Source organism: Aegilops tauschii, chromosome 6, assembly GCF_002575655.3.
Source record: "Aegilops tauschii subsp. strangulata cultivar AL8/78 chromosome 6, Aet v6.0, whole genome shotgun sequence".
Lineage (NCBI taxonomy): Eukaryota > Viridiplantae > Streptophyta > Magnoliopsida > Poales > Poaceae > Aegilops > Aegilops tauschii.
The window spans coordinates 466,344,222-466,416,310 of record NC_053040.3 but is presented as its reverse complement, the minus strand read 5'-3'; the positions used below and the strand labels follow the sequence as shown (position 1 = coordinate 466,416,310).

At 47.9% G+C, this 72,089-nt stretch overlaps 1 protein-coding gene across 1 annotated transcript in view; it reads right to left on the bottom strand.

Moving 5' to 3' along the window:
• Positions 1-1,576, bottom strand: part of LOC141025434 (agamous-like MADS-box protein AGL80) — a 2,462-nt gene extending 886 nt beyond the window's left edge. Inside the window, exon 1 of the mRNA XM_073500712.1 lies at positions 1,469-1,576. Coding sequence (XP_073356813.1) covers positions 1,469-1,576 — 108 coding nt within the window. The remainder of the gene's footprint in view (positions 1-1,468) is intronic.
• Positions 1,577-72,089: the final 70,513 nt, after the last annotated feature.

The following is a 72,089-nucleotide window of genomic DNA, read 5'->3' as shown; positions in this document are numbered from 1 at the left end:
TCAAGTAGAGCCGGCTGATCCGGCAAGCTATTATCAGGTGCATGGGTACTGGTTGGGTTGAGTCTGTGGCGGTTGAGGAGGCTGCCGAACATGACCGTGCAAGTAGCCAGTGCTAGTTAGTTGCATATGAGTTTGTTAGCCGCATGCAGTCTGCGGTTGAGGCCGTGAGGGCTGTAGAAAAGATGTAGCGTTTATGGTGCCAAGGAGAGTGCTTCGTTGCAAAGCCCTTTGTGCTCTTCCTTGGCTGTGTGTGTAGAGTTTCACCATGTGTGTGTGTGTTCTTATGTGAGAGAAACCAACAGATAGAGAGAGAGAGAGAGGAGCTGAGCGAGGCAGCTCGAGGAAGAAGAAGAGCGGCGCTGCGAGAGGCGACGCCAACAATTGGTGTTCAGAGCCATGTCGATCCGAGGCGGTGGTGGCATGACGGACTCCATGTGAGGTGGAGAACGGCGGCGCGGCGGACTCCATGCGAGATGGAGGCCGGCGGCACCAGGAGGAGGCTTGTGGCGACGCGAGGCCGCTGGTGGCTTTGACGGTGCGAGGCGTGATGAGGAGAAGAGGGTGTGGTGATCGATGCCTCGAAGGTGTCGTCCACATCAAGAGATGGTCGTTGCATGCGGCACGAGGTCGTGGTACTTGGCGCCGCGACGGCGTCGTCCACGGCATGAACGCGTGGTGATTGGCGTTGCGAGGGCGTCATCCATGACGAGATGGTCTATGGAAATTGGCGCCGTGACGCCGTCGACAACGTCAAGTGGCTGCGGCGCTGCGATGGCGTCGGCAAGTGGTTGCAGGTGATCCGCCTCGGAGATTGGGGAATCAACATCAAGGGGGAAAATGTTAGTTTTAATCTTGATGCATGTATCTGCATATTTAGTTTGCTTTCGTCATGCATATAGGGTAGGTTAGAGAGTAGCTAGTCCAGTGAAGCTTCATCGCAGACGCGCGAAGAAGATGAGATGTCTGGCTGCCGTGAGACGCGGCGAGCACGACAGGATGTCGATGTTGCTGTGCGAGACAGCAACGCCGTGAGATGTGGCACGACGCGATGGTGGCTGGAGCGTGATGGGCTGCAAGATCAAGTTGAGCCGGCTGATCCGGCAAGCTGTTATCAGGTGCATGGGTACTGGTTGGGTTGAGTCCGTGGCGGTTGAGGAGGCTGCCGAACATGGCCGTGCAAGTAGCCAGAGCTAGTTAGTTGCATATGAGTTTGTTAGCCGCATGCAGTCTGCGGTTGAGGCCGTGAGGGCTGTAGAAAAGATGTAGTGTTTATGGTGCCAAGGAGAGTGCTTCGTTGCAAAGCCCTTTGTGCTCTTCCTTGGCTGTGTGTGTAGAGTTTCACCATGTGTGTGTGTGTTCTTATGTGAGAGAAACCAACACAGAGAGAGAGAGAGAGAGAGACAGAGAGAGAGAGGAGCTGAGCGAGGCAGCTCAAGAGCGGCGCTGCAAGAGGCGGCACCAACAACATGGTGGCCAGCTCGGTCGCCTTTTTCATCAGGCTCCCGAGACGCTTCCTGAACCTAGCGCGGGTGGGGTCGTTGGCGATGTACTTGAGGGTCACCTTCTTGCGAGCCATTGCCGGCAAAGGGATAAAACTAGCCAAGGTAAGGAAAGTTGCTGGTTTAGGCAGGGAGGAGGGGAAGATTTATAGTGGAGAGATCGCCACGGAATTAATTTCATGATATGGCAACAGATTGGGAGAATATTGCATTGAACATCTACCCTCCAGTATACCTTTAGGCTGAAGTAGGCCCGTGCGACTTTTCCCCTACTAAAGTAGACCGCGGTAACTTATGGACTACCGCTAAGTTGAATTCGGATGGGCTCGATGGAGAGCAGTCAAGGAAGGAGGATATGAACCCAGTACCCATCACATGGTAGGAGGTTCACATGTAGAAAAACTAGTGCAATGGCCAACACCTTTTTACTGGTCTCCCTCGCCTCTCAAAATATGTGATCTACTTTTGCTTTTGTAAATTTTGCCATGCAGTGAGGTCATTCAGAAGTCTGGGGAAGGTGTGGAAGCGTGACTATCATCATCTTTACTATGAGACTCTGAGAGCGATGGGAGCATCTTCCCCATCGTGGAGTGCCTGGCCGCCTAGGAGGCTGATGACTCAACCCCAATCTCAGTACGAATGAGTTATTTCTCAAATTCCATGGTTGTTAGCCTGTGAGACAACCTGATATGGTCCTCCTTTACACCAAGAAAGGGCGATAACCAAGTGTTGGGTTTATACTTGGAATGGTACTCAGCTCATCACCATGCTAGAGTTCCCCATCCCCATGTCTGCTACCCATGGTTGGTTGAGGTTGGCCATTAACAAGCACTTCACAACGCACGCGCGTGCGCGCACCTCTGACTATTTCGTGTCCTCTAAATTCGGGGCTGCCAGATTTGTGTTTAGCATTGCGATATGTAATTTTGATATGATGACAGATTGAAAGAATATTTCATTAGATTTTCTGCCTTAATTGTGCCCGTACGTATATTTGGCACACATTTAGAACTTCCTTTTATAACTTTGTATATTTGGTGTCCATTAAATATTTGAAATTTACGTGCGCAGATAGTTCGCCCCTTATATTTGGGAGCGCAAAAAATCGTATACACACGAACAGTTTCCAACGGACTCGTCATTAATAAATATGCATAGCTTACACGCCAAAATGGTGACCCTCACTCATTATTTTCATCCCATCTCACAACCCAGACCAGTACCGAGCTCCCGGCTCAATGCAACTACATACCGCGTACAAAAATTATAAAACTTCTCTTTGCTCCCCCAGTATGATGCCCTCAAGGCCTCTTGTACTTTTGGATACCACAATCGGAGCTCTCCTATACCCCATTGTACTTGAGCCATCACAACCTCTCCCCTACCAGAGCCCCTCTCCCCATATCCGAGAAAGTGAACCTAGGTCTCGGATCGACACTGTTGGATGTCACATACCACTCAAGCATGTGGCCTCCACTAGTCGTGAGATCGGTGGTTGTATAGCTTGATGTGATGCGTAGTGGTAGTGTCTCAGGTGCCCAGTGACTTGCGGTGGGAGCACTTGCACCAATGTGCAGGTTTTCTGAGTCGTGCTGCAATGACGTTTAGAGGAACCTACCGATGTCAAGATCCCAAGGATGTGCGTCCAAGCAATCGATTTTTCCCTGTGTGGCCTCCCACTAATAGACCTGCCTCCTGCAACCTTCCCAAACTAGATTCCCATGCCTTGATGGTGGCAGCAAAGCGATCAACAACATCGAGCAGTTATGAGAGCGATGTGGCATAGAGCTCCACCTGTCGGACAACATCAGATCACTGAACGAGAAAAGTTACGACTATTGTCGGTGTACAAAAGTAGGGGCCTTCTCTACCCCTTGTGCGTGGGCAGTCGTAGCCATACCTGCGGCCACGCTTGGCGGGGCAGAGGAAGCAAGATGCAAGACTACCAGAGCAGCGCTGAAACAAGAGGCGCAAAGAGTGAAGAGGCAAGGTGGGTTTCCCCCGGCAAGAGCCTTGCCGGGGTCGACCTATGCTGCCCCGGCAAGAGCCTTGCCGGGGCAACTTACCCAACACCAGCAAGGCCACCACCCTTGAGCCTGAGAGTTTCAACACCATCGACAACATTGGAACCAAGGCTCGGGAGGCGCCTGCATGGTGGCATGCAGATCTTTGTGAAGACTGAAGGCCTGCAAGACTAGATGAAGAACCAAGAGACGAAGGCCCCCGGCAAGACCCTTGCCGGGGACGCCCACACGACCACGGCAAGACTCTTGTCGGGTCCCTGGCAAGACCCTTGCCGGGGACATCTGCGGGGCCACCGCCAGGGCCGCACTCACCAAAGCTTCGCTGCCCCGTGGCCGTCCCAACGCAGCAGCCAGCCTGCCAACTAGGCACGCACCTACGTGGCAGCATGCAGCTTCTAGGCCAACCAAGCAAACACCTGCATGGTGGCATGCAGATCTTCGTGAAGACCCTGCCACCGCACTAGCGCAGCAGCCAGCCAGCGTGGTGCTGCATGCCTCGTCAGCTCGGACGCGCGTTGAAGCGAGGCGAGGCGGCGACAAACGAGACGAGCTTCCTTGCCGTCCCCGATAAAGCAAGAGGACACGTCAGCAGCACATTAAATGCGTTTTTGGCCCACGATGTCAGAGATAGACTTGTATATTGTACATACTTTCCACCTCCAGTGTGCCACTGTGGCGACCCCTTTGACTATAAAAGGAGGCCCAAGGCATACTGAGAAAGGATTCGGACTTTTTGGGCTAGGCATGCACCGCACCTAATTCAAGATCTCCACAACACCAAATATACGCCAAAGCTGGACTAGGGTATTACGCATCACTTGCAGCCCGAACCTGGATAAAATTCCACCGCGTTGATCTTCTAAACCCGCTCTTCTTATAGCCTCGCGCCCCGACAACTGTAGTAGGGATTCCCGTGATCCCATATGTGTCATTTTTGAACCCCGACATCTTTGGCGCGCTAGGTAGGGGGCGCAAGGTATGAAAAATCCGATTTTGAAGCCAACTCACCAATTTCATCGTTGCCATGGCCCCCAAGAGGAAGGGGATCACAGCGATTGGGTCGTCCGGAGCCGGCTCGTCCGCACCAGCACGGGCGGGCGACGGGGTGGCCGCGGGTGGTGCCAGAGGCGCAGCCCGCGAGCACCCACGACACTCTGGCAATTGAAGCCAGGCAAGCGGCATCGTTCCGGCCCAAGACGATGAGCCACACGCCGCTGGGTCCAGGGACGGGGCTGTGCTGCCTACAGGCGGCGCGGCAACCTCTATGCCACCCCAGCCGGCGTCTGTGCCGCGGCCTTCCCAGGCCGCGCGCGATGAGCAACGCCGCGACGTCGGCGCCCCTGGGCGCCGCCGCGGGAAGAGCCCTTTGCGTCACTCCCAGGACGCATCGGGCCGGCATGCGCACCTGGATGCTGGCGAAAGCGGCGCCCGACCGCGAGACCGTGATAGAGATCCTTCTAACATAGTTAGAAGTCAAAGCGCATCATGGTCCACGCAACTCTCGCCGCCACCCACGCCGGCAGAAGCGTTGGCGCGCATGCAACTGCTCCTCGACTTTCCTCCCGCCGCGGAGAAGATCGACGAGTGGAGAACCACCATTCGGAGCCTCATGAGCTTTGCCAACAAGGATGAACCGCGGCCAGCGGGACCCTCGTACCGGCGCTCTGTAGAGCCGGCGCACGCCGATGGTGGGAGGACCGGAGGCGCTGCAACCACGGTGCACTCTCCTCCCCCATGCCAGCAACAGCAGCCGCCGACTCGTCGGGCCGACGCCTGTGACAACGTTTCCACAGCGTCGTCTGACCCATGAGCTCGCTGCGACCAACGTCAAGTTCTTCGGGAGCGAGCCTAGGAGGATGCTCGGACCACCATCGAGCGGCGCGGGGAAGCGCGCTATCAGTTAGATAGGCGTGCGGGGCCCGCCATGGACCACCCAGCACCGGGAGGTTCCGGCGACCTACCCTACGAGGTGGGTTGTCCGGCCTTTACCCGTGAGCTGCGGCAGTTCCAGTGGCCCTTCCACCGGACGTTCAAGCCTGATGTTGGGGAGAAGTACAATGGCAACAGTCACCGAGGAGTTCCTCAACATATACACTATCGCGATGCAAGCCGCCAGGGCTCGCGACGACAAGGTGCTTACCAATTACTTTCCGTTGGCACTTCAGCCGAACGTCATGTCATGGTTGATGCACCTGCCAGTGGACTCCATCTCTTCTTGGTCGGATCTGTGCCACAAGTTTGTTGGCGCCTTTACCAGAGGCCACCAAGCTCTTGGCCAGGCAAGTGATTTGCATGTCATCCCCTAGAAGTAAGGATGGCGAGAACCTGCGCAAGTACATCCAAAGGTTCAGCCGTGTGCAGTACAACATCCCAGATGTTCACCCTGCCGCCGTCATCAGTGTGTTTCATCAGAACGTGCGCAACCGCAAGATGCGTGAAGAGCTGGTGATGAACAAGGTCAAGGATGTAGCCGAGCTTTATGTTCTGGCTGACAGATGTGCTCGGGCTGACGAAGGAAGGAAGTACCCCGGCGAAGATGTCGGTGGGGAAACCGACTCCACAGACGAAGACGCCGCCGCCCCAGCAAAAAAGGGCCGACGCCACAACAGGAAGCGTAAGGGAAAGACCATGCTTGCCGTCGAGGGATCCGGCGACCCTGGCGCCGCCAAGGAGGCCAAGGCTGACGACCCCGGCAAGGAAGTTGCCGGGTGTGCCGCCTGCCGGGCCTTGGCAGCTGCCGACAAGCCATGGGGCTCTGATAAGCAGTATTGCAAGATCCACCGCACCAAGGGCCACGGTCTCTAGAACTAATGACAAGTTGAGCTGCTTGCCGAGAAGCAGAAAGCCCAATATGAGAGACGGGACAAGGAGAAGGGCCAGGATGGTGCTGAGGGGTCCGGCAAGAAGCGTGGCGGCCAAGGAGGCCTTCGCGGCAAGGATAATCAACAAGAGAGGCCCGCTCGCGGTTGTGACAAGAAGGAGGAAGATGATGATAATGGTGAGGACGACGAGTCCGGCGAGCACGAGTTCCAGAAAGCTATAAAGGCCATGTGCGTCGACGGTGGCACCTCGTTGCATACCTCTCACCGCCGGCTGAAGCAGTGGACGCGTGAGGTCACTGCGGCGGAGCCGTCGTTCGATGCCCAGAAGCCACTAAAGTGGTCCAGCACACCTATCATTTTTGACACCGAGGATCACCCTGATCGCACGACTACGGTCGGGTGTTTGCCGTTGTTGGTTTCACCAACAATACGAAACCTCAAGGTGACCAAAGTGCTAGTTGATGGTGGGGCCTGTCTGAATTTGATCTCGCCTGCTGTGATCGAGAGGCTGCAAATCCCTGATGGAGATCTCGTGGAGATGGTCATGTTTCAAGGAGTCAACCCGGTGAGGAGTCAGCCGAAAGGCAAAATCACGTTGCCAGTTACATTCGGGGGCGAACTGAACTACAGGACGGAGAAGATCGCTTTTGATGTCGCCAAGATCCCTCTGCCCTACAATGGGATCCTTGGCCGCCCAGCGCTGGCAAATTTTATGGCGGCGTCACATTAGGCCTACAACACGTTGAAGATGCCCGGGCAACTGAGCATCATCACCGTCCCCTCCGACAAGAAAGACGCACTCATCTGCGCCGACCAACTCTACCGGGAGGCAGTTGCAACAACTGCCGCCAAGGCACTTGCTCCTGCCGCTGTAGCCCCGGGAGGGAAGAAGGCCGGCAAGACCTCCCGCACCAACTCCAACAAGCATGCCTCTTCGGAGTGCAGCGCTCCCGTTGAGGACGTGCCAGAGAGCTCCACAGGCAAGAGCAAGAAATCCAAGGCAGCACTACCAGAGACCAAGAAGGTGGCCATCAGGGTGGACGGCATGGGCGGGGCTTTTACTATAAGCTCCACCCTTCGCAGCAAATAGGAAAGTGCTCTCGTCGCCCTCCTGTGGGCGAATGTCGACGTGTTTGCATGGCAAGCATCCGACATCCCCGGCATTCCCAGGAAGGTGATTGAGCACCATCTTGTTGTCTGCCCTCATGCGCGGCCCGTCAAGCAGAAGGTCAGGAAGCAAGCTTTGGAGCGGCAAGAGTTTATCGTCGAAGAGATCAGGAAGTTGGAGGCGGTAGGTTTGGTTAGAGGAGTGCTCCACCCCACGTGGTTGGCCAATCCGATGGTGGTGCGTAAGGCGAATGTGAAGTGGAGGCTGTTTATTGATTACACAGATATCAATAAGGGTTGTCCAAAGGATCCTTTCCCTTTGCCACGCATAGACCAGATTGTGGACTCCACTGCCGGGTGTGACCTGTTGTCGTTCCTCGACGCCTATTCAGGATACCATCAGATCTTCATGATGAAAGAAGACGATGAGAAGACCACGTTCATCACCCCATGTGGTATGTACTATTTTGTATGAATGCCTTTCGGGTTGAAGAGCGCCAATTCGTCATTTGCCCAAGCAGTCCAAATTCGTTTTGAGCCACAGCTGCATAGAAATATGGAAGCTTACATGGATGATATAGTAGTCAAAACCAAGGGAAAGGCCACGCTCGTGCAGGATCTAGAGGAAACGTTTGCAAACCTGCGCAAGATCAACCTTAAGCTCAACCCAGAGAAGTGCGTGTTCGGTGTCCCGTCCGGCAAACTTCTTGGTTCCTTGTGTCTCAGCGCGGTATCAAGGCAAATCCCGACAAGATCAAAGCAATTTAGCAGATTGGGGCACCGAGATGGGTCAAAGACGTCCGTAGGCTCGCCGGCTGCGTTGCTGCCCTAAGTAGGTTCATCTCCAAATCTGATGAGCGCGCCCTCCCCTTTTTCAAAGTTTTGAAAAAGGCAGGTCCAATAAAATGGACTCCGGAGGCAGAGGCTGCGCTGCAGGTGTCGGTGTACAAAAGAAGGGGGGCACCTTTGTACCCCTTTACCTGTGCACGGACAGTCGGAGCCGTGCCCACGGCTGCACCAAGCAGAACAGGGGAGGTGAACCGAGGTAAAACCGAAGCCTAAGACAGCCAAGGCAACGCCAAGGCTAAGGAAACAAAGAAGCAGAAGGACGAAGCAGGCTCCCCCGGCAAGACCCTTGCCGAGGCGGCTCGCCCACACTAGCGGAGTGAGCCACCCTCGAGCCCACGGGTTCCAACTCAACCAACCACGTTGAAACTAGGGCTCGGGAGGCACCTCCATGGTGGCATGCCGATCTTTGTCAAGACTAAGGAATATTCAAGATCAGATGAGGATTAAAAGACAACGGTTCCCGGCAAGATCCTTGCCGAGGAGAGCCACAAGACCTCCGGCAAGATCCTTGCCGAGGACGACAGCGCGCCACAGCAAGACCCTTGCCGGGCCACCCGGCAAGGCCCTCACCGAGGACGCCAGCAGGGCCACTGCCAGGACCGCACCGGCCAAGCTTCCACCGCCGTTCACATACAGCTGCCAGCCCAACCAGCTGGACTGGCACCTGCGTGGCAACATGCAGCTTCCAGGCCAGATTGGCAAGCGCCTGTGTGGCGGCATGCATATCTTCGTGAAGACCCTACCACCGCGCCACCTCAGCTGCCTGCCTACCTACATGGCGTCGCACGCATCGCTGGCCAGGGCGCATGTCGAAGCGAGGAGGAGCGGCGACGGACGGGACGGGCCTCGCTCCCGTCCCTGATAAAGCTAGGGGACACTTCAGCGGCGCATTAAATGCGTCTTGTCTTGTAATACGAGCGATAAGCTCGTAGCACTGTACACCTTTCCACCTCCTATGTGCCACTGTGGCAGTCCCTTTCAACTATAAAAGGAGGCCCATGGCGTACTGGAGGGGGATTCGGGTCCTTGGAACCACTCAGCCACCGTAGCTACTTCAAGGGCTCAAGAACACTCAATACATGCACCAAAGCAGGACTAGGGTTTTTCGCATCCTCACGGCCCGAACCTGGGTAGATGATCCTTGTGCTGATTACTAATCCTGCTCTTCCCGCAACCCTGCGCCCCGGCAACCGTAGTAGGGATTCTTGTGATCCCATAGGTGTCGTTCCACACCGACATCTTTGGCGCGCCAGGTAGGGGGCGCAATTGTGAGAATCTGGTCTAGTAGTTAGCCTAGCGGTTCTCCATCGCCACGGCTCCCAAGAAGAAGACGGCCAAAAGGACAGCGCTACCTGCAAGCGCGAAGGGCGCCAGAGCGGCGACAAGAAAGCTAAGTCATTCAGAGCCTTGAGTTATTTCCCTTTTATATAAGGTTATCGTCCTCGCAGATCCTGCCTATGTATGGAAAACCTGCACACAAAGGGGCCCTCCCGCGATTGGCAACACCCTTGTTCTGTTTCGAGTCTGCTCAACAGCTCAAGCGGCCGCGTCGAGAGTGGCGGGGTAGCCTTCCGCACTTCCCAACGCTCTCGATTCTGACTCGAGTCAAGCTCGACAGTTCGGGCGGCCGTGTTAAGGGCGGTAAGGTGGTTCCCCTGGCAGCAAGCACACCCGGCAGGTGAATGGGGATCCGTCCCCAAGATGCCGCCCTGGGTTTAAGCGCCAGCAGGCCTACCCAGTTACGTAGGGTGGACATACAAAGGAAAATCGAACAGGAAAATAACATGCATAATATCAAAGTACTGCAGAAGTTATATTACATCGCTTGTTGCCGCAGTTCTAACTAAAGATAAAAATCGTCTTGGTTGTGAACTTGGAGCAACGAAAAGAAACGGGGTGCCTAATCCCGGCGCTCGCCCTCCACCCTCAGAATTCCACCGACACCGCTGATGACGGGCTTGATGCGCTCCCTGAGCGGCGCGAGGTCAGTATCCTCCAGCTAGCTGTCCAGCGCGGCGTCGAAGTCGAGGTCGGGGCACTAGTACGCCACATTGGTGAGAACCTTGGTCATGGCGCCTTGGCAAAGCCTCCGGGCCTCGTCGGCCAGCGAGGCCGCCCGGTTGGCGTGAAGCCGCTCTAAAGTACCGACGACCTTCTCAAAGAACAGGGTCAGGCTGTAGTTGACGCTCACACTCCGCTCTGGGGCGTACCTCACGTTCGGCATCCCCATGGTGGCCAGCTGCGCAGTGGCCTGGTTGGCGACAGTGGCGAGGCGATCGAGCCAGCGGTTCTCGCCCTCCACGTGGTCCTTGAAGTTGAGGGCCTCGTTCTTCCGCAGCTGCTTCTCAGTCTCCAGGTTTTTGGTCAGGGTCCCTTCCCGGGCCCTGGCCTCCGACAGCATCTTCTCGAGACCCTCCAGCTTTAGCTTGAGGTCTTTGATGGATTTGTTGGCCTCGGAGAGCTCCCCGGGCCTGCTAACGGCCGCGCCCCGCGCCTCCGTCAAGGCGCTGTTGAGCGTGTCCTTCTCCTGGGACAGCTTCAGGGCCTGCTCCTTCAGCTTGTCCCGCTCCACCTCCAGCTCCTTCACCTTGCCGGCGTGAACCAGAGCCTGGGCATCGAGTGTCTTTTTGTGCCTCTGCTCCAGCTCTTGGGTCCGCTGCGCGGCAAGCTTCTCCACCTCCTTGTCCTTGGCGCGGAGTTTGGTGTCGAGGTCCGCCTCGCGCTTGGAGAGGTCCTCCTCCTGGGAGTTCAGCGCGGCCTGGTGCTGGGTCCGGGCGGCCTCGGCTGCCGCGGCCAAGCCCTCCGCCGTCTCCTGGGCCTTCTCGATGTCAGCCAGCTTCATGGTGAGCTCCACGTCGCGCTTGGCCAGCTCGCCTTGGGCGGCCTTCAGCTCCTCGTGAGCTTGGCAGAACCAGTCCTACGTCTCGGCGACGCGCTTCTGGAGGTCCGCCTCCGCTTTCTCCGCCACCGCCATCCTAGACTTAGCCTTGTCTAGGCGGGCGCGATGGAGCTCCTGTAGCTTCCGGAAGCTCGCGCCCATGGTGTGGAGGAGCCGCTCTTCCTGGGAGCCGTCGCCACCGGCGCTCGGCTCGTCAACGATCTCAAGCCCGGCGGCGGCGAGCACCTCGTCGTCAAACACCTCCCCCTCGACGGGAGCCCTAGTGCTCGACGCGCCTGGGAGGTGGACGAAGAGATCGTCGCTCACCTTCAGGTACCTGTCAGAGCCAGAGGCAGCGGAGGAGGAAGGCTGGTCATCGACCACCTCCTCCTCGGCAACGGCCTTGCCAGCCTCTCCGGCAGGCCCCTTGCCGGCCTCCCCGGCATGCCCTTTGGCGGCGTCCTCCGCGTCGGCCCTGGCGGCCTCCTTGGCGGCGATCTTCTCGGCCTCCGTCGCGGCGTCCTTGGCCACGTCCTCGATGACGGTGTCCAGGTCCTCCCGGTCCGCCGAGAGAGGATCTGGATATCAAGAAGAGGGTGGGGTAGGGCCAAGATCAAAGATTCAAAAAGAAGAGAAAAAGCAGGGACGAAAGGCCGGAGAGTTACCAGTGCCAGGCTGGGAAGCAGAAGTCCCCTCCCCGCCAACATCTGGCGCCGAGGCGAAGCCACCAGCGCCCAAGTTCTCCTCCTCCTCCTCCATGTGCGTGGGCTCGGTGCTTGGCGCCCTTGCCGGGGATGCCCCTCGGGGCGGTGTGGTTGATGGGGGCGGCGTGGTGGGAGTAGCCCTCTGCGGCTCCTCCCACTGCTGCTCTCCTCCTGCATACGCGACAAGGTCAGCGCCAAAGTATCATACCCCTGACACATGTGGACGAGGAGTGAGCGGTGAACTTACGCTGGGGGCTGTGCCGGGGGCTGCTGTCCGGGCTGCTCAACACCACCAGCGGCGCCCTTGAAGCACCAGCCGGGGGCTGGCCGCCCGCCGAGCCCTTGGCCCTCTTTACTCTTTGGGCCAGCATCTCCGCGTCCCTGCAAGGATGAAAATAAGTCAAGACATGCGGCACGGACTGAGGAAACAGAGATAGCGAAGAGGTGCAAGTTTTCTTACTCGACGTCCATCTCCTCCTCTATTGCCTTCCTTTTCCTCCTAGGGCTAAGGGACCCAAAATCAAAGGTGACCCCCGCGTCAACATCTGCCGGGGGAGGGGAAGGAGGTGGCGTCCGAACGCGCTTTGCCGAGGAAGAAGCGGATGCCTTCTCCTTCGTCGCCGCGGCCGTTACCCTTTTCTTCACCGCCGCAGCCCTCGTCAGGCGTGCGGACATCTCCTGGGCCTGCCGCAGCTGCATGGCCCTGCCAGGCCGGACCGGCTCACCGGAGGTGGCCCGCCGTAGGACCCGTCCTCTCCCATGGCCGGAGGATCGACAGCCATGACCTCCTCCTCCTCCTCGGCCTCTTCCTCCGACGACTCCGGCCGCGTCTTCGACAAGAGGAGCCCCGGTGCCGGCACTGCTGGCCTCCCAAGTGGCCTCCGCCCACCGGGCGAGCTCCTCCTCCTCCGCGGCCGCCGTGACCTTGTCCTCCACGCCACCAGCGCTGCCGGCCTCCTCGGCAAGCTGCACCTCCATCGCCCTGGCAGCAATGTAGTCCAGCTCGGCCTGGGTGGTGTCCTGGATGAGCCGCGGCTCGTCGGTGATGTACCCCTCGTGCAGGGTGTCTAAAAACTGCTGCACCTGGATGTCCTCCGGCTCAACCCAACTCGGGTCAGGGCCGTGCGTGTTGCAGTCCGGCATCATGGCGATGACGTTAGTTCGACGCGAGTTGTTGCTCAGCGGGACCACTCCCGCCGGCAACCTGAACAGGGGCCCCTTGACGACCTTGCCGGCCTTCGCGGCGGCCCTCGCGACCTTGCCGGTCCGCTCGACCTCGCCGTCGCGGCCCACGTCGACATGGAAAAGCCGCTAGCATAAATGGGCGTGCCCCATCACTGTAAAGTTGTGGTCGAGGCCGGGCCGAAGCCGCATGATGTCGGCGGCGTTCGTGAAGAGCCAGGCCGGCCTCCCCTTGTTGTGTAGCGGAGCGATCCGGCGGCGGATGAAGTCCGCCCCGATCATCTCAAGGGTGAGCCCGGCCTCGGTGAGCCGAAGGATCCCGGTGGTGGCGATCATGAGCTTCTCGTCATCGGCATCGACATCGCTCCAATCGCTTCTGCGGACGGGCGGGGCCCGGCGAACTTTGCAGAACGCCGGTGGGTCCTTCTCTTCGATTCAGCACCACCGGCCCCGCCATTCTTCCCACCTCTCCTTCATGGCGACATCCGGGTACGCTCCCTTGGACCTTGGGATCCAGGTGATGCAACCGGAAATGGCGCCTCCCGTTTGGATCCGAGGGAACAAGTAGTGGCGGAAGAGCGCCGTGTTGGGGTGCACCCCGGCGAAACCTTCGCAGAGGTGCGCGAAAAGGGCCATGCACGCCACGGCATTTGGGGTAAAATCCAAGAGGCGGAAGCCAAAGGTGTGCATGACGTCGCTGAAGAAATCAGAGAAGGGGGACAGAGCCCGCAAGATAAGTAGTCGACAAAGAAAGGGTACCGATTTGGAGCGGCCTCGGCGCAATTGGCGGGGATGACGCGCGTAGCTGGATGCCCCATCTTCTCTCCCCCGTCTTGACCCCCCACAAGGGTTTGAAGGCCTCCCGGAGCTCGAACACATCAACCGTCGAGGGGAAGTAGGCGGACTGCGTCCGCTGCACCGCCAGCGCATTCTCCGGCGGCTCCGTCGCTCCGGCATCCTTGGCCACTCCCTTGCCCTTGGTGGATTTGGGCGCCATGGCGGCTGGGGGAGGGGGCAAAATAGAGGACGGCGGGAACGCGACTGCGGCGAGCGAGAGCGAAGCTTAGGGAGGAAGGAGAAGGGGGTGGCAGCTCTGATATTGGAAGAAGGCGCAGAAGGGGTAAAGTGAGCAGAGCGCCCGCGGTTATTCCTTTTTATGGGGAAGGCACGGACCGCCTCCTTTCCCATTAACCATGATGTGATGCATGCGTGCGGGAACCGCCCCACGCATGCCGCCCATGTCACGCGCCACTCCCGCACGTCGCGTGTTCAACGCGGGTCATGGGGAAGCGCAACAGACGGAAAATTACCGCGGTAAAAACCGCCCCTCCTGCCTATGCATCGTTTTGGGCCTGGCCCAACAACGTGTCGCGCTTATGTGTGGCCCAGGCCCGGGGGCTCCTGTCGGTGTACAAAAGAAGGGGCGCACCTTTGTACCCCTTTACCTATGCACGGACAGTCGGAGCCGCGCCCACGGCCGCACCAAGCAGAACAGGGGATGTGAACCGAGGTAAAACCGAAGCCCAAGACAGCCAAGGCAACGCCAAGGCCAAGGACACAAAGAAGCAGAAGGACGAAGCAGGCACCCCCGGCAAGACCCTTGCCAGGGCAGCCTTAGCAGCCCCGACAAGACCCTTGCCAGGACGGCTCGCCCACACCAGCAGAGTGAGCCACCCTCGAGCCCATGGGTTCCAACTCAACCAACCACGTTGGAACAAGGGCTCGGGAGGCACCTCCATGGTGGCATGTAGATCTTTGTCAAGACCAAGGAATATTCATGATCAGATGAGGATTAAAAGACAATGGTTCTCGGCAAGATCCTTGCCTAGGAGAGCCACAAGACCTCCGGCAAGATCCTTGCCGGGGACGACAGCGCGCCACGGCGACGGACGGGACGGGCCTTGCTCCCCTCCCCGACGGACTGTACGCCTTTCCACCTACTATGTGCCACTGCGGCAGCCCCTTTCGACAATAAAAGGAGGCCCATGGCGTACTGGAGGGGGATTCGGCTCCTTGGAACCACTCAGCCACCGTAGCTAGTTCAAGGGCTCAAGAACACTCAATACATCCACCAAAGCAGGGCTAGGGTTTTACGCATCCTCGCGGCCCGAACCTGGGTAAACGATCCTTGTGCTGATTACTAATCCTGCTGTTCCCGCAACCCTGCGCCCCGGCAATCGTAGTAGTGATTCTTGTGATCCCATAGGTGTCGTTCCACACCGACAGCAGGATTTGAAGAAGTACCTCTCCTCCACGCCAATATTAGTCGCACCTAAACCACAAGAGCCGTTGCTGCTGTATCTAGCGGCGACGAATCAAGTGGCTAGTGTTGCGCTAGTGGCACAGAGGGAACTCGAGGAAGAAGCAGCAGTAGTAGCGGGGCCGTCGGATGATGGGCCAGAGCTCTTCCCAGCAGGGCCTGACGCCGGTGAGGCAGAGCTCCCGGCGAGGCCCGGTCCCAGCAAGACATAATCTGCGCAGATGGGCGAGGTTGGACAGAAGAAGAAGGTGGTGCAGCACCCGGATTATTTTGTTAGTTCCCTCTGGCAGGGGGCTAGATCAAGATATTCTGGCATGCAGAAGCTGCTTTTCGGCCTCCTCATGGCCTCGAGAAAGCTGCGCCACTATTTTCAAGCACACGAGATCACCGTCGTCACCCGCCTCCCTTTGCAACAGATCTTGCACAACCCAGATGCGACTGGGAGGATCGTGGAATGGGCACTGGAACTGTCGAGCTTTGGCCTAAAGTTTGAAAGTACTTCAACCATCAAGAGCCGAGCCTTGGCAGAGTTCATAGCAGAATGGACCTCAACGCCCGACGAGGAGATTCAAGAGACCACCCTTCCCGGCAAGGAGGCGAGCCGCGATTGGATCATGTACTTTGATGGAGCTTTCTCGCTACAAGGTGCTGGTGCCGGCGTGCTACTCGTCGTACCCACCGGAGAGCACCTCAAGTACATGGTCCAGATGCACTTCCCCCGGGAAAAATCAATTAACAACACAGCAGAGGACGAGGGATTGCTTGCCGGTCTCAGGATCGCAGCGGACCTCGGAATCAGCAAGCTCATCATCGGAGGTGATTCGCAGCTCGTTGTCAAGCAAGTTAATAAGGATTACCATAGCCCGTTGATGGAGGCCTACGTCGATTAAGTGAGGAAGCTGGAAGAACGTTTTGACGGGCTGCAGGCAGAGCATGTCCCCCGAGCGGAGAACAGTATTGCCGACGACCTGTCAAAACGCGCTGCCCTCAAGTTGCCTGTGGAACCAGGTACCTTTGTGCTTCAATTAACTCAGCCATCCGTTGAGCCGTTAGCAGGGAAAAACAAGCGAAGGAAGGAAGGCCCCGGCAAGTACTTCCCTGCCGAGCTCCCAGGAGCCGCCGGCAAGGATGTTGCTGGGTGCCCCCAGCTTGCCGAGGGGCAGCCACCTCTGGCAGGACCCCAAGCCCTAGCCATAGAGGCAGCTGCCCCCATGGCCGGGGATGAGCTTTTAGTCCTTGCCTCGAGCCCCAGGCTCCAGCATGGGCGCAGCACACCATCCGTTTTCTCCAAATAGGGGAACTCCCCAAGGAACAGGAAGAAGCAAAGAAAGTAGCCCGTCGGTCCAGCATGTACCAGTTTATGGACGATGTCCTAAACAGAAGGAGACCAAACAGCATAAAATTGAAGTGCATTCCTCGGGAGGACAGACTGGAGCTGTTGGCAGAGATACATGGAGGCATGTGTGGCTCCACATAGGGTTTAGAGCCCTTGCCAGCAAAGCATTCCGGCAAGGTTTCTTCTGGCCCACCGCTCTCCAAGATGCAACTGCACTAGTAACCAAGTGTGAAGCATGTCAGTTCCATTCGAAGAAGCTTCATCAACCAGCTCAAGCTCTTCCTGGCCATTTTCGGTCAGGGGGCTCAACATACTGGGCCCCTTTCCCCGTGCTGTCAGGGGCTTTGAGTACTTGTACGCCGCAATCGACAAGTTCACAAAGTGGCCGGAAGTGGAGCCGGTGAGAAAGGTGACAACACAATCAGCCGTCAAGTTATTCAAGGGGCTAGTCTGCCCTTTTTGTGTGCCGAACAGAGTCATCTCCGACAACGGCACGCAATTCCGCACCTTCATGCAGTATATCCAAGACATTGGCGGCAATGTTTGTTTTGCTTCTGTGGCCCATCCCAGAAGTAATGGCCAGGCGGAGAGGGCAAACAAAAAGGTGTTATGAGGCCTCAAGACCAGGACTTTTGACAGGCTCCACAAGTGCGGAAGGCGCTGGATTGATGAGCTACCAGCGGTTCTTTGGTTGATCAGGGGGACGCCAAATCGAGCCACTGGCCAGACGCCCTTTGCCCTGGTATACGGCGCAGAAGCAGTCCTCCCCACGGAACTCATATATGGTTCGCCTCGAGTGCTCTCTTATGATGAGCTTGAGTAAGAGCAGTTGCGCCAAGATTATGCGAAGCTCCATGAGGAAGATCGTCTTCGGGCTGCTGTGCGAGCTGCTTGTTACCAGCAAGCCTTGCGCCGCTACCATAGCTGCAAGATTCATGCCGAAGCCTTGAGGAAGGCGACCTTGTTCTTCGGCGAGTTCAATCCGCCAAGAATTCCAACAAGTTGACGCCAAAGTGGGAAGGCCCTTACCGGGTAATATGAGTCACCAGGCCTGGCTCTGTCCGCCTGGAGACCGAAGATGGAATTCTAGTGAGAAACTCCTGGAACATCGAACATCTTCGCAAGGTTTACCCATAAGGCGCGGTTGCCGGGCCTCCCGACAGACCACTTTTTGTACAAGCCTTGCTGGCAAGGCATGTAACCCTTTGTACAAAGCCAGGTGCAGACCTTGAGCAACAGATAAATAAATGAAGCGCTAGCGCCCTAGAATGTAGCATGCATGCTAGGTTGAGTCTCTCTCTATGTTAGGGTTGTAGTGCCTGGCGACAGCTAACCCCTAGCATAGAAGTCGAGTCATGTCTTTCTGTCTCTTCCAGTCTGTCCTTGGTTCGCAGGCTGCACAGGCATTTTTGCAGATCCGTTTGGAGGAAAGAAGGTGGGTCGACATCTTCGACCCTGGCAAGCCGAGGTTGCCGGGGGCTGCGAATTCAGATAAGTTTTATCTCCCCCGCTGTGCGTTTCCTTATGAAACTTGGACGTACTAAACTTCGTTCATTCCCGTACCGCCGTGCTCCCTCTTTCCTCTGCCCGAAATCTCTTTCAGGCCGGAAACGAGCGAGGGGCCTAATGCCGCTGTCTCGACCTCCGCCAAGGGCGCGAATGCGGTTGGGCTATAAAGCGGGAGGACGGCAAGGCTTGTTGCCGGGCAACGTTGTTTGCTTAAAAAAACAAGGACTCGCTCCTTGGTGTGGGCCTCACTCCGGCAGAAAAGAACCCGGCAAACCCCTTTTTCATTACGTTGATCAAACATGTACAATTCATATGGAACATAAACATGAGCAGGGGGTTACAAGGTCTAAATTCAACAAGTGCCCGCAGGCTTTAGATATAAAAAAAGGATAAGATGCCCGTAATCCCTTTCTTGTCCCTCTCCTCAGGAAGCGGATCAGGACAAACAGGAGGGCAAAAGGAGTGCCTAGGCGAGGTACGAGCAGCAGAAGACACCAAGAGAAGGCTGGTGATGACGGTGCCTGGGAAGAAGCTGAAAGATGAGGCAACAGGCGGGCAATACGCGACGAAGGTGTCGGTGCAATCGTACTCCCAGTTGACGGCCCGCCACCCACCTTCTTCGTCTTCTCCGGCCCTCCGGCGCCAGCCGCCAGAAGCAGCGGCCCCGAGAAGTTCAAGGAGCCGGCTCGAGGAGCCACCGCCAAGAACTGCCCCGCCCCCGGCAGATCATCCTGCCGTGAAAAAGGCCAGGTGCAGATGGTGTTGCTGCCGGTGTCGCCTAGGGATGGGGCGTCCGACGCCTAGTCCGACCCGTCCATGTCATGTTCCCCGCTGGTCCTCTCCCCGTCGCCGTTGCTCGAGGAGGAGCTGTCGTCGCCGGTCAAGCTCTCCGCGCAGCACCCTAGCCTGTATCCCGAACACCCGAAGACCTTGACGGAGAGCAGGTCGCTCTCCACTAACTTGAAGCAGAGAATGTGCACCTTGATCAAGCAGTGGGCACGTGCGGAGGTTTTCCAACCCCGACGAAGGAGCATCACATGAGGGACGGGGAAGCCTGTGTTCACCCACATGTTGCCGTTGCAACACCCTTTCATCTGGAGCCTCAACCTCGGTGGCTGGTCGATCTCCAGCACCCTCGCGAACGCCTCGGGAAGGCGAAGGCAGCTACGCGGCGGCTCGCACAGCTGCAAAATGAACTCCAGCGCCGTGTCCTCGACGTGGCCGCTCGATGAAGCAGGAGGAGACGGTGGCGGAGATGGTGACGGAGATGGCGATGACGCGGGTGTCCACCTTTCGCGCCCGCCTCGTCCTCGACCGCCTCTGCCTCGACCGCCTCCCCGATCGCGGCCCTTTCTGGCACCTCCACCTCGAGCATGGCCTTCGCCTTGGGCGGCTGGCTCTTCCTTGACCGTCGCGGCTCTCTGGCGGGAGGAGGACCTGGTCGCCTCCGCGGAAGAACGGCCACGGCCACGCCCTCTCGCCATGGCGGTGGATGGAGAATGGAGACGAAGGGGACACGCGAGGAGATGCCCCTCCTCGTCCTCCTGAGTCCCCTTTTTATAGCAGAGCGGGGAAGGCTAAAGACCGGCTCTACGCCTCTGAAGAGCCCGTTCAGGTACGGCTCATTAAGTTGGCAATGAGCAAGGTCATCGACTGCCCTCCCTGCCCAATCAAAGGCGCGTAAGTATCGTCCATCGCGCGCCTTCTCATATCCTGTGCGTCTGTCACCTACCCCACGCCGTGGATGCGGCGTACGTGGTGCAAGGAGCAGGTGTAGTGGGGAATGTGGAACGACGGTTCCAAGGCAAAGAGAGTAAATTAGCAGCGGCCCTGCAGTTTTCCCTCTTTTATAGGGACTCGCGAGCCGCCTCTTTACTATTTACCACGCGATGACGGGAGCATGCTGCAGTCATCCCACGCACGACCCCCACGTCACACCTTCAACGCGGGTCGTGGGGAAGCGCAACTGACGAGGGAGTTACTGCGGTAAAACTCTACCACGCATGCCCGCGCACCGTTCTGGGCCCTGATGACCCACAAGTATAGGCGATCTATCGTAGTCCTTTCGAAAGGTAAGAGTGTCGAACCCAACGAGGAGCCGAAGGAAATGACAAGCGGTTTTCAGTAAGGTATTCTCTGCAAGCACTGAAATTATCGGTAACAGATAGTTTTGTGATAAGGTAATTTGTAACGGGTAACAAGTAATAAAAGTAAATAAGGTGCATCAAGATGGCCCAATCCTTTTTGTAGCAAAGGACAAGCCTGGACAAACTCTTATATAAAGGAAGCGCTCCCGATGACACATGGGAATTATCGTCAAGCTAGTTTTCATCACGCTCATATGATTCACGTTCGTTACTTTGATAATTTGATATGTGGGTGGACCGGTGCTTGGGTACTGCCCTTCCTTGGACAAGCATCCCACTTATGATTAACCCTATTGCAAGCATCTGCAACTACAAAATAAGTATTAAGGTAAACCTAACCATAGGATGAAACATACGGATCCAAATCAGCCCCTTACGAAGCAACAGATAAACTAGGGTTTAAGCTTCTGTCACTCTAGGCCCAAACAATGGTGAAGTGTCATGTAGTCGATTTTCACATAACAACACTATAGGAGAGACAACATACATCTCATCAAAATATCGAATGAATACCAAATTCACATGACTACTCATAGCAAGACTTCTCCCATGTCCTCAGGAACAAACGTAACTACTCACAAATCAGATTCATGTTCATAATCAGAGGGGTATTAATATGCATAAAGGATCTGAACAGATGATCTTCCACCAAATAAACCAACTAGCATCAACTACAAGAAGTAATCAACACTACTAGCAACCCACAGGTACCAATATGAGGTTTTGGGACAAAGATTGGATACAAGAGATGAACTAGGGTTTGAGAGGAGATGGTGCTGGTGAAGATGTTGATGGAGATTGACCCCCTCCTGATGAGAGGATCGATGGTGATGATCTCCCCCTCCCGGAGGGATGTTTCCCCGTCAGAACAGCTCCGCCGGAGCCCTAGATTGGTTTCGCCAGGTTCCGCCTCGTGGCGTCGGTGCTTCGTCCCGAAAGCTTGCTTATTATTTTTCTTTGGACGAAAGACTTCATATAGCAGAAGATGGGCACTAGAGGCCTGCCAGGGGGGCCACGAGACAGGGGGCGCGCCCCCCACCCTCGTGGCCAGGGTGTGGGCCCCCTCTGGTTAATTCTTTCACCAGTATTTTTATATATTCCAAAACGTGCCTTCGTGAAGTTTCAGGACTTTTGGAGTTGTGCAGAATAGATCTCTAATATTTGCTCCATTTCCAGCCCAGAATTCCAGCTGCCGGCATTCTCCCTCTTCATGTAAACCTTGTAAAATAAGAGAGAATAGGCATAAGTATTGTGACATAATGTTTAATAATAGCCCATAATGTAATAAATATCGATATAAAAGCATGATGCAAAATGGACGTATCAACTCCCAAAGCTTAGACCTCGCTTGTCCTCAAGCGGAAGCCGATAACGAAAAATATGTGCACATGTTTAGAGATAGAGGTGTCGATAAAACAAATACGGACATGAGGGCATCATGATCATTCTCAGAATAGCAACATATATATATATATATATATATATATATATATATATATATATTGTCATATGGTTTCTTATGCTAAAGTAACAATCTATTCACAATGTCAAGTATGAATCAGAAACTTCATTGAAAACTAACAAACTATGATCTCGGTCATTGAAGCAATTGCAATTTAGCATAACATCGGAAATAGTCAATATAAGAGCTTTTCAGCAAGTCCACATACTCAACTATCATTTAGTCTTTCACAATTGCTAACACTCACGCAATACTTATGGGTATGGAGTTTTAATCGGACACAGAGAAAGATAGGGGCTTATAGAGTTGCCTCCCAACCTTTTACCTCAAGGGTAATGTCAACAGTAATAGTTCATGATAACTTACATCCAATTGGATATATATATATATATATATATATATATATATATATATATATATATATATATATATATATATATATATATCAGGATCTTTCCAAAACAATGTGCTTGCCAAAAGATAAAATGTAAAAATGAAAGGTGAAGATCACCATGACTATTGCATAACATATAAGACAAGAATAAAAGATAGGCCCTTTGCAGAGGGAAGCAGAGGTTGTCATGTGTTTTTGCGGTTGGATGCACAAAATCTTAATGCGCAAGAACGTCACTTTATATTGCCACTTGTGATATGGACCTTTATTATGTAGTCCGTCGCTTTTATTGCTTCCATATCACAAGATCGTATAAAGCTTATTTTCTCCACACTAATTAGTCATACATATTTAGAGATCAATTTTTATTGGATGCAACAATGACAACTTACTTGAAGGATCTTACTAAATCCATAGGTAGGTATGGTGGACACTCATGGAAAAACTGGGTTTAAGGATATTTGGAAGCACAAGTAGTATCTCTACTTGGTGCAAAGAATTGGCTAGCATGAGGGGGAAAGGCAACACTACTAGGAAAAGGGCTATAGATGGAATGGCCACTAATGGCGCACCAGACATGTGGTGCGCCATTGCTATATAGCAATGGTGCACCATGTGCTGGTGCGCCATTAGTGTGAAAGACACTAATGGCGCACCAGACAAACGGTGCGCCATTAGTAACAAATTTTTTTTTGCCAGACATACTAATGGCGCACCAGGACATGGTGCGCCATTACTAGTTGTAACTAGTAATGGCGCACCAGCAACATAGTGCGCCACTAAAATATTTTTTTTATTTTTTACTTTTTTGCAAAACTACTAATGGCGCACCGGGTGCAGTGCGCCATTACTAGTTTAAGCTAGTAATGGCGCACTGCTCCCCGTGCGCCATTAGTGTTTTTTTTGCAAAACTACTAATGGCGCACCACCAGCAGGTGCGCCATTAGTAACCAGGGTTACTAATGGCGCATTGTGTGGTGGTGCGCCATTAGTAACCTGGGACGAGCTTGATATTTTGGACAGCCACACCTACCCACTCACTTTCCCCACTTCATTCTCTCCTCCCTCCTCCAAGCTTGTCTCGGCTGCCTCCTCCTCCTCACCTCATTTGCACCATAAATTCATCCAAATTATGTGGTTAAAGCCCCTTTTTTTGATAGGTAAGTAAGGGGGAAGCTATCTTTATGTTGTTCTCCCTCCAACAACGTGCACATGCACTTTTTATGTCCTAGCTAGATCTATGTATGTTTGTGGTGTTGCATATGTTTGTGGTGTTGCATATATGTTTGTGTTTGCAGGTACCGGTATTTGAAATGCGATAGTTGCCAATATTTTGCCGGAATGTTGATTCATTTCCGTTTCGGCGAGAATTTTGGCACTATGCATTCTTTTTGGTCCTATTTTTAGGGAAAGTCATGCCAAATTTTTTCTTGGTTCTAAAATATCGTTTTGCTCTACCCCGCAGGTGACCATGGTCCGCACGATGACTGAAGGCATCGTGAATAGGTGTTTGAGCTCTGCGAAGGCCGAGATGCTTGAAAAGAACGAGACGGAGATAAGATGTCCGTGTCGAAGATGCAAGCTGAATAGCCTTATTGCGGACCCGGATTCCGGGCAGGTGCGGGACCAGCTGCTCTTGCGTGGTTTCATGGATGGCTATCGGTGGCAAGGTGATGAAGATGACTATGAAGTCGTCCATGGGGGTCGGGCAAGAAATGAGGATGGGTAGCAAGACAACCACCGCGGCTCGGGCGGGCGAGAAGACGAAGAATCTCCAGGACATGATCACGACGGTGATGCTGTACACAGTCATCATGTAGAAGATGCCAGACATGATGATGAGGAAGATGCGGGAGCAGACGAAGGGCATGATCATGAAGATGAAGATGCCGGCGGAGCAGACGACGATGGACCATCGATGGGCTGGGTGCAGGACCCTCATATTCAAGAGCTGCTTCTCAAGCAGACGGATAACGCAAGAGCTGCCGCCCGAGAGAAAGCCAAGCTGGATCAACTGGAGATAGACGCGGTTACTCCATTGTATGAAGGATGCAGGCCCGAGGATACCCGCCTGAAAGTAACGCTCATGGCTCTGGAGATGAAGGTAAAGCACAAAATGACCGACGCATGCTTCGACGAGAACATGTCATTCTGGCACGAACGTCTTCCCAAGGGGAACAAGTGCCCGACCAGTTTCGAGGAGGCGAAGAAAATCGTGTGTCCTCTGGATTTACCGCACGTGAAATACCATGTGTGCATGAACAATTGCATCATTTATCAGGACGAGCACACGGAGTCTACCATATGTCCGGTGTGCGGCGTCACTCGATACAAGAAGAGGAAGAAAGCTCCTCGAAAAGTGGTGTGGTACTTTCCGATCACTCCTCGTCTGCAGCGGTATTTCGCGGACCCTAAGGTAGCAAAGCTCCTGCGTTGGCACGCGGATAGGGAGGAGAAGAAGCGAGAAGATGATGCAAATGATCCGGAGATAAATAAAAAAGACAAGATGCTGAGTCACCCTAAGGATGGGAGCCAGTGGCAAGCGTTGAACGTCAAACACCCAGAATTTAACGATCCATGGAACATCGTGCTGGGCGCGAGCACCGATGGAGTCAATCCGTTTGGCAGCCAGAGAAGCACACATAGCACCTGGCCTGTGTTTGTGTGGATGTACAACCTTCCCCCCTGGTTGTGCATGAAGAGGAAGTACATTCACATGAGTATGCTAATTGAAGGGCCGAAACAACCAGGGAACGACATCAATCTGTATCTAGGGCTGCTGGAAGAGGAGCTAGACACGCTGTGGAAAATGCCAGCCAATACGTGGGACGCCGCAGAGAAAGAATATTTCCCTATGAGAGCCGCACTGCTCACGACGGTGCACGACTATCTTGGTTTCGGATATCTCACGGGGCAGGTGGTCCACGGATTTTCTGGATGTGTCAGGTGCATGGATGACACAATGTATCGCCAGCTAGATAGAGATCCAGGGTCTTCGAAAACCGTGTTCATGGGACATCGAAGGTGGCTTCGCGACGATGACCCGTGGAGGAAACGCAAGGATCTGTTCGATGGTGAAACCGAACCCCGAAGACGCCCGCGTATGAGGAGCGGCGAGGAAATAAACGAGTTGTTGAAAAATTGGAAAGATTGCCCACTGCCGGGAAAGAAGCAAAAGGCGCCAGAGCTGGGAAAGAAGCGAAAGGCGCCAGAGCCACTGCTGAAGGTATGGAAAACGAGGTCTGTTTTCTGGGACTTGCCGTACTGGAAGATCCACCGTGTGCCTCACAGCCTTGATTTCATGCATATCACGAAGAACGTGTGCGAGAGTCTGCTTGGTACCCTGCTCAACATGCCAGAGAGGACCAAAGATGGGCCGAAAGCAAGGGCAGACTTGAAATCAATGGGCATCAGGGAGGAGCTTCACGCTAATGATGATGATGATGATGAGGCGAAGCAGGACACGGAAAGTCGTCGCAAAGGCAAAAAGGCCAAGAAGACCGGAAATGACTTCCCTCCCGCGTGCTTCACTCTAAGTCAGGAGGAGATCGATCAGTTTCTCACCTGCCTCGTAGGAGTAAAACTTCCTTACGGTTACGCGGGGAAGATAAGCAGATACCTAGACTCAGTGAAGCAGAAGTTCAGCGGGATGAAGTCTCACGACTGTCACGTGCTGATGACGCAGATACTTCCAGTAGCAATCCATGGGATCATGGACGCGCACGTCCGTGAAACGCTATTTGGCCTATGCAACTTTTTCGACGTCATCTCTCGGAAGTCGGTTGGCGTGAGGCAACTCAGAAGGCTACAGGAAGAGATCATGGTGATACTATGCGAGCTTGAGATGTACTTCCCTCCCGCATTCTTCGACGTTATGGTGCATCTGCTGGTCCATATCGTGGAGGATATCATCCAACTCGGGCCGACGTTCCTGCACAGCATGATGCCGTTCGAAAGGATGAATGGTGTCATCAAAGGATACGTTCGCAACATGTCACGTCCAGAGGGAAGCATAGCCAGGGGCTTTCTCACCGAAGAGTGCATCTCCTACTGCACGAATTATCTAGGCATCGAGAACCCCGTTGGTCTGCCCGTCAACAGGCACCTCGGCAGGCTCGCTGGATGGGGTCACCGTGAGGGTCACCGCGAAATGCATGTCGACTTCGATGGTCGACTCGCCGACTTTGAAAGAGCAAACCTAGTCGCGCTACAACACATAGACGTGGTCGATCCTTGGGTGGTAGAGCACAAAACGTTTATTGAGAAGACGTACAATGACCGAGGCCAACAGAGGACAGACGGAGATATAATCAAAGAGCACAACTCATGTTTCACGCGTTGGTTCAAGCAGAAGCTTCTGTCGTACCCTTTACATGAGGATTCTTCCGCGGAAGAACAACTCATATTCGCCTTGTCATAGGGCGCCGAGCACAACCTGATGACGTATGAGGCGTACGATATCAACGGCTACACATTCTACACCGAGGACAAGGACATGAAGAGCGATGGTTATCAGAACTCCGGGGTAACGATGGAATCCTACACCGGTAACGACAAGGATAGATACTACGGAAGGATCGAGGAGATCTGGGAGCTGAGCTACGCTGGAGAGAAGGTCCCGATGTTCCGTGTCAGATGGGCCAAGAGCGTCATAAAAGAAGACCGGTATTTCACCACCATGGTTATACCCGAAGCCAAATCAGATGGGCCCCCTTGCTCCGCCCCCTCCGTCCGCCGCGCCTGCACGCCGTCCGCCGCTGTGCTCTTGCGCTGCCTCAACGCCGCCGCGCCGACCCCCGCGGGACTCCACCCCCGCCGCCCCCGCGCCCCCCGAACGGGATCGGCCGAGCGCGCGCCGCCCGCTCCTCTCCTCTCCTCCTCCCTCCGACGAGCGAGGGCCTCCTCCGGCCCCTGCAGCAGCCGGCGAGCGCGACCCCGACGCGCCCATCCCGCCTGCCCCTGCCGTCCTCCCCCACCGGCCCCTGCTCTCCTTCGACCGCGGCCCCGACCCCTCCGGCGACCAGGTACCTCTCCTCCTTCCTCTGTGCTACTGCTATGAACTAATGGAAGTGTCATGTGAACTCTAGAGCTCTGTCACCATCATTCAACACTCTGCTTGCTTGATGTAGTATTAGCCTAGAAAACAATTGTTGGTGTAGTATTAGCAAATCTGGGTCACTAGATCAAAAAAATAAACGGTCCAAAATAACTTGTTGTACTGTAAAAGGTCTCTTTTTTATGCCTAGAAAACAATTTTTCTTTCCTTTTCTTTTACAAGATGGAACATACTGCTAGGAGAATATATTTTACACTACTCTGTCATCATCACTGTTATAGGAAGTAACTCCAAATTTAGCAAAAAGTGTATATTGTTATTTTCTTGTCATATTCTTTAGTTTGTATGCAATTTTTTTAGCAAAATTACTGCCAACTTATACTCTAGTTATTTTCTTGTCATATTCTTTAGTTGTATTGGCAGGGGTCACCGAAATTATTATTTTTCTGTCTTAAAATTAATTTTCATTTATATTATATCCTATAACACTATCAAGTAGCTGAGCACTTAGATCTTCATCTCATATGTTGGAAAATGAACTAGACATTCACAGAGGCCAGTTGGTCTAGAATTATCAAAATTATGTCAGTTTTTAGATGCCAAAGGAAAATTCAGTTATGGCATCTAGAATTATGTCAGTTTTGTTTTGTAACTAGAAGACCAAAGCGTTAGGAATTCTGTCCAAACTGTAGTTTTCAGTATTCTGTCCAAACTGAAAACTGTTAAAAAGACCATGTGTTTTTTGGTCAAAATCTGCATGTAAAACTGAAACAATCAGTCATAAAGAATATCCTCAAGACCATGTGTTTCTTGGATTTCTGTAATGATGATGGAAGATTATAAAGCATTGTACTCCAGTGTGTATGAAGGATACAAAAAATTTAGCAACTTCTCTTATTTTATAAAGTTGTTCTTATATGGGTGAAACTTCACTTGTTTTTAGGCTAGTGCAGGGTGTTGCTTTATTGTGATGCCTCTGAATTACTTGGGACATGAGTATTTGGCCTGCCCATCATGTTTTGTCTCCGACCATTGTGTCGTGATGAATTTGCAGGTACCCCGAGAGGCCCTTGAGTTTGCTGGAATGTCGATTAACTTCCGTTCCGGCAAATTCGGGTACTCCATATGTCCTATTTTCAGCAAAGGTCATGCTGAAATTTTCCCTATGAGATTTAGCATGACTTTGCTAAAAATAGGACATATGGGGTACTTGCGACTAATGCATGGGCCGGGGTATCTTAGTACTTAGTTAAGTAGGATCGACTGCCCTGCCATTCTTGCTGCATTAAACCATAGGTGGCAATAGAGCCAAGTGATTACGCCCAACTTAGAATTCTCCTTAGCATCGATAAACCCTAGATGATAAACCCAACATAGGTGGCAATAGAGCCAAGTGATTAGTGCCAAGTGATTAGCCCCAACCTAGGGTGCCTCGGCATCGATAAACCCTAAATGATGAAAACTTAACTTAGCATTTAGGGTGCCTCGGCGTCGACAAACCCTAAATGATGAAACCTTGGCTTCTATAGGGTGCCTCGGTGTCGATGAGAACCTAAATGATGTACGCTTAGGCTTTTAGGGTGCCTCGGCGTCGACAAACCCTAAATGATAAAAGATTAGCTTTTAGGATGCCTCGGTGTCGACAAACCCTAAATGATGAGACCATGATCTTGTTCGTTGACAATAACCAACTTTTTGACCAAACTTTTTTCCTATTTAGAGCGAAACATGGCCCACAACGATGAGGCCGGCGGTTCGGGCGGCAAGCAATTCTGGGAGCTGTCCCAGGAGATGGAGGAAGAACCTCACCGCTATCGGGACGATGCCGCGGAAGACACCGATCCTGACTACACAACCCCTAGTGGGGTCGGGGATGATGACACCACTGATGGTGCCGCCGAGGATGCCACCACTGATGATGGCGGCGCACGCACAGATGGCAGCCAACCGAAGAGGCAACGGAAGGACCGGCGCCCAAACATGCTCGGCACCGTCAAGGAGGAATTTACTGAAGTTAACTCCGACGGGCATCCAACGGCGCCCAAACATGTAGTCAAGGGGTACTCGGTTCAGCTCGGGTGCATTCTCCGGAGCACCGTCTCGATCAACACCGAGAACCTAAGGCATAAGGACCGAGGGAATTTGCGCTGCCTCCTCTTCACGAAGCTGCACGAACGATACAAGTTCCCCAATGAGTTTGCAAACACACGCCTCTCAGGGAATAAAGTGAACAGTGCCGCCCTCACGAGGATGAGCACGGCCCTGTCTACATGGAGAAGCACGGTGAAGGCAATGATTGAAAAAGGTGATAGTTATGAGAAGATCAAGGCGAAATATCCTTTGATGAGCGAAGATGACTACAAGGAGTTCAAGATCAAGTGCGAGAGCAGCGCAACCTCCGAATCAAGTCAGTGGGGGAAAGAAATGCGGCAGTTGAACTTAGGGGTCCACCAACTCGGTCCCGGCGGTTATAGAGTGGCGGAGCCTATATGGGACAAGGAGGATGCGGAGCGTGCCGAGCAAGGCCTACCGCCCCGCTTCGAGAAATTAACTGACAAGCAGACCAGGAACTTTGTCAGGGCCCAGTACAAGGAGGACCCGGTAACAAAGGAGCTTACCACGGATCCGAAGACCAAGGCGCTTGAGAAAGTTCTGGTAAGGAATACACCCCCGCGTAATTAGCTACATATATGGTTGCATTCTAGTTAATGAAGCCAAATTTCTAAATGGTTCACATTCCTTCCGCAGGAGGCTGAAAGCAGTAGGGCGGGGTCATCTCAGAGCTCCCCTTTTGACACCCCTTTAAATAGGGCGTTGAACGTAATGAAAAACAAGGATAAGCTCAGTAAGCCGTCGTCAGCTAGTCGTGTGGCCGCCAAAGGCTTGTCCACAAAATGGTCGTCATACTATACCGCTGGTGGGCGAAAGGAGAAAAAGACCATCTCGGAAAGCCAGTCGCGCGAGGTTCAAGAACTCAAGGCACAAGTGGCGCGGATTCCGGAGATTGTCCAAGAGCAAGTGCAACAACAACTGGGAACGACGCTCACCGCCATTGTGACTACCTTGATTCAGGGGCTGACGACGTGGATTGCGGGCGGCCAACAGGGGCCTCCCCCGGTTCCCAGCTTCACGGCCAGCAACTCGCACAACGCGCAGGCGGCGCCATTGGTGTCTCCGGCGGAGGCGGTATTCGTGTCTCCGGCGCCGGCACGGGCATTGGAGCTTAATGCACCTGGGTGTACGCCGGCCGGCACCTCGCCAGCAAGCGGCCCCTCCGTCAGTTGCATGCGCACGCCCGCCGTTGGCGGTGCCTCGACATTAGCCGAGCTCGACGGCATCACGGTAACTAAGCCTCTCGGCCGATGACTTCATCTCCTTGCCTTTGACTGGGCATCCCTGATGCCCTACATGTTTTCGCAGGGCGCCACCGATGTTCCTTGCACTCTCCTGCACTTCGTGGGCGGCGAGTTGGTCGATGTCGCCAAGGGCAGAATCGTTCAACCGGGCAACCGCGTGTTCCACGGTAATCCGATGCCACCCACTTTCTATAGGGTTGACCTGGTTCGGGTACTGCCAGGCTGCAACGAGTTGTTACCTCCGATTCGACCCGCTGGGGCCGACGAAGATGATGTGATGACCCTCAGCGCCTGTGTAAGCTGGCCCCTGCTTTGGCCGAAGAGCCAGATTCGTTTGGGGGCGGGGGACACCACCCCACAGACAAGACCGCCAGTCGTGCCAGCGCCAAGCCATGGCAAGAACGCCGCAACGCTACCGGACCTGCCGGACATCCCTATGGCACAGGATCCGAACATGCATATGGCACAGGATCCGGACGACGACGACAACGACGACGGTACATTTACCAACGTCGATAAGTACTTTGCCGACCATGGGTACGGTGACGAGTTCTGCGGGCCTCCTTCTCAAGAACCCAACCCTCAAAAAGACGACCGTGATCTAGCTGGTACGGCGGAGAAACCCAATTGCAATAGGCGTCGTCTGGCGTTCAGTTCTCAGGAGACGCCTCCAGCTGCCGCCTTCACCGTGCCTCAGATAGCTGAGGTGCCAAATATTATCAGCCCCAACACGCTCAAGAAGGCGGTCTGTGAGCAGAACTCGATCCCATTACAGCAGATCAAGAAGAAGGGACGGAAACGAAAGACTAACAAGGGCGCCAGTGCGAGCCAACCGGCACCGAGTACGATCCGTGCTCAGGACGGACCACCTTCACCTAAGGATATCTCGAGGAGGGTGCATGTGGCGGGTAGGCCGATGCTACCGAAAAATATGCTCAATGCTGCAACCGATGCTATGCGGAGTCTGCATGACAGTGTTCTTTCTTTGGAGAAGCGGCGTCTCAGAGAGAATGATGTGGCATACCCGGTTTTCATGGCCAAGGTGCCAGAGGGCAAGGGCTTTGTGGATAGCGCCGTCGGGGGTACGATCGTCCTGCGATTTGATGACATCTTTGCTATGCTTAACCTTCATCCGCTGCACTACACCTTCGTTCGGCTGTTTTCGCTGAGTATGGAGATGCGGATCATTAGAGACAAGACCCCGGACATTGTGATAGTCGACCCCTTCTACATGCGTGCCAAGATCTTGGGCAGCGCTGGGGACCGGCAAGTCGCGAGTTCACACCTCGAAGGCGCCATTCTGGCAAACCCAGATAAGGATAACTTCCTCGTGCCTTACTTTCCCGAGTAAGTCATCTCCTAACCACCCCGTAACATATGATTTCTGAGATTTCGATCGTTCTTTTTTTTCTAACATTCCGTGTTCTGTGCAGTGACACACATTGCACACTCATCCTCTTAAGCCCGAAATATTCCATGGCCACGTATCTCGACCCGGACCGTGACTCCAAGATAGACTACACAAATATCAAGAAAGTTCTTGATGATGCTCTCCCCGGCTACGCCGCATCTGGAGGCACCTTTGAGAGGCCAGTTCGTAGGTACGGCAGGCACGTGTTCACCCACAATACGACGTTCCCCTGCGTCAAGCAGCCGCCTGGTGGTCAGAAGGATGCCTACTACGCCCTCCATCACATGCGGGCGATCGTGCGGGACCATAATCACCTTCTCCTACCAAATAATCTCAAAGATTGGGCCGCAAGCTTGGGGGCAATCCAGGACGCGGACATCCGACAAGAATTCTTTCGCATCCAGTCGGAGTTTGCAGAAATCATCCATCAAGATGTCCTTCGTACCTCGGGGCAGTTCTACCTCAAATTTCAACCATCCAACAGCGAGATAGACACAACGCTACAAATGCAGGCTGACAACGCCCGCGACTTCATGACCATCACGACAGACGGCGGCTTCATCCACGCTCCGGTCCCATGAGTCGAGTCGAAAGTTGTGATGCTATGTGTAGTTCTGAAACATTCATTAGCTCATGTTGTAATTAAACTGTAGTGAACTTGTATGTCTCTTTGGTTTGGACAGTCGTTCAACTTAGATGTAATCGATGCTATTTGTTAGTAGGACCATGAATCGTGCTATGGATGTCTTGCTTTTCTCTTCCGATCCTTTTGTTGCATACTTATATATTGCTTATGTATTGTCTGTTGTTTGCCTAGTGCATAGAGATGCCGTCGTATGTCGTGTACAAGGGTAAGGTTCCCGGAGTCTACGGCGACTGGGAGGAGTGTCGGAGACAGGTTCACCGTTTCAGCGGTAACAGTTACAAAGGGTACACCACTAGGGCGGAGGCGGAATCTAGATACGCGCGCTATCTAGCGGGAGAGAGGAGGGAGCGTTGGAGGAACCGGATGAAGACCAGTTTCATCGCGATGATGCTCATCGTGATGACCGCATCTCTCTTCTATGTGATGGTAGTTTAGATGATCGATATCGACTTGTAATGTGAAGACAAACTCGCTACTCGCGGTCTCGAGACTTGTAATGTTCTATCTTTGTTCGGTCTTTTGAATTCGGAGGCTAATATGATGAATTGTATTCGGAGACTAATCTTCTATTGTATTCGATGAATCTGCTGTTGCTGTGTCCTGCTGCTTATTTTCTGTCCAATAATATATTTTGTAATCTGTGCAAAAATCAGAAAAGAAAATAATAATAATCCCTAATATACATACTAATGGCGCATCACGCCAACGTGCGCCATTAGTATGCCAAAGGATACTAATGGCGCATCCCAGAGCAGTGCGCCATTAGTATGCCAGAGGGTACTAATGGCGCATCACCCAGCAGTGCGCCATTAGTATGCCGAAGGATACTAATGGCGCATCATACTGCAGTGCGCCATTAGTATGGCAAAGCACATGGGTATATATGGCCCCCTGGGAGGCATACTAATGGTGCACCGTGGCCTATACTAATGGCGCACGGCCCGGTGCGCCATTAGAGTACCAGATACTAATGGCGCACCAGCGGTGCGCCATTAGTAAAAATTACTAGTGGGGTGATGCTAGTGGCGCACCAGTAGTGCGCCATTAGTACGCAAAACTGGTGCGCCACTAGTAAGCCTTTTTCTAGTAGTGCAAGCTCAACATGTTGGATGATCCATGACAATATACTTTATTTCGGATATAAGAAAACATAACCCATTACGTTGTCTTCCTTGTCCAACATCAACTTTTTAGCATGTCATATTTTAATGAGTGCTCACAATCATAAAAGATGTCCAAGATAGTATATTTATATGTGAAAACCTCTCTTTCTTTATTACTTCCTATTAATTGCAACAATGACCAAAACTATGTTTGTCAACTCTCAACAACTTTTATTCATCATACTCTTTTATATGTGAAGTCATTACTCTCCATAAGGTCAATATGATCTCTTTAATTCCTTTTTATTCTTTCTCTTATTCCCTCAAGATCATAATAAGATAATCAAGCCCTTGACTCAAAACTAATCTTTAGTATATATATATATAGCTCACAGACTCGATTACATAGAAGAATCATAAAGCAAAGCTCAAAACCAGGATCATACTAAAACTTTATTCTAATAGATCAAGATATTACCAAAAGGATTGAACTAAGAAAAACGCTAAAGATAGGAGTGTGATGGTGATACGATACGATACCGGGGCACCTCCTCCAAGCTTGGAAGTTGCCAAGGGGAGCGCCCATACCCGATACTCAATTCCTCGGAGGTGGTGATGACGGAGTTGTTGATGGTGTGGGCTTGTCGTCCCTCTTCCAAGGCATAGGCTCACCATCATAGGAAGATGATCGAGTCTTCGGGATCCTCAAATCTGCAGCCAAACTCATCCTCTTGAATCTATATTCATACTCACAGTTTAGGTTTTGTAGGTCATAGATCTGGGCTTGGAGGTGCTCGATTTTCCCGTGGAGCTTGAAGGTGGCCTCCCCAATGTTCTTGGCATCCAGCTTATGGTTGTTGGTGAACTCCGCGATCATCATGTGGTTGGCGTCGAATCCGCGTTCCACCATCCCTTGGCACTTGAAAATTTGTTGCTCTATTGCTTCGAGTCTTGTCTCCACGCTTCCGGTCCTCCTTGGTCCCTCAACGTCGTGGATGTGCAGCACCCCCTCGTGCATCTCAATGGTTTGAGGGTGTTGTAGCACCTCCGTGAGGTAGTGGTTGATGACCTTCTTGACAAACTTGTCCTTGGGTGCGCTCAAAGACGTCATGGTGATCTAGATCTGTCAGAAAAAACAGCTCGAAACAAAAACAGGAGATATTTGCGTGGTACGGTGGTTAAAACCTTCGGGAGATTATATGATGAATTTTTACCTCCAAAAGAAGTATCGTGCAAGAAAACAGAGTCCGGAGGGCACACGAGGTGCCCACGAGGCAGGGGCGCGCCCTCCACCCTCATGGATGCCTCATGTCCCTTTTAGACTACTTATTTTCCTATTTTCTTAAATATTCCAAAACGGATAAATATTACCATTAGAACTGTTTTGGAGTCGGTTTACTTACCGTACCACATACCTATTCCTTTTTGGAGTCTGAAACATTTTGGAAAGTGTCCCTTATGTATTCGTCCGGGGTTACGGTTTCAATAACAGTAGTTTCAACATTTATTGGATTACCTAAGATATAATGTTTGATTCTTTGACCGTTCACCACCTTTGGATTTGTGCCTTCGAAGTTGTTGATTTTTATGGCACCGGAACGATAGACCTCCTTGATAACGTAAGGACCTTCCCATTTAGAGAGAAGTTTTCCTGCAAAAAATTTTAAACGAGGGTTGTATAGCAAAACATAATCACCTACATTAAACTCACGCTTTTGTATCCTTTTGTCATGCCATCTTTTAACTTTTTCTTTAAACAGTTTGGCATTCTCATAGGCCTGGGTTCTCCATTCATCAAGTGAGCTAATGTCAAATAGCCTCTTCTCACCAGCAAGTTTGAAATCATAATTGAGCTCTTTAATGGCCCAATATGCCTTGTGTTCTAGTTCGAGAGGTAAGTGACATGCTTTTCCATAAACCATTTTATACGGATACATACCCATAGGATTTTTATATGCAGTTCTATAGGCCCATAATGCGTCATCAAGTTTCTTAGACCAATTCTTTCTAGATCAATTAACAGTCTTTTGCAAAATTAATTTGAGCTCTCTATTACTCAGTTCTACTTGACCACTAGATTGTGGATGATATGGAGATGCAATTCTATGATTCATCATACTTAGCAACCATTTTATGAAAGGCACCATGAATAAAATGTGAACCACCATCAGTCATTAAATATCTAGGGACTCCAAACATCGGAAAAATAACTTCTTTAAGCATCTTAATAGAGGTGTTATGATCAGCACTACTACTTGGAATAGCTTCTACCCACTTAGTAACGTAATCAACAGCAACTAAGATATGTGTATACCCATTAGAGGAAGGAAACGGCCCCATATAATCAAAGCCCCATATATCGTCATGATTATTTGAAATTCTATCACTTTCCCAACAGTAATTTGTTTACCCGCCGTATGCTATTTTTCTCGAGAGAAACCACTAGTGAAATCTACGGCCCCCGGTCTATTCCCTATCATATTTGCCTTCGAGATCTATTTTTATTCGCTTTTATTGTCAGATTTATTTATCCAAAAACCCAAAAATACCTTGCTGCATTTTATTATTATTTATTTATTTCACGTTTCCGTGAGATCTATTTATCCAATCTACTACAAATTTATCTATCTTTTTACCCGTGAGGGATTGACAACCCCTCTTACACGTCGGTTTGCAAGTATTTGTTCTTTGTGTGCAGGTACCGTTTACATATTGTTGCGTAGTTCTCCTACAGGTTCGATAACCTTGGTTCCATCACTAAGGGAAACACCTACCATAGTTGTGCTGCATCATCCCTTCCTCTTTGGGGAAATACCGACGTAGTTCAAGCCGCATCAGTAGGGGCGCGGGGAACGGCGGTGTCGGGGCAGGGTAGGGGCCCGGGAGCGGCGGCGTCGGGGCAGAGCGCGGCGAGGGCGTCAAGTGCGAGGTCCGGCAGCCTGACGGTGTCGAGGTGGTTGTCGATGCCATCAGGGGAGAGGAGGATCGAAGAAACTGAATGGGGTTTGAAAATTTTCCCAAGTCCTTCTTATATACACAGCCTTTTAGTCGCTTGGTGGCTCCAACCGGGACTAAAGGCCCCCTTTAGTCCCGGTCTGAGCCACCAACCAGGTCTAAAGGGTTGAGCTCTCGCCCTTTGGGCTGGTGAATTTCACCTTTAGTCCCGGGTGGTGGCTTGGACCGGGACTAAAGGGGGGCTTTAGTCCCGACTGGAGCCACCAACCGGGACTAAAAGTCTTGTGCTGGCACTGGCGCGGTGCGGGGGAAGTTTAGTCCCACCTTGCCAACCGAAGAGCGCTCAGACCTCTTTATAAGCCCCGCTGCATTATCCCACTCGAGCGCCTCTCTAACATAGGCATGTTAGGCCTAATGTTCTTCAGTGCCCTGTTGGGCCTACTTTCCCTGCGAGCCTGCATGCTGGCCCATGTATAGTTGGGTTTCTAGTCGTATGTAGGTCGTGGATGCTTTGTAGGCGGCATTTTTTTTATTTTTTATGTTATGTCAATTTTTTGACATTCTTCAAATCACATCATATCTTTTATACATACTCGCTTATGTTATTTTTTGCATATGTTATGTCAATTTTCTTTACCTTCTTCAAATCACATCCTATTTTTTATACATACTCACTTATCTTATTTTTTGTATACGTTATGTCAATTTTTTGACCTTCAAATCACATCCTATTTTTTATACATACTAACTTATGTTTTCATTTAATTCTTTTTGCTATTAAAGGTTTTAACCGAAATTACTTTATAGAAAATTTTAGTTGCATCAATTATGTATAATTTTAAGTTAATATTATTTTGATCATAACTACAGTTTTATAAAAAGCTTTTTAGTCTATTCTTTTTGCTATTAGAGTTTTATAAAAGCTTTTTAGTTGATTATTTTGATGATTTTTTGAATAAATGACCCTGAAATTGAAAAGCACTACAAATGAAGAATATTATAAAATACTTTTGTTACCCTAATAGTGTTATATTTTCATGCATTAAATGATTTTTTAGCTAAATGACGCTGAAATTGAGAAGCACTACAAATTAACTCTGAAAAGGTTTAAACTTGGCATGGTATCATAATTTCACCCACATAGCCTGTGCTAAAAAGTTGAGAGGGTTACAGGAAAAACTGGATGCAGTTCGTGAAGAAACTGGACAATCTCTTTCGAAGTACGAGGGTTTCGAATGAAAACACATCTATTCCAAAAGGGATTTTATTTTTGAACATATTTTAACTCCAGAATTTTTGTGCGTTCAATATGCACCATTCAAAGGCACATCATCAATTTCCAACCCTTTTCTGGCTTCATTTGCTATTTTTCATGCATTGAATGATTTTTTTTAGCTAAATGACCCTGAAATTGAGAAGCACTACAAATGAACTCTGAAAAGGTAGAAACTTGGCATGGTATCATAATTTCACTCACATAGCATGTGCTAAAAATTTAAGAGGGCTACGAGAAAAACTGGATGCACTTCGTGTAGAAACTAGACAATCTCTTTCGAAGTATCAGGGTTTCGGACGAAAACTCATCTATTACAAAAGGGATTTCATTTTTTAACATATTTTAACTCCAGACTTTTTGTGCGTTCAAAATGCACCATTCAAAGGCACATCATCAATTTCCAACCCTTTTCTGACTTCATTTGCTATTTTTCATGAATTTAATGATTTTTAGCTAAATGACCCTGAAATTGAGAAGCACTACAAATGAACTCTAAAAATGTTGAAACTTGGCATGGTATCATAATTTCACCCACATAGCATGTGCTAAAAAGTTGAGAGGGTTATGGGAAAAACTGGATGCACTTCGTGTACAAACTGGACAATCTCTTTCGAAGTATTAGGGTTTCGGACGAAAACTCATCTATTACAAAAGGGATTTCATTTATTGACATGTAACTACAATGATATTCTGGATCAAAGCCATCATCAGAATAGTTGTGGAGAGAAAGTCTTCACTTTTTCTTCGCGTGTGTCCCTTGCTTATTGCGCCGTAACCATGGATAATCTTCATCGTTCAATAGGGTGCTTGGCTCAGCCTTCACTCACTACAACAAAAACAGTCAGTAGAGACATCCAATTTCATACCTAGTGACGCCTTATTTCATCTCTAGCCAACTATAGAGCCGTTTAAGCAAAGCGTCCTTGGAGCGCCTCCCCACGGACCGTCTCAAACAGATAGACACGCTAGCCAAGCGTGTCTTACATGGCATGAGACGCTTTCTAGGGACGTTCAAAATCGTGTCTACATTTAGAGACGTTGTGTTAGGCATGCTCAAAAATCGTGTGTACATGTAGAGACGTTATGTTAGGCATGCTCATATTACGTCTCTACTCATAGACACGTTTCATTCGCCTCTTATAGTCGTCTCTAAGTATACATAAGAATATTTATACAAATGGAATATTTTACTTCAAATATTATTTGATTACCCGCAAAAAAATATTATTTGATTAATTTCGAATTTGTTTCATCGTTTCAAATACAATTATTCTTAATGTCATGGTTGCACATGCAGATTGGTCAAATAATATTGTGATACGAAGACAACCTTAGTAACAACATCCAATGCATTAATTAGCAGGAACAATGTCTCCACCGAAAGTACTTGGAGTTCACAGCTGAATAATATGTAACATTCATATGAAACATGCAATGATGCAAATAAATAAGAAAAGATCCTATAGACTGGAACTATTTTTGTCTATGAAGCTAAATTCTATACATAATCTAGAATATTTGTTCATTCAAAGATAGATTCATCAACTACTCCCGACTCCTCTAGTGCACTCCCTTTTCAAGTGCTCCCCAGCCACTCGTAGCTCCTTCAATGCACTCACTCTTCAAATCCTCACCGCCCTGAAAGGGAGAAAGAACAACATTTACATGAACACATGTTTATAGAGAAGTGCAAGATAAGAGATTCTTTGATGAAATTGTAAGAAATGTATCATACCAATGCTTTGTGGTTGTGCTGGAGGGGTTGGCTTAACTATTTTTACCTAAAAAAAGGAAGATTCCTGATAAATAACATATCACACATGTGCAGATTGGAGCATACACATTGCTTGAATGGGAACATACTTACATGTGAGCGAGGCCAAGCAATAACGGAACCCATAGCATCCCTTACTGTTTGGAATTTTTCATATGGTCTAACTAGTTTCTCATCTCCTAGATATGTACAGCCGCGAACACGAACTGCAACGTATTGCACTCCAAGCATGTTTCCTCCAACCACATATGTTTTCTCTTTACTCTCTAAAGTTCCTTTGGCCACAAGTTTGTCTTTGTTTCTCAAGTTCATCGAATACAACACGACTTCAACTTTATCCTATTTTTCAAGAAATGGAACATTTGTTATTGATGAACCTGAGAAGATTTCATTTTACACAAATAAGAACAATTTCACAAATAATTAGACCAACTATCCATTATATAATCATTGTCATCTGGATATCTAGCCTATATGTACCTGCTTTGTGACTTGGTGATGACCATGTGGCTTGGTTGCATTGCTATTTTGAGCATGATCATTCTGCAATTAAATAGGAATACGCGTGAAGGGAGACACGTGGCCAACTATAATCAAGAATGATAGCTTTGAAGAGTTCCATTACATGAAGTTAGTAAGGAGCCTTATTCCACACGCACTTTCGGTTGCGCACTTTGCTTTCAAATTAGATTAAAGTCTTATTACAAAATTATTTATTGTGAAAACTTTGCAAGAATGCAGCAAGCAAACAAATGAAGTTCAAGTCATGTAAATTTATACACTAAAAACAGGATTGACCTAATATTCAAGGGCCAGGGTGTTCCTCAACATCTATGCAAGGTTTCCACCAAAAAGACCATGTATGCAAGTTTGGTGTTTTATTAGTACTCATGTATCAATTCAAAATTGATTAATTAGTTTCTTTGAATACGAGATCTCTTGGAGCAGCAATGATATGTGTGTGACTAACTTTTGGTCCCATCGGGCCAAATCATGTTGCTGTTGTATGCAATACAATTTTTTAATACTTGGTTGAATCCGACTTATGATCTGCTAGCGGTGTCACGACATTTTTTGAAACGACCTTTTCAAAATGGGATTGGTGTTTCATAATAATGTCATTTACCTTGCACTTACATACAAAATTAGACAACCTCTTGTACAATCATTGTCATTTAGATATGTAGCATATGTTTACCTGGTTAGTGACTTGGTGAAGTCGTAAACTTGGTTCAGGGCCACCTTGCTGCACTGCAAGATTATTTTCAGCATGGACATTCTGCAATTTAATAGGAAAAGATGTCATCGTCATCATTGATAAAAATCTAGATAAGTCCTTGCACGTAGGTTAAGATTACTAGGAAGGTATATACGAACCCAAACAGGTTACAGGTGCAAACCAAAAGGTTAATATTTCACAAAGTTTTAACTTGATGATAAGATAGCTTTCCAATATTTAACTACTAAAAGGGTTCAACCAATCCCAAAATTACTGGCAGGAGATAATTGATAATTGAGTACAAGTTAGTTAACACACCTTAGTGATCACATGTTCATGTGGTAAATGCGCATTGCCACAACCCTCTTTTGATTTCGTTTGCTGCAACTCCTATTAAAGCAATAGTTCTAAGACATTAGAATGGATCTGCATTAAATAGTACATAAAAAGCCCATTACATTACCTGCATGGTAGTTTGTGGCTCCTGCACATCATTATTTGATTGTTCAAGAACATTATAAGATTCAGATTTGAGATTGTTATCTCTGTCATGTGGAGTGACCTGCAATAAAATTATTGTAATAGCATATCAGTGTTCATTAATTTCATCTTTGCACAAATATAACTGCTTTTGATATGCTAACTTGATAATTTTCTGTAGGAGAATCCACTTCATTTCTGCAAATCTCTCCAGGAAACTTTTTGGCAAGGAATGCAGCAATCATAGCCATCTGACCTCTGACATCCCCTACATCACCTTTGACTTCCTTTACATCACCTTTGACGTCCTCTACATCATCTTTGACATCTTCTACATTATCTTTCACCATGCGTACTTCAAACTAAAGATTTTCTTGGTCAGATTTCCCAACAAAAGTTATTCCCTGAGAAACATTTACTCCGCTCCAATACTTGTCATCATAGTAACCTCGAAGTTTTGCCCTTTTATCAAGTGCACCTTTAAAGGCTTCAGTATAATCGTCAATGGAAAGGCTACCATTATGATCGATTTTCCTTTTTTTTAACTCCTCATTAGCTGTATCCTATTGAATAGGAATAATTATTAATTCATTACTATACTATGGAATAGATTGTATGTTGGACTGTAGACAAAATAAGTAGAATGTACCATTATTGTCTTCACATTGTCGCTTGCGTAATTGCCATCTTTTTTCTTATGAGCTTCATCCCATAGGTCAATCTTGTGGATCGGTGCTTTCCTTTTGATTTCCTAGCCAACAAAGTATGTTAGGTCCACTAATAGTTATTTTTGAAGATAATTGATTTGTCATGTAATAAAGACTATGAAAAGTATCATTGTCACCATCTCTTTTTGTAGCCTGGCATGGTTTTTTCTCCCGGTTGTGTGTGGATTCTTCTGTTGCTTCGCACACTCTGTGTTTTTCTCGCATAACTTCTGCAAACAAATTAGATGCAGACACGCAATGTTAGCAAACTAATTTTGGAGTTCAGTTTGAGCATGAGAGGATCAGATAATAACCATGTGTGAATCCTGGCACCACATTCCAACTAGAGTCTCCCATTGATGCTTATTAACACCTATTGGAACATCACTAATAATTTCCTGGAGAGATCTCTCTTTCCGTTTGAAATATTTTTTCTTCAAGCGAGATTTGTAGGCTCTCCATCTTTTGCAAACAGTCATTAGGACCCAGTCTCGTGTAAGCTGCTTTGTCTCAGATGGATAGACAAATTTCTCCTTCAACAAAGTAAATTTAATTGTTTCATGTGAAATGACAATAAAGATGTATGTGATGATACATCAAAAAAAGATGTATGTGATGATACATCAAAAAAAGATATATGTGATGATGTACCTCTACATCCTTGATCATGTTGTTCTTTCTCTGGACAAATAATTCATTATCCCATCTTGGAATGTTCAGTGGTGCAAATGTGGAGTTCTCTGCAACGTCGCTAAGATAGCTACTAAGAATGGAACCAGACCTTTCATTCGGAACACCTTTTTCGTTAGTCTCCACAATTATCTTCCTCCATGTACCTGGGATAAATTCTTCAGCCGAAATTCCCCTACAATCTGCCGCATCTCTCCATTTGGCCCTGCAAGCATGAATATCCCAACACGTCAGAAACCAGTATAATAAAAACCTCATTCCGAAGAAGATTAGTCATGGAAACTTACAAATTATCTTGATTTTGCTAGTGGATTCATGAGATCTTCCTGGTACTATATTATCAATCTCTGGAGGACCTTGCAGATTTTCTTCAGCAGGCTGCACATGTTCTGCATCATGCATTGTAAGGTTCAAGTCCCGAAGTCGTCTTGGTATCCTCGCCATCGTTAATCTGCCAAATTAACAAAAACTACAGACCTCAACCAAAAGTTCAGTGCGGCATGGCATGTACAGAGAGAAAATGCCTTAAGTCTACAGCTAGCGTAGCTAACTCGTACACTGTTACAGAGAGCTGGAACATTCAGTTAGGCAAATGGCTACACATCACCTTGATGTCTCTTGAGCTCATGACACAATCTACAACGAGATGCTTCAGATTTTCAGTTTGCAAAACATGAGCTCAGTATACAATCTTTACAAGCAAGATTAGAAATAAACAAAGGGTCAAGCCTCAGTAAAACATTAAAAAGCCCCAATGACCGAGTTAGCACAGCTAAATCAGTGCACTATGTTACTTCCTGTACCAGCGAGATGGAAGATGCAGTTAGGAAAGCGGCTACACAGTACATTGATGTCTCTTGAGGTCATGACAGAATCTGCAGCGAGATGCTTCAGGTTTTCCAGTATATTCATCAGCATCAAAAACTACAGGGGAGTTGAATAGCTGTAGCACTAACAGAACAATAAATCTCAGTGCAAAAGCTTCAGCATTTGTACAATTCTTCATAGAACAGAGGTTGTGCTGAACGTTTCTTCAGACAACTAGATAATTGAGGTACAATTCTTCAGATAACAGAGGTTCTGGCCGCCTCGCCTCGGGCCTCGTCGCTGCAGGAAGTCTCGGGGTTCCCTGTGGCAGCTAGCCATGGGACGGGGGAGACTTAGGTCGGAGTTGGGGAATTCCAAGATGATTTTGTCTAATCACTTAGAGAATAGAGGGTTATCTGCTAATTGCGCTTAAGTGGATGGTTAAGGATCCCACCTTTAATCGGTGGCGTTCATTACAGATCTGAGGGTCCACGTAGGAATCTTCAGATTTTCACTGAGTATCTATTTCGACTAGATACTTCACCAATATCAAGCATGCAATGAGATCTAATTCTGCCTAAAAGTTAAGTTAATGCAAAGCAGCACATGAACAATCTGAAAGAACAATCAACAGTTAAGTGGTTTCACTAGTACAGACTATAGAACTACAAAAACAACTGCTCACCCAAACATTTTACAAAAAAAAACAATTGGGATGGGACTCTTCCCAAATGGTTCTGCCAACATAGTTTTTGGATATTTGTGCTACTAGTACCTATGCGTGATGTGGCTTAATGGGTGTTACCAGTTACTCTGTTCCTACCATGGAGCAGAGCTCCTGCAGGTTGCACAACCGGACAGCAAACCTTCACACCGATTAAGCCACAAGAAATCAATCTAAAGATCAATGGAACTCCGTATTTTCTGCACCAAGACTTGAGAGAGCACGTCACAATGATGAGGACCAATACGAACCTGGGGCGCAGCTACCCTAGGCAGGATGGTTGTACTCGTGCTTGCTCTGCTTAATCCACCTGTAGGTTGGAGACGAACTTGCTCGTTGCAGCAGACGATTCTTGCGACCTTCCCGCCCAATCGCCGCCGTTGGCCCCAGCGCCTACACCAGCCGGTCTCTATCCCGACCTCCACAGCCTCCAATCGCCCGACCGCCCGCTCGCCGAGTCCCCGTCAGTCCGCCCGTTCATGTGATTGAGGCGATGCACATCAGCGAACGGATTGGAGGGATCCCATTAGATGGATTGGGATGGATTAGGAAGTGGAAGAAGAGAAGTGGAGAGATGGCGGCATGGGCGAGGAGAAGTGGAGAGAGGGCGGCGTGGCGGAGTGATTGGCGGGCATTTTTTTCCAATAATAAGAGCACTGGCGCGCTATTTCCTGGCGCCAAATGGAAAATAGTTGCCCCAAATGCCAAAATGATTTCCTCCAAAAAATTGAGGGGAAAATGATTTCCTCCAAATGAAATAAGGGAGAAAAAGCCTATTTAGTTGTGTTGTACACAAACAACCAAAAAATGGGCCAGGTCACGTGCTCTATTTTTATTATTATTAGCATACATTGTGTAATGTTTTCTCCTAGAAAAAGTAGAATTCCATTGTATTATAATGTATAATGAATTTTTGCGTCTAAGGGCATCTTCAATGCCAACCCCCAAACCGTCCGCATACGTCTAGACTGCGCGGTGCGGACGTTTTTTGGCGTCCAACACGGTGTTCTATCGGTCCGCTCGGCGGTCCGGACACACTTCTTCCCAAAAACCGCAAACAAAGTGGGGGGGGGGGGGGTTCCGGTGTCCGGACCGCTGCCACGTCCGCTTCTGACTACCCTGGCCGGCCCAAAAATCCCACCTGCCTCTCCTGCGCTTTCCATTGAACGCCGACGCCGCTTGCTGCACCGCATTCATGTCGGCTCAGAGCATGCATCGGCTCGCATTGATGCCCGTGATTTGACCGAACGAGAGGGCGGCACTGACGGACATGACCACTCGGGCGTAGCCGCTTCAATGCAGACGTTGCGCACTGAGAAACCAACTCCGTCCGCTGCGCCGCATTGTAGTAGGCTGACTGCCACTTCGCCTGGCCTGGTCGTGGCCATTTAAGCCGTGTGCAAGCGATACATAGAGCCGCCCGCCCCCCCCCCTCCCCGACCACCGTCCCCTCTTCCACCCTGTCACCATCCCCGAGCCCAGCGGCGATGTGAAGTTCTCATTCTCCATGTTAGTAGGCAGAGGCGGTGGAAGTCCCTTGTCTGGCAGCAGCGGCCCCATCTTCTCGTGGAGGCCCCACGTGAAGGAGGAGCCACCTTCCCCGATGCGTGTGTCCGCATGAAACGGGAGTCAACATCCCCCCAATGCCTCTGCCACGTGAAGGATGAGCCCGCATTGACAGACCCTCATCGCCGCCACGCCGCAATCGCCGCCCGATAAAGGAGGAGCTTCCACCCGTGATCATGAAGGAGCGTGGTGCATCCTCCACTACCTCTGAGGAGGTGGTTATGGCGGTGCGTCGGGCTCGAGGGCCATCGTATTTGAGGAGGAGCGCGCGGTGAGGCAACAGGAGCGGTACGGCTGGCGCAATGCCGCTCCCCGCTTTGCGTTCGTCAAGAGCGACGTGCCACTGGAATGGGTCCCCAACGACCTGGACCTTGCTGCCGCGTGGGCGCTCGACCGTTCCGTTACGACCGCTGAGACAGCCACCGGGCGCCGCAGCAAGAGGCGGAGCATGGTTGTCCTTGTGTCAAAATTTCATAATCCATATGGATACTTATTTGGGTTCAATTTTTTTGCCAATAGGCGGTGAATTGGTTTTTCAATTTTATCTTTTATTCTGTTCAGCCAAAACCATTGAAAATTTCCCACAATAATAATCATATGGTTGTCGTAAACCTCAAAAAAGCATGCAATCATTGGGGCATGCATGAATTTTCTCGTAGTCAAGGCCTAAGCCATGGATGATTTGTTGTACCTCATAGTACTTCTTTGGTAGTTGTGCCTGTGGAAGTGCATCAGACAAAACACCAAGTAGCGTTGTAAATGATTCTTGTGACCATCCATGTAAGCATTTCATGTGATACAAGGTGATGAGAAATGACAACTTAGAAAATGCTTTACATCCAGGGTATAACTCTGTGTTTGCATCCTCCAAGAAGCTTGCATACGTATTAGGTTTCTTCCTTGTTTGAGCATCTGCATTATCATCCTCAACTGAATTAGGTACCATATTCTCAAATTCAACGCATCTAATTCACCATCAGGTGTGCTTGATAAAGATTCACAACTGTTAGCCATAGCAAAGACAGCACTTAAGAGTCCTGGCATGTCATCCATCCTTCCATGGTTGCCTTCTCCAACAACATTCCTTGGGATGCCAGGAATAGAAAAATTGCCACTGTTATCTGATACATGAGCAAATGCAAATGATGGTTCACTGTAATCCTCTCCATGGCAAACCCACTTAGTGTAACCTTGAAGAATACCATCACATCTCAAGTGAGTTTTCACTCCATCATAACTCTGCATAGCTTTATTTCGGCAATTTACACAAGGACAGAGAATTCTATCACCAGCTGGAACATCATGGAATGCAAAAGACAGAAATTGTTCGACACCATCTTTGTAAGCAGCACTAGCTCTTGGTTGACTCATCCAACCTCGATCCATCGCCCTTTGATATGCCGAAGTAATTAAACAAAAAAAAACATATGTCAGTGTATAACTTCACATGTGTTATTTAAGAGATGAAAGCTGATTTAAATCTTTTTGCAAGAAAAGCATGGAATACATAGATATTTTAATTCAATGATTGGATCCTAAAATATTTCATCAACCTTGAATTGAAAAACATCAAAAGACATGTGCCATTGTAGGTTTAACTAGTATGCAAAGACGCCACTCAGTTCAATACAATTGCACATATGCTGCCATCTTTCTCCCCCTAATCCCAACTCTGGCTACATCGAAAGGAAACACACACCACATGAAAAAACAAAAATATAAAATAGGACACATGATTGATATTATATATGCAGGGCCTTCAATTATCTAGAAATATTTACTCTTTCTAATTGCTGTAGGGACTTCTTTCCTTCTGCAAAACTACTAAGATTGTTGGACTATCTAAGTATCCAAACTGAGCATAAAAACCATATAATAGGGTGCTTTAAAAAACAACTGTGTTAATTTCCCTGCTTTATATCATCATGTTATTGATGATCTTGTGCATCTCAGGTAAGCACCATATACAAAAATCAAGGTACAACAGAAGGTAAAAAAAGGCCAATGATCACAGTCAGTATTATTATATATACAGTTATCACCATACTGGAAATACACTGCTTCCCAATTACAGAAACCTGGAGGATATGTGCAGCCACCTGAATGAAAAATGAAAAGCATGTATAAAAGGGCGTTTGCAATGCAATCTAAATAATTAGTGGGCTGCACTGCATACACGTCATATCTATTTGTTCTGAGGATAACAGGAAAAGGGATATTAAGTTGGACTGATTAACAAGTCAGATAAGACATCATTGAACAAGAAACAGAGAACATATGTGATGATCGACAATACTAGATTGAAACTTAAGACCAATTTAACACCCTAGTTTGGTTAAAAGCTTACTTTGCCACAACTAAGCCAAAAGTAGTAATTGTTACCCCTCAGGACAGAGTGTGGCTTGCCACAAAAGTGTGGCCAAAATATAGTCCTTAATCATGTGACTAGTAAAGTCGCAAGCCACAACTGTGTTAGCCAACCGAACACTCACTCACCTCAGAAATTATGTGTGCCTAACCATAGGTCTGGCAACATTTGGCTGGAAACCAAACAGTCCCCAAGTGACTTGCAATTGTTGAAGGGTAGCCGGTCGCATATTTTTACAAAGTTAGCAAGCAGGGCCTAAGAGAGTAATTATCAAACAGTGCATTCTAATGCACACGATCAGTTGCTGCATGTGTTTACACCTTCAGGAAAAGGGGATTTTTAGGATACACTACCACTTGCCTCATTGGCGCATGGTAGGATACGCTGAAAAGACAACTTAGGTGAGTGGCATGTTGCTGATTTATTTATAAAAAATCCTGGAAGATTGCAGCTACTTACTTGCATTATGGAAGTTACTGTGCTCTTCAGTGTTATAAGCATGATTCAGCTTCATACATGCTACATAAATTGTTTCAGTACCGAATAGGTTGTCCACTTTACATCCAATGCTTGATACTTCTGGACAAATGGTATGTCTCTCTAGAATTTAAACTCAATTCTTAATGACACAACAAAATAGATAAAAACATGCCAAAAACTTCAAGAAAAGAGTATGGGATACAAAAGAGGTACTTTCTCGAGTTGAGATTGAAGGCGGGTTGTTTGAAGCCAAAGGCGGTGGTCCAATCTATGGTTGTTCCAATTTGTGGAGTTGATTTAGTCCAACTGAAACACTCGGTGTTGAAACTTGCAATGAAATATATCTTCCTCTTCTTTTTCTACAAAATGAAATGAAATTGATATTAAAATGCATTCCCTTCCAAATCAACAATATGTTATACATATACACAGTCCCCTGCATATTCGCTGATACACAATTTTTCAGTTCAAATTTAATTTCATTTTCATCATACACTGATAGGAAGAACAGAAGAGAGAGCTTTCTCAGAAAATACCCCTGTCCCAGCCTGCTTGCTGTTTGTTGACAGCAAGTCATGTCGTGGGCGGCAGAGTCCGGCCGAGCAGGCGAGCAGCCTGGGATTGGCAGGAGCAAAGCGCCAGAGCCGGCGCGGCAGGCGGCGGCCATCGGCAGGAGCAGGCGTGGAGCAGCACGTCCCTAGCGACCAGGCAAAGGGCCGGGGACGACCGAGGAGCGCCGGAGCAGAGGGGCCAGGGGCAGTCCTTGCGGACGGCATTCACTGGCGGCGGACGCGGCGCACTGGCAGGACTAGTTCCAGGAGGCAGGAGATGGAGTTGGTTGTTGGAGGCTATGGAGATTGGGAGGGGGCGCATGGGTGGAGGAGGAGCCAGGCCGTCGTCAGTGGCGGCATAGATGGGCGGCTCAGGATGTGGCGGCGGGTAAGGTGAAGGAGGGCGCGCGCTGAGTTCGGTACGTGGGCTCGTTTTACTGCATAGATGGGCCCCGTAATTTCCTTTTTCTGCAAAAAAATACTTTGGTTTTATTATTTATTTGTTAAACTCTTTCATGTATCCTAAAACGTCTCAAAAATCGTCTGTACCTATTTACACATGTAAAAATAATAAATGATATATACCCTAAAATTAAGATTTGTGACCGTACTTATATCGTCTCAAAAAGCATGCCTATGTACTAGATGCTTTCAGTATAGAGACGAATATAAAAGCGTCTTAGAAAAAACGTGCCTACTGACATCTTTTGTTGTAGTGACATTGAAGGGAGGAATTCGATGAAACTTTTCATAATCTTCATACATGTCAGTCTTGCCTTCCACTCTCATGATGTTTCTTTTCCCTGAAAGAAATATGTGGCACTTTGGCTCATTGTATGATGTATTCGCTTCCTTATCTTTTCTTTTTCTCGGTTTGCTAGATATGTCCTTCACATAGAAAACATGCGCCACATCATTGGCTAGGACGAATGGTTCGTATGTGCACCCAAGATTATTGAGATCCACTGTTGTCATTCTGTACTACGGGTCTACTTGTACCCCGCCTCCTGACAGCTTGACCCATTTGCACCGAAACAAAGGGACCCTAAAATCATATCCATAGTCAAGTTCCCATATGTCCACTATGTAACCATAATATGTGTCATTTCCCCTGTTGGTTGATGTATCAAAGCGGACACCGCTGTTTTGGTTGGTGCTCTTTTTATCTTGGGCGATCGTGTAAAATGTATTCCCATTTATCTCTTACCCTTGGTAAGTCAATACAGTCGAAGATGGTGTCCTGGCCAACGAGTACAGCTCATCTCCAACAATGTTGTTACCCATGAGATGTGTTTGCAACCAACTGCCGAAAGTCCTGATGTGTTCACATGTAATCCAGTCGTCAGATTGCTCCGAGTGTTTGCAAAATATTCTTGTGTTCATTGACATACAGGGTCACCAAGGTAGAATTATGTAGAACTGTGTAGTGTGCTTGAGCCCAAGAATGGTCGTCCCTACATATTATTGAATCCGCTCCTAGTGTGCCTTTTCCACTCAGTCTCCCCTCATACCGCGATTGGGGGACACCAATCGGCTTAAGGTCAGGAATAAAGTCAACACAAAACACAATGACCTCCTATGTTTGATGGCCCATGGTGATGTTTCCTTCTGGCCTAGCACGGTTACGAACATATTTCTTTAAGACTCCCATGAACCTCTCAAAGGGGAACATATTGTGTAGAAAAACAGGACCCAGAATGGCAATCTCGTCGACTAGGTGAACTAGGACGTGCGTAATGATATTGAAGAAGGATGGTGGGAACACCAACTAGGAACTGACAGGACATTGCACCAAAGCATTATGTAACCTTGGTAGGATTTCTGGATCGATTACCTTCGGAGAGATTGCATTGAGGAATGCACATAGCTTCACAACGGCTAATCGAACATTTTCCAGTAGAAGCACCCTCAATGCAACCGGAAGCAGTTGCGTCATAATCACGTGGCAGTCATGAGACTTTAGGTTCTGGAACTTCTTCTCTGCCATATTTATTATTCCCTTTATATTCGACGAGAAGACAGATGGGACCTTCATACTAAGCAGGCATTCAAAGAATATTTCCTTCTCTTATTTGGTAAGAGCGTAGCTGGGAGGACCTTGATACTGCTTTAGATGCATGCCATCTTTTTCGTGCGCACTGATACGTCTCCAACGTATCTATAATTTTAGATTGTTCCATGCTATTATATTATCTGTTTTGGATGCTTAATGGGCTTTAATATGCTCTTTTACATTATTTTTGGGACTAACCTATTAACCGGAGGCCCAGTGCCAGTTTCTGTTTTTTCCCTATTTTAGACTTTTGCAGAAAAGGAATACCAAACGGAGTCCAAACGGAATGAAACCTTTGCGATGATCTTTCTTGGACCGAAAGCAAACCAAAATATTTGGAGATGAAGTTGGAGACGCAACAAGGCGGCCACGAGGCAGGAGGGCGCGCCCAGTGGGGTAGGCGTGTCCCCCACCATCGTGGGCCCCTCGTAGCTCCACCGACGTACTTCTTTCGCCTATATATACTCTTATACCCTAGAAACATCAGGGGGAGCCACGAAACAACTTTTCCACCGCCGCAACCTTCTGTACCTGTGAGATCCCATCTTGGGGCCTTTTCCGGCGATCTACCAGGGGGGAATCGACCACGGAGGGCTTCTACATCAACACCATAGCCTCTCCGATGAAGCGTGAGTAGTTTACCACAGACCTTCGGGTGCATAGTTATTAGCTAGATGGCTTCTTGTCTCTCTTTGATCCTCAATACAAAGTTCTTTTCGATGTTCTTGGAGATCTATTCGATGTAATACTCTTTTGCAGTGTGTTTGCCGAGATTCGATGAATTGTGGATTTACGAACTTGATTATCTATGAATATTATTTGGTTCTTCTCTGAATTCTCATATGCATGACTTGATATCTTTGCAAGTCTCTTCGAATTATCGGTTTAGTTTGGCCTACTAGATTGATCTTTCATGCAATGGAAGAAGTGGTTAGCTTTGGGTTCAATCTTGCGGTGTCCTTTCCCAGTGACAGTAGGGGCAGCAAGGCACGTATTGTATTGTTGCCATCGAGGATAAAAAGATGGGGTTTATATCATATTTCTTGAGTTTATCCCTCTACATCATGTCATCTTGCTTAATGCGTTACTCTGTTCTTATGAACTTAATACTCTAGATGCATGCTGGATAGCGGTCAATGTGTGGAGTAATAGTAGTAGATGCAGAATCGTTTCGGTCTACTTGACATGGACGTGATGCCTATACTCATGATCATTGCCTTAGATATCTTCATAATTATGCGCTTTTCTATCAATTGCTCGGCAGTAATTTGTTCACCCACCGTAATACATGCTATCTTGAGAGAAGCCACTAGTGAAACCTATGGGCCCCGGGTCTCTTTTTTATTATATTACATCTCCTTTATTTACATCGCATCCCATTTACTATTTTGCAATCTTTACTTTCCAATCTATACAATAGAAATACCAAATATTTACTTTACTATCTTTATCATAACTCGCATGATTGACAACCCCTTTATCGCGTTGGTTGCAAGGTTCTTGATTGTTTGTACATGTACTAGGTGACTTGTGCGTTGTCTCCTACTGTATTGATACCTTGGTTCTGAAAAACTGAGGGAAATACTTATGCTACTTTGCTGCATCACCCTTCCCTCTTCAAGGGAAAACCAACGCATGCTCAAGAGGTAGCACACACGTTGCTGGTCCCCCCATGCCTCCGGTGTATCTTTTATCTTCCCATACACACCCAAGAAGCCTAGCAGGTTCACGCAAAGATTCTATGTCACGTGCATCAGGTCGATTGCAGAGCGGACATCTAGGTCTTTCCAATAGGGTAGGTCCCAAATATAGATTTCTTCTTCCACAGGGGTGCGCGTCCCTCGGCATCATTCGGAACAAATTGTCCGCCAGGACCCTTTCCAAAGATTACTTGTAAATCCTTGACCATATCAAGTATGTCATCACTAGTACGGAGGACGTACTTCTTCTGGTGATCTGCCTCACCTTTGAAATGCTTGCCTTTCTTTCTTAACAGATGCTTGGTCGGAACAAATCGACGATGTCCAGGTACACATTCTTCTTGCATTTGTCCAAATATATACTTTCAGTATCATCTAAACAGTGCGTGCATCACTACTAGGGAAAACCTTATACACAGAATCTTAGCAGCAGCGTGGTTTAAAAATAAACGCTACTGCTAATTAGCAGTAGCGAGCTCCAGGAAACCGCGCTACTAACATCCCGGTAGCAGTAGCGCCCTAGGTGAAACAAACGCTACTACTATCATTTCCACGGCGTTGCCTCCAGGCTAGATATAGTAGTAGCGCCCTTCTCCTGGACCAGCTACTGCTAAAGTACTCAGTAGCAGCGTTTTTCTTCAAAACTCGCTGCTGCTAAGTATCACAGCAACTAATTAAGTTTAGTCCCATACTGCTAAGCGAACAAGGGTGTTTACCACCTTAAATATGTTACTTCTCAAACTATCTCGAGCACTTGGTCTTCATTGAACTATATGTGTAGGATTTGTGGCTGCAATATGAATCCTCTCCTGTACCTATACAGGTACGGTGAGGATTCATGTTGACTATTTAGATTCTACACAAAAAGATCAATGATGTTCAATGTATATTTTTGATGTTTTTACATGCTTAGACTTATAGCGTTTTTTCAGGACAAAGCGCTACTGATATTGGGATAAACAAAAGAAATAACTGCTTCCTTTAACAGTAGCGTTTTCTCTAAAACGCGCTATAGCTAAATTAGCTATAGCGCGTTTCCTTAAGAGCGCTACTGCTAGTTCGACTTAACCACCCGCGGGCTCAAAATTTTGCTAAGTCCTCCTTTCCCCCATGTTCCCCTACTCCTCTATCGCCGCCGCCCGAGCCCGAGCCTGCCCTCACCGCCGCCGCCCGAGGCTGCCCTCAACCTCACCGCCACCGCCCGCCGCCGCTCTCGACCTCACCGTCGCTGACCTCGACCTCACCGCCGCCGCCTCCCGATCCCGAGCCCGCCCTCGCCGCCCCTATCTCCGTCGCCGAGCACTTCCCTGCCACCGTCTCTCCCCTCTCTGTAAGCCCCCCACCCCTCCCCACCCCGTCTCTCTCTGCTTAGTTAGTAGATGGTTTTTAGTAGTAGTAGATGTTAATTTAGGGTTCATAGATAATGATTTTTAGTAGTAGTAGATGTTAATTAGTAGTAGTGATGGTACTAGTTAACTAGGGCAGTATGGTTAATAGTAGATGTTTTTTACTATTGTATAATATAGTTTTTTTACTGTTTTTAGTAAGTATTTAAAATAATTAGTAAGTAAATTAATAAACTAGTTGAACTGGTTTAGTTTTAGTTGAACTAGTTTAGTAAGTAAATTAATAAACTAGATGAACTAGTTGAATTAATAGAACTAATGTATTTTTAGTAAGAAAATTAATATAACTAGTTGAACTACTTTATTTTTAGAAAGAACTAGTTTTTTCTATTTATAGTAAGTTTATATTTAGTAAGAACTAGTTGAATTAATAGAACTAGTTGAACATGTCATATTTGTTGTTATTTTTTTAGTTTAAGCAATTATTCGGGGTGTATTAGTGCTAACTTATAGGGTTTTTGTTCTTGCAGAAATCAAGGAGCCCCTCCATCATCCCCGCCGTCATCCCCGTCACCGACCCCCTCCGACCTCGAGGTGAGACCAGCCAAATCTCCATGTCAATATGAGTCCTATAAGATATGATGTAGATAAAAACATGTATATCTTGTGTTGCTCAAATAGGATATGTGGTTGCCCAAGTGGCCGGTCATGTTCAGGTTACACCTCCGAGTGGCCTATGTTTTGCCGGAGTGTTGATTAATTTTCATTCCGGCAAATTTCAGGCACTCGATATGTCCCTTTTTAGCAAAGGTCATGCCGGATTTTTCCGTGAATTCTGGCATGACTTGTGCTAGAATATGTAGGAAATATCGAGTGGCTTGGATTTTCTCGAAAAATAATTAATCGACATTTCGACAGACCGATAGTCAACCCGTGATGAATAATAATGATCTAATTTAGGTTTTTTAGTACATATTTTTAATTGTACAAGTTTAATCTTTGAATTATGAACGTAGGAAATGTCGTACTTGGACGACGAAAGTCTCCCGGGGGAGTGCAGCTGGTGCCACGACGATCGAGGTATGTGCGACATGCCTCACCTGGACGAAGATCGGCGCTTCAGCATTAAGCTCGAGGAGACCTTCGATGTTGAAATGGTACGCAATGATGACAAGTGTTTTTTTAATTAAGCACGACTTCAACTGTTTCAACGTCTAATTTTCATCTTTTACAATTCGACTAGCTTATCCCATGCCATGCAAGACGCTATGTCTTGGAGAGGATGGGTTTTGAAGACCATGAAAATTTTGAAACAAAGAAAATACACCTAAGGACCCATCATGATATGGATTTTGAAGTAAATCTGTACAATTCTCAGAGCGTAACCCATTTTGGTTGGCAAAATTGGGAAGCACTTTGCAAAATGTATGGTTTTTATGAGGATATGATTGTCACCATGGATCTTGGTGGTCCTGACATCGAGCAAGACAATATGGACATTTGGGTCCTTGTTGATACGCTTCGATTCTACCGCTATGTGAGTTTCTCAAACATAGTTATTAACTAATTTATATTTTTTATTTCAAAATAGTTGACAGCTTATTTCCATTGACAGCTTATTTTCATTCTTCAAAGAATGTGCGGAAGATGGTAGACAAAACCCACTACACTGATGGCTCCGAATTAACATATAAGGAGAAAAATCATCTGAGATCGCATTTTGTACTGATCTTGAGAATTACAATACCTATTATCGAACTCCTCCAAATTATGGTGAATATGTGCCACTAGTGCACATGTTGAACCATGGTAACTTCTATGGAGATACCCTGGTAAGATTTTTTACTATTACGACATCCGTGCATCTTTTGCATACTTCTAAAACTAGTACATCATTTCTAACTACGAAGTTATTACTATGTTTTCCAACAGAAAATCCCGATGGATTGTGTGCCTCATCTGATGTATCAGAATGGTCGCCTTGATGTTCTGAACATACAGCCAGGTCGTCCTACGGATCTCACCTATGCATATTGGATTTCTAAAACCGGTGAACGCATGCTAATCAAAGAATGGAAAAAATGTTTGGACAGCTGTAAGGAGGTTCTTGGAGGCAACATTAAGCGAAAGGCAAGAATTGCAGACAGGATAATCTCCATTCTCCATAATGGAGAGTCAGGGGCTATCTTGTTTTTTGCTATTTTACCTTAGAGAATATAGTAGGTCCTAAGAGAATGTAGTAGGTCCTATGAGGTACAATATGTTTATTATGTGGTACAATGTGTTAGAGTTGATGATGAGGAGTAGTTGTGATTATGACTAGTGACCAACTTGCTATGTGATGTCTCATTGATGAAAACGATGATCATGAGGAGGTTTTATATGACAATGATGTATTATGATGATAAGTTGTTAATGATATGATGATGATGATTTTTATTATATTATTGGGTGAAAGAACCGTGGATTAGTTTCAAGTGTATGTCCATCCACTTGAAACTAGTCCACGGTTCTTTCACCCTGTGATGTAATAACTCATTATGATGTAAAAACAATCTCTAAATTGCTGTTGTGTGAAAACTTGTATAAAGGTGTATGAATACAACATGAAATAAAAGTGAAATACGGAATAATAGTAGTAGCGCGGGCTGAGAGAAGCACTACTAGTAATTACCAGTAGCACTCTTTAGTGAAAGCGCTACTACTAAGTCGATATAGCAGTAGCATGGGTTAACAAACGCTACTGCTAACCTTTAGTTGTAGCGCCTTACTAGTAGCGCCGTACCCAGCGCTACTGATAGGCATTATTCCCGCGCTACTGCTAGGGTTTTCCCTAGTAGTGCATGCGTGGTATCCCTTGTTTGTCTGTCCTGAAAGGTTACTAAGAGCAGGTCAATCATTGATGGTTACAAACAGCAATGCATGTAGGTCAAATTACTGCTGTTTGTGCTCATCCCACACACGTACACCTTTTCCATTCCATGGCTGTAAAAGTTCTTCAACTAATGGCCTTAGGTACACGTCAATGTGTTTGCCGAGTTGCTTAGGGCCTTGGATGAGCATTGACATCATAATGAACTTCCGCTTCATGCACAACCAAGGAGGAAGGTGATAACCCACAAGTATAGGGGATCACAACAGTTTTCGAGGGTAAAGTATTTAACCCAAATTTATAGATTCGACACAAGGGGAGCCAAAGAATATTTGAAGGTATTAGCAGCTGAGTTGCCAATTAAACCACACCCTGCAGCAGAGTGATCAGTAGCAAAGTAGTTTGATAGTTTTGATAGTAGTGACAACAGCAACAGTAACAGTAACAGTGATAGAAGTAATTTTGTAGCAAGTGTAACAGTGATGATAGCAATAGTAACGTAGCAAGATCAATAACGATAAATTCGTAGGCATTGGATCGGTGACTCATTGGATGATATTTATCATGTGACAGTTATAACCTAGGGCGATACGACACTAGCTCCAGTTCATCGACATAATGTAGGCATGTATTCCGTAAATAGTCATACGTGCTTTATTAAAAGAACTTGCATGACATCTTTTGTCCTACCCTCCCGTGGCAGCGGGTTCCATATTGGAAACTAAGGGATATTAAGGCCTCCATTCAATAGAGAACCGGAACCAAGGATTCACACATAGTGAATACATGAACTCCTCAAACTACGGTCATCACCGAGAGTGGGCCCGGTTGTTGTCACTCCGGGGTTGTCGGATCATAACCGTGATAGGTGACTATAACTTGCAAGATCGGATCTAAAACATGATATAATGATGAATTCATAAACGGTTCAGATCTGAATTCATGGCACCCGGGCCCAAAGTGAGAAGCATTAAGCATAGCAAAGTCATAGCAACATCAATCTAAGAACATAGTGGATACTAGGGATCAATCCCTAACAAAACTAACTTGATTACATGATGAATCACATCCAACTCCTCACCAACCAGCGAGCCTACGAAGGAATTACTCACTCCCAGTGGGGAGCATCATGGAATTGGCGATGGAGAAGGGTTGGTGATGAGGAAGAACGAAGATCCCCCTCTCCGGAGCACCAAACGGACTCTAGATCTGCCCTCCCGAGGAAGAACAGGGCTTGCGGCGGCTCCATCTCGTGGATCGCGATAATTCTTTCTCCCTGATTTTTTCTGGAATAATGTGATTTTATAGTATCAGGGGGGTCATCAGCGGGGCCACCAGGTGGGTACAACCCACCTGGGCGCGCCAGGAGAGGGGGGCGCGCCCTGGTGGGTTGTGCCCAACCAGGGGCCCTCTCTGGTGGGTCTTGGCTCGAGAAATTCTTATTATTGATATAAAAAATCCTCGCAAAGTTTCATTCCATTCCGAGAACTTTTATTTCTGCACAAAAACAACACCATGGTAGTTCTACTGAAAACAGCGTCAGTCCGGGGTCAGTTTCATTCAAATCATGCAAATTATAGTCCAGAACAAGAGGAAAAGCGTGAGAAAAAGTAGATACGTTGGAGACGTATCAACTCCCCCAAGCTTAAACCTTTGCTTGTCCTCAAGCAATTCAGTTGATAAACTGAAAGTGAGAAAGAAAAACTTTTACAAACTCTTTTGCTCTTGTTTGCATAAATAAGCTTAAACAACACCCAAGTTTTCGGCCAACATTATAACTAACCATGTCAATAAAAACTCTTAAAGATTATAATGATTCATATCAATGACATAATCAGCTAGCGAGCAATAATAAGATATCTCAAACAGCAACACGTTGTCAAAACAACCATGATATAATATGACAATAGTGGTACCTCGCTAGCCCTTTCTGAGACCGCAAAACATAAATGCAGAGCACCTGCAAAGTTCAAGCAACGACTATACATTATAATTCATGGTACAAAAGATCCAGTCATGATGCACCCAACATTAGCTACACACAGTGCATAAATCATGACAGCTGTGCTCTACTCAGTTTCTGGCGCTAGTTTTTAGAAGGTGATGAGACAACATAAAAGTAAATAGATAGTCCCTTCGTAGAGGGAAGCAGTGGTTTGCATAGGTGCCAGAGCTCAAGTTTTAAAACAGACATAAATGATATTTTGAGACATGCCCCCTTCTCATTCACTTCACGACCATCAGTATCAACATCTTCCATGCTAAGCATGCTAGTGGCGGCTCCCAAGTGGAAAGTAGAGGTTTTGACTCCATTGGGAGTTTTTGTTTGATTATTTCAGAGATGAACTCTTTTTCATGTTTGCAGTTTGGGACTGGGAATCCCTATTACCGCCCATTTCCTCGTGAGATGGCGAGTGAATAAACACTCGACCTGAGGATAACTCGCTTAGCACGGAAGATATCGACCACCTCCTGCCGTTCCATGAACGATCCAGGCACACAAAACGGATAATTTTTTAGAAGTTTTTTAGAGGTGGCACGTGCAAATTTACTTAGGACGGTAGGGTAATACCGTATATAGGTAGGTATGGTGGACTCATCTGGAATAACTTTGGGTTCAAGGTTTTTGATGTACAAGCAGAATTCCCACTTAGTACAGGCGAAGGCTAGCAATTAAGATTGGGAAGCGGCCAGCTAGAGAGCAACAACAATCATAACCCTGCATTATGCATAAGTAACATTGGACACTAGCATGAGTAGGATATGGACACCATGAACATAAATATCATAGAGGCTATGTTGGTTCTGATTCAACTACATGCATGAACAAGTAACAAGTCAAGCCACTCGAACATTCAGAGGAGGATACCATATCATCATACTATATCACAATCATTTTAACGATATGTTGATATCCAAGATAAATCATTATCGACTCCCAGCTACTTATGCATGGCATGAGAAACTATAATCTCTAATTTTTATTGCAAACATGTTTAATCATAATAGGCTGAAGCCTAGATACTAGGTTAAACATATTTACACAGACAGAACAAGTCGAGTTCATACCAGTTTCTCTTTGCCACGGCCAGCTAATCGAATGTCGTCATTATTGCCTTTCACTTGCACGATCGAACGATATGAAAATAATAATAGTGCAAGAGTGCCAAGGACTAAGCTGGAATCTGCAAACATTTTATTCAACAGGAGAAGACAAGGTAGAATGTGCTCTTTATTAGTTCAACAATTATCCATATGAGAGCCACTCAATATTTTCATCGTGGTCTTCTCCTCGGTACAACTCGAATAAAAAGAAAAGGAATTCAGAGAAACACACTGAAATATTTTTGGAGTATTTTGTTTTCTTCAACAAGCAAATAAAAAGCAAAAACGAGAAAAACTATTTACACGGGAAAGCTCCCAACAAGCAAAAGATGAACAAGGAAATATTTTTGGGTTTTCTTTTTTTAATATTACTACTAAGCATCCATAGAAAGTAAATTACTACAACTATTTTTTTTGTTTTTTATAAAAAAATTGAAACACACAAGAAGAAAGCAAGAAAATAAATCTAAGCATGGATGATACAATGAAAAAGTGTGAGCACCGACAAATGGAATGATATGAACATGAATGTAAAGTGGGTGGAAACATGTACTCCCCCAAGCTTAGGCTTTTGGCCTAAGTTGGTAATCGATCAGTAGCCTGGAGGGTAGTAGGGATCCACTCATCCCATTCATCCCACTGGGGAGGTGCCTGTGCAGCCTGAGCGTTCCAGTAGGCGAGATCCGCACCTGGCAACAGAACCAAACAGAGCAGGTGCAGGAAAGGAGATAACATCACGAGTGTCAACGCTATAGACCAAGTTATAAGGAATGGCAATATCAGGACGATCATGTGCAAGAAAGTGATGGTGATGCATGGCTGCACGGTCTAGGTAAACTGTGGTACGAGGGACATCATGGGGGCGTATCGCAACCTCGAAGTGAGCAGCCAAACGAGTAGCAAAAATCCCACCATGTATTTTCCCTTGAGATTTATTAAGATGGAGGCGACGAGCCACAATAGCTCCCAAGCTATAAGTGTTGTCGCCCTCTATTGCACGACGTAAAATAGCAAGGTCTGGTGAAATAAGTGCACCCACCTTCTCCCTAGCAAGCAAGCATTTGGTAATAAAAAGTGCAAAGTAACGAACAGTAGGAAAATGTAAGCCATCGGCAGTGATGGCCGACACTCTTCTCTCATCACCCACTGTCAAAGTGCGACAAAAATCCTCAAACTCGGCCGGCCTAGGCTCAGCCAAGCTCCCATCGGACGGGATCATGCATATGACACAAAATTCAGTAGGCGGTATCTAATGGTTTTCAGCATATAAATCAAAGCTCACTTCAGGAGGATTATTTCTAGGCAAGAAAGTAAAGCTTTGGACAAAGATGTTTGTGAGGATTTGGTGCTGGTCACACTCATCTGCGATGAAGTCGATGAGACTGGCATTGGCAATGAATTGCATGAACTCCTCATGAATTCTAGCTTCTTGCAGGAACGGGATGTGCGGCCATTCGCACGGCCGTACCTCCGCCAACCTTTGAGGGTGGAGATCATTGTTAGAAGACTCCCCAATAACACCCTTGGAGTTCTTCTTTGAGCCAAACTTCCTGAAGATATTCATGTCCGCGTATAATTTTTCCTATGAACAAAAATCTGAATTTTTAGTTCACAAATTTTTTCCAACAAAACTTCACAAAATTGATAGCAACTACTCATAGGGATATATAGAGGCCATAGCAAGCATTCAAACTACTTAGTACACTAAGAATTGAACATGCAAGCACATCTATAGCAGCACGAAGAGCAGCTATTTATTCAAAGTATAATCCACTAAAACAAAAACTAATTGGACAAATGATGGAGTCACATACCAAGCAACAATCCCCCGAAACAGTTTCCGAAACGGAGCTTCGAGCAAAGAGATCAAAATCCGCGGGTTTGAGCTCAAGAACATGGGAGAGAGCAATGGGGATTTTTTTCTGAAGGTGAGTGATGATGTGGGCTAAAGAGATAAGTGAGGGGGGCCACGTGGGGACAACAACCCACCAGGGCGCGCCTGGGGGTCCTGGCGCGCCCAGGTGGGTTGTGCCCACCTGGTGCACCTCCCCCTGGGATTATTTGCACCAAAAATTCTTAAATATTCAGGAAAAAATCATATAAAATTTTCAGGGCATTCTGAGAACTTTATTTTTGTGTCATTTTTTTATTGCACGGGAAATTCAGAAAACAGACAAAACATGGCATTTTATTTTATTGAACTAATAAAAACAGAGAATAAAAAGTGGGGACAGAAAGTAGTGCTTACTAAATTCATCAACTTCATACCGTTCAAAATGATTCGTTAATAAGGTTGATCAAGTCTTATTAACAACCACTTTCGGTTAGTATGAAACCGAAGAACTTTCGTAAATCATTAAGTTACCTCAATGGGGATATGCATTTCCCCGACAATAAACATTTCATATTTCTTTCTGACAGTAGGTGGAGGTATTTGAAAACTTCCAATAGTGATTGTTGGCGATTTTTCAATAACATTAATACCATTCACTTGGATGTGTTTCTTTGGAAAGTGCACCGTATGCTCATTACCATTGATATGAAAAGTGACCTTGCTTTTATTGCAATCAATAACAACCCCTGCAGTATTCAAGAAGGGTCTACCAAGGATAATCGACATGTTGTCGTCCTCGGGCATCTCAAGTATAACAAAGTCAGTCAAAATAGTAACATTAGCAACAACAACGAGCACATCCTCCCAGATACCGATAAGTATGGCAGTTGATTTGTCAGCCATTTGCAAAGATATTTCAGTAGGTGTGAGTTCATTCAAGTCAAGTCTTTTATATAAAGAGAAAGGCATAACACAAACACCAGCTCCTAAATCACACAAAGCAGTTTTCACATAATTATGTTTGATAGAGCAAGGTATAGTTGGTATTCCCGGATCTCCAAGTTTTTAGGTACTCCATCTTTAAAAGTATAATTAGCAATCATAGTGGAGATTTCAGATTCCAGTATTTTTCTCTTATTTGTGATGATGTCTTTCATATACTTTGCATAAGGAGGCATTTTCAAGATATCAGTCAAGCGAGTACGCAAAAAGACTGGCCTCAGCATTTCAGCAAAGCGTTCAAATTCTTCATCATCATTCCTTTTAGTTGACTTGGGTGGAAAAGGCATAGGTTTTTGAACCCATGGTTCTCTTTCTTTACCGTGTTTTCTAGCCACAAAGTCTCTTTTATCATATCTTTTATTCTTAGGTTGTGGGTTATCAAGATCAACATGTGGTTCTATCTCAACATCATTATCTGGTTCTTTATCATTGGTTGGTTGAGAGTCTTCATGAACCTCATCAATATCATTTTCATTAGCAGTAGGTGAGTGTTCATTACCAGATTGAGTTTCAGCATCAGAGATAGAAGTTTCGTTATCATTATCAGGAGGTTTCTCTATTTCAGGTTCACTAGAAGTGTGCACAGTCCTATCATTTTTCTTTTTCTTTTTCTTTTTAGAAGAACTAGGTGCACTAGTGTTATCTCTTTGTGAATCTTGTTCAATTCTTTTTGGGTGTCCCTCAGGATAAAGTGGTTGCTGGGTTATTTTACCTCCTCTAATTACAACCATAACAGCAAAGTCATGCATATTATGATTCATTTCATCAAGTAATTCTCTTTGATATTTAGCAACTTGTTCTAACTGAGTTTGAACCATAGAAGCATGTTTTCCAACACCTCTAACATCATTTAAGATTCTAAATAACAAGTTACTCAAGTGAGGTATCATATCATAATTGTATTTCAATTGTTTCATAACATTTAAATTGAAGTGATCTTGTTTTCTAATATAGTTTTCAAACTCATAAAGGCATTGACTAGGATGCATATTGTGAGGATTATCATTTTCATTGAACTTCATAAGAGAATTTACCTCTACCACCTTAGGCAGTCGTGGTGTATTAAGCCCATGTATTTCTTCAATAGGAGGTAAAATTTTAACATCCTCAGCTTTAATACGTTTTTCCTTCAAAGATTTCTTTGCCTCTTGCATATCTTCGGGATTGAGATATAATATACCCCTCTTCTTCGGAGTGGGTTTAGCCAGTGGTTCAGGAATAGTCCAATCATCATAATTTTTCAATATATTATTCAATAATTCTTCAGCTTGTCCAATAGTTCATTCCCTGAAAACACAACCAGCACAACTATCTAGGAAGTTCCTAGAAGCATCGGTTCGTCCATTATAGAAGATATCAAGTATTTCGTTTTTCTTAAGAGGATGATCAGGCAAAGCATTAAGTAACTGGCAAAGCCTCCCCCAAGCTTGTGGGAGACTCTCTTCTTTAGTTTGCACAAAGTTAAATATTTCCTATAAGGCAGCTTGTTTCTTATGAGCCGGAAAATATTTTGCAGAGAAGTAATAAACCATATCCTGGGGACTACACACACAACCAGGAGCAAGAGTATTGTACCAAGCTTTAGCATCACCCTTTAATGAGAAAGAAAATAATTTGAGAATAAAGTAATAGTGAGTCTTCTCATCATGAGTAAAAATGGTGGCTATATCATTCAACTTAGTAAGATGTGCCACAACAGTTTCAGTTTCATAACCATGGGAAGGATCAGATTCAACCAAAGTAATTAACTCTGGGTCGACAGAGAATTCATAATCCTTATCATCAATAAAGATAGGTGAAGTGGCAACCTTAGGATCACATTTCATTCTAGCATTCAGAGATTTTTCTTTATACTTGCGTAATAATTTCTCTAGATCATCTCTATCATTGCAAGCAAGAATATCTCTAGTTGTTTCTGCACTCATAACATAACCTTCCGGTACCTTAGGCAATTCATATCTAGGAAGGCTAGTTCTAGCAGGTGTTTCAGGAGTTTCAATTTCAAGCTCATCATCAGATTCAACAACATCATGTTGTATTACTCTAGCAATTTGTTTATCGATAAAATCACCAAGTGGCACATCATCATTATCAATCAAGGTACTAGCATCATCATAAGCATCATTCATAGTAGAAGTAGCATTATCAATAACTTGCGACATATCTGAATTGATAGCATGTGGTGGTGTTGCAAGTTTACTCATAACAGAAGGTGAATCTAAAGCAGAACTGGATGGCAGTTTCTTACCTCCCCTCGTACTTGAGGGAAATATCTTAGTCTTTGGATCATTAAGATTCTTCGTAATGATAAATTGATAATAATCCCAAGTGACTCAACAAATATAGCTATGCTCCCCAGCAACGGCGCCAGAAAAAGGTCTTGATAACCCACAAGTATAGGGGATCGCAACAGTTTTCGAGGGTAAAGTATTTAACCCAAATTTATAGATTCGACACAAGGGGGGCAAAGAATATTTGAAGGTATTAGCAGCTGAGTTGTCAATTCAACCACACCTCGAGATTAATTATCTGCAATAGAGTGATCAATAGCAAAGTAGTTTGATAGTTTTGATAGTAGTGACAGCAACAACAGTAACAGTAACAGTGATAGCAATAATTTTGTAGCAAGTGTAACAGTGATGATAGCAATATACAGTAACGCAGCAAGCACTACACCACGCCCCACTATAGCTAACACATGTGTGTGTTGGTAAATACACGCTTTACCGACAAACAAGGTGTTTGCATGGACATTTACCGACACACTAGATGTTGGGTAGTGTCTGTCCGCATCTGAGCTGTCAAAAGTTGGATATGCCGACAGACACCTATCTTACCGACGGTCTATCTGTTGGTAAGTGTTCCACTTCCTGACAGACACTTGTGCCACTAAGATGTTTTCTTGCTGACAGCATGTGTGTCCCTATGTATTTCGCTTCCCGACAGCTCATGTATTGCTACGTATTTTTACTTCCTGTCAAACGGTGTTCCACGAATTTTCTTTTTGCTAACAGACGGTGTGCTCATAGGTATTTCACTTCCCAACAGCTATTGTGTCCACAAACCTTGCTTGCTGACAGACTTAATCCGTCGTCAAGTATATTGCTTGACAACAAACATGCCATCAGTACATTTTGTGTTTGTGGACAGTCAGTTGCGCTGGTAAAAATTACACATGCCGACAGATTAGTCGTCTCTTTATAATTTACTTGCCAACGGACAAACTGACAGCACAACCTACTTCCCAACACACAGCACAATTTACTTCCCAACAAACAGTATGGTATAAAAAGCTAAGTGCTGACAGACTAATAATTCTAATTCAGACCAAAATTCTCAGCACACAAATATGATTAAATCTACATCTGAGAACAACACACTATTTGCACCAAAGTCAACTATCATTCATAAATCAAATGAAGCTCACATATTCATGGTAGATCTCACAAATCTGATTGATAGCATACAGAGCATGTAATTCAGTACAAACCACACAACAAAATGACACAACTTAAATTGCATATTCCCAAAAGCATGCCAATGTTCATTGCTCAGGCATCTACAACGAAGGGTCCAAATTCTTCCTCCGGTTCTCATCTGCAAATGACACATATACACAAGGGTCAATTTCAGCGCCATTTTAACATATTTAAGACGAAATTTGACAGCATGCCACCACAAAAATATATACATGATAGTAAAATTATAGTAAGCCATTCATGTCCATAATTCCAGGTTTTCAGCAGGAAAAACATGTACTATGCGGAAGGATATGAGTATATAATACCAACCATAAAGACAAGCAACACCCGCCATGGCAGGACCACAATGTGTAACAAAACAATAAGCTATACGCTGATAACTGGTTGTACCACATCCAACTATAATCTCAAGTTTTAGTAAAACTCCATTCGCCCATTTAGTAAAACAAAAGCTAAAGCATATGTATCAATACATGTGTAACTGCATACTGAACTATATCTAAGGTTGTCTCCATTCACCTAGCAGAACAAAGTTACAGGAGTCATAGTATACGACAATTTTTTGTATTTTATATGGGAACAAAGAGCACACCAAACCATCAAGTTAGATGTTTCTCGTAGTGTATATGGGAACTGGCACCAAATCTGAAGATCAAGAAGCAAAACTAGGTGCAAAAATTGATCAAGGAGCACAGTTACTCACAGTGAACAGGAGCAACTTACTAAAGATGCTGAACCTTGGATGTTTTTGTTGCCCTTTCTTCATTCACGATCTGAAAGAAAGAGGATGAACAATATTGAGGAAATGAATCATGTGTATCAGTACCCATACATGTAATATACACTACAAAAAAAAGACACATCCGTGACATTTTGGGCCGAACGAAATTTTTTTCTGTCATACATATGACACTTCTATGACGATAATTGTGACAAAACCCGGTATCATCATAGATGTGGTGGGCTCCTACTTCTATGACAAAAAATCATGACAGAAAATGGGCTTTTCGTCCTGGGTGGGCCGGAGACGCAGCTGCATGACATTCTTTGGGCCGTCCATGATGGGAAAAACCGTGGTAGAAGCGAGGGCGAGGAAAATTTCGGGGAGTTCCCGGTTACGGGGGGAGGTCGGGGGCCGAGCGATGCGCGTTTCTCTCGTACACGTACGCGCATGTGTGCGAGGCGTTGGCTCTAACTGAACCCGAGCGAGGCGCTGGGCTCTAACTGAACCCGAGCGATTGCACTGCAGGCTACGCGTTACTGAACCCGAGCGATCGATCAATGGTTGTTAACTGAACCCGATCGAGCGATTCCTTCGCTACTGCTGCTATCTGAAGCCGATCGATGCTGCCTCTGGGATGAACAGTGAGCATTGCGGGGGGGTTTGGATGAACAGTGAGCGGTGGCGTTGCCTCTGGATGAACAGGACCCCGTGGTGTGGTGGAGGGCTGGATGAACAGTAGACGGTGGAGGGGTGCCCGTGGAGGGGTGGTTGAACAGGACCCCGTGGTGTGGAGGGCTGGATGAACAGTAGACGGTGGAGGGGTGGTTGAACAGTAGCCGGTGGAGTAGCGCGCGGTGGACGCTGGATGAACAGGAGCCCGTGGAGGCTGGAGGAGGTCGACGGTAGCCCGTGGAGGCTGGAGGAGGTCGACGTTGGAGATGAACAGTATCCCGTGGAGTCCCGTTTTGCGGTACGCCACACCCCTCCCGATGAACAGGACCCCCGTTTCGACCGTAGGAGGTCCGTTTCGTCCGTTTTGCGTACGCCACAGCCCTCCCGATCAACAGGACCCCCGTTTCGACCGTAGGAGGTCCGTTTCCTCCGTTTTGCGGTACGCCACACCCCTCCCGATCAACAGGACCCCTGTTTCGACCGTAGGAGGTCCGTTTCCTCCATTCTGCGGTACGCCAGGCCTCGTTTCCATCGCCTGTTCCGTCCAAGCCCTCCCGATGAACACGACCACGCATTCCGTTCCAACCCAGCCGGTTGGCTCCCACGCGTTCCGTTGCCTCCCGATGAACACGACGCATTCCGTTGCATACCCATGAACACGACGCATTCCGTTGCCTCCCCATGAACACGACGCATTCCGTTGCCTCCCCATGAACACGACCACGACGCTATTTCTCCGTTCCAACCCAGCCATGTACACAACCCTTGGCCGTACGTATGCGCGAGTAGGCGTTCGAGACCCCGCCCGTATGTACACATATGTGGCCGTATTTTCTCTCTTGCACCCTGGTCGCTGTACGTACGTGTACATGCTACGTGCGCGCCTCTACTACGACACGTAAGCGCCTCTACTACGACACGTGCGCGCCTCTACATCCACCAGTATATATGTACATACACGTTCGCGACCAGAATGACAAGGCTACGTACGCATCCACCAGGTGGGTCCCGACTGTCAGGCACTTCCTTGCGTGCGAAGATGTAGCTGGTGGGTCCCAGCAGTCAGGGGGGCGAATCGTTTTTTTTTTGCCCGGACGCACTTCCTTGCATGCGAAGGTGTAGCTGGTGGGTCCCAGCAGTCAGGGGGGAAACGTTTTTTATTGCGAAATACGGTGGCCCGTCCGGTGGGTCCCCGCTGTCAGGTGGAGGAATAATTATTTTGCATGTAATAAGGAGGCACTTCCTTGCTGCGGCCGTGGACCCAGCTGTCAGCCTCTCCATGTACAGTCCACATCCGATGGAAGCCGTTCGTTGACCACGTTGACCACGCTGCGCCGAGAGCACCAGGGCGGTGGACGACGGCGAGGCCTAGGAAGGGGACGACGCGGAGCCGGGGAAGACGCGGCAGTGGATGCCCACGCGTAGAGGAGTACGAGGGTTCACTGGTTCGCTGCGGTGTGAGGCTGTCGTCGCCGCAGAATAACAGGGGGTGTGGGTGAGTAGGGGGATGGCCTGGCCAGCGGTGGGAGTAGGAGGGGGCGGTGAGGCCTTCGCCGCATCGCAGCCGGCCACGGGAAGCAGGAGCACGAGGCACGACCGGCGATGGTTTGGGCGGCTGGAGCAAGAAGACCAGAGGTTGAAGAAGCACTACGGCCATTGGATGGACATCGTACGGTCACTGGAGCTAGAATCATGCATATTGACTAAGTTGGCAAAGCCCTCCGTCCCCGTCAACTTAGTAGGCCCACAAGTCAGCCTGCCACTATACTGGGTCCCAGCTAACAGGGGGTGTATTCATTCTTTTTGTGCGTAATAAGGAGGGACTTCCTTGCGTGCGAAGATATAGCTGGTGGGTCCGACCTGTCAGCGGCGGTAACTTTTTTTCGCAAAATACAGAGGCCCTTTCGGTGGGTCCCTGATGTCAGGTGGAGGAATCATTATTTTGTCGCGTAATAAGGAGGCATTTCCTTGCGTGCGGCCGTGGACCCAGCTGTCGGCCTCTCCACGTACAGTCCACTTCAGATGCATGTCGGTCGTTGACCATGTTAACCAGGCCACGCCGAGAGCACCAGGGCGGTGGACGACGGCGAGGCCTAGGAAGGGAACGACACGGAGGCAGGGAAGACTCGGCAGTTGTTTCCCACGTGGAGGGGAGTACGACTCTACGAGGGTTTACTGGTTCGTCTACCGTCGCCGGAGAATAACAGCAGGTGTGGGTTAGTAGAGGGATGGCTAGGCCAGCGATGGGAGTACGGTGGGGCGGTGAGGCCTGCGCAGCAGCAGAGCCGACCGCGGGGAGGAGGGAGCAGGCAGTCCCGCGGCGCTTGTTTGAGCGGCTGGAGCAGGAAGACCAGAGATTGAAGAAGCACGACGGCCGTTGGATGGCCATCCAACAGTCACTGCTTGTGCGTCAACCTTTTCTTTAGGAAAGCCTCAAATCTGTGGAAAATAGCATACAGCCCATCTGCCATTATTTCTAAGAATTTACAGCCCATTTGCTAATTATTAAGGTTTTTTGGAGCCCATATTCTTTTTGTTAGCATTACAGCCCATATTGTGGCCACGATTAAAAAATTATACGAAATTTTGCATATTTCGGTGCGGTCCGAACTGTTTTTAATCCCGAAATTTCGACTCACATTCAAACTGATTTTAAAAATAAATGTATATCAATATAAAATCCAACAAATTCTCCACGCATAAAAATTAATGTAATTTAAAATCTCGAAATGAAAAAAAAGATATTTGAAACTAATTGCCGCTTTGATGTGTTTTAAAAATGTACAACCCATTTCTCATTACTGATGGGCCATTTTCTCGGCCAGCCGAATGAAAACTCTCCTCGTCTTGAAAGATTTGCAGCCCAACAGTCCTGACAAAGCGACTTACTTGGCAAATCACAAAAAACTGGGCTATGGCCGTGGACCCAGCTGTCAGCCTCTCCACGTACAGTACTCTTCCGATGGAAGTCGTTCCTTGACCACGTTGACCACGCTGCGCGGAGAGCACCACGGCGGTGGACGACGGCGAGGCCTAGGAAGGGGATGACGCGGAGCCGGGGAAGACGCGGCAGTGGAAGCCCGCGCAGAGAGGATTACGAGGGTTCACTGGTTCGGCTGTGGTGTGAGGCTGCCGTCGCCGCAGGGCCTGGCCAGCGGTGGGAATAGTAGGGGGCGGTGAGGCCTCCACGGCAGCACAGCCGGCCACGGGAGGCAGGAGCATGCGGCACGACCGGCGCTGCTTTGGGCGGCTGGAGCAAGAAGACCAGAGGTTGAAGAAGCACTACGGCCGTTGGATGGACATCGTATGGTCACTGGAGCTAGAATCGTTCATATTGACTAAGTTGACAAAGCCCTTCGTCCCCGTCAACTTAGTAGGCCCACAAGTCAGCCTCCCACCAAGGTGGGTCCCAGCTAGCCGGGGGAGTATTCATTTTTTTGTGCGTAATAAGGAGGCACTTCCGGTGGGTCCGAGCTGACAGCGGGGGGAACGTTTTTTCGCGAAATACGATGACCCGTCAGGTGGGTCCCAGCAGTCAGGGGGCAAACATTTTTTTCGCAAAATACGGTGGCCCGTCTAGTGGGTCCCTACTGTCAGTTGGAGGAATCATTATTTTTCGCGTAATAAGGAGGCACTTACTTGCTGCGGCCGTGGACCCAGCTGAGACTCTCCACGTACAGTATACTTCCGATGGAAGTCGTTCCTTGACCACGTTGACCTCGCCGTGTTCCGTTGCATGCATGCGTCCATGGGCGTGGTGCGTCCCCACTGTCAGCCTCTCACGTATAGTCATCTTCCGATGACTCTCGGTTGTTGACCATGTTGACCACACCGTGCCGAGCGCCCCCAGACTGGAACGACCCGGAGATGGGGAAGACGGGGCAGTGGAGTCGCAGATGGAGAGGAGTGGGAAACTTCACTGGTTCGGGTGCGTGGCAGCACAGCCGCGGTGCCGGC